The 70798-nt window shown below is 41.0% G+C and overlaps 2 protein-coding genes and 1 long non-coding RNA gene across 9 annotated transcripts in view; 2 read left to right on the top strand and 1 right to left on the bottom strand.

The window, feature by feature from the left end:
* Positions 1-2759, bottom strand: part of LOC139827513 (uncharacterized) — a 3087-nt gene extending 328 nt beyond the window's left edge. The window contains exons 1-2 of the long non-coding RNA XR_011738160.1: positions 2622-2759; positions 1-1816 (exon numbers count right to left, since the gene is read on the bottom strand). The exon at positions 1-1816 is cut by the window's left edge and continues 328 nt beyond it. This is a non-coding gene — a long non-coding RNA (uncharacterized lncRNA). The remainder of the gene's footprint in view (positions 1817-2621) is intronic.
* PPP1R21 (protein phosphatase 1 regulatory subunit 21) lies at positions 2731-32484 on the top strand. Of its 3 annotated transcripts, none has more exons than XM_065833422.2 (22): positions 2731-2864; positions 5784-5852; positions 6289-6435; positions 7534-7635; positions 8332-8496; positions 8596-8654; positions 11070-11164; positions 13531-13583; positions 13964-14113; positions 17142-17243; positions 17319-17407; positions 18243-18379; positions 19397-19489; positions 21351-21478; positions 21868-22020; positions 22768-22860; positions 23899-24132; positions 24938-24973; positions 26139-26255; positions 27179-27277; positions 29356-29484; positions 31253-32484. In XM_065833422.2, exons 1-22 carry the CDS (start codon positions 2805-2807, stop codon positions 31280-31282), a joined length of 2340 nt encoding a protein of 779 aa, XP_065689494.1. In that variant the 5' UTR covers positions 2731-2804; the 3' UTR covers positions 31283-32484. The 3 variants fall into 3 exon arrangements, with proteins under 3 accessions (XP_065689494.1, XP_071661997.1, XP_071661998.1); XM_071805896.1 differs by lacking the exon at positions 17319-17407 and adding an exon at positions 15860-15930; XM_071805897.1 differs by lacking the exon at positions 2731-2864 and adding an exon at positions 3027-3189.
* A 7686-nt stretch (positions 32485-40170) lies between these two features.
* STON1 (stonin 1) lies at positions 40171-67603 on the top strand. Of its 5 annotated transcripts, none has more exons than XR_010651082.2 (5): positions 40171-40234; positions 51432-53425; positions 62891-63093; positions 63469-65876; positions 65972-67603. XR_010651082.2 is itself a non-coding variant. In XM_065833587.2 (5 exons), the coding sequence occupies exons 2-4, from the start codon at positions 51481-51483 to the stop codon at positions 63541-63543; spliced, it is 2223 nt and encodes a 740-aa protein (XP_065689659.1). In that variant the 5' UTR covers positions 40171-40234; positions 51432-51480; the 3' UTR covers positions 63544-63575; positions 65972-67603. The 5 variants fall into 5 exon arrangements, 3 of the variants coding, with proteins under 3 accessions (XP_065689659.1, XP_065689658.1, XP_065689657.1); XR_011738159.1 differs by lacking the exons at positions 63469-65876; positions 65972-67603 and adding exons at positions 58478-58720; positions 58883-59853 and having other exon boundaries at positions 62891-62978; XM_065833587.2 differs by having other exon boundaries at positions 63469-63575.
* The last annotated feature ends 3195 nt before the right edge of the window (positions 67604-70798 follow it).

Below are 70798 nucleotides of genomic sequence, written 5' to 3'. Positions count from 1 at the left end.
AGCTTTAGGGAAGTGCTTGCGAGGAAACAGTGCAATACAGACATTTTTTTTCACAGCTGAAAGCAGGGGAAGTAGCACTGCAGCTGCAATGACAAATCAAAAGGATTAATCTGATAACTTCCTATGAGTAAGTAAAAAACCAAAAAAGCCAAAAAAACCAAACCAATAACAAAACCAAACATAAGCCACATAACTTTATTACCTGGATGTTTGGGGAACTTTGACTCAAGCTGTTCACCAAGTACCATCATGGAATGGTGATAAATCATATTATATGTTCCTAACATTATAAGGACTCCAGGATCCATGAAACTGAGTAAGAGGGAGGACCACTTTAAAATACGAGAAGCTGGCCTGATGCTTTAAATACATTGAAACAGGGCTGTTCTGATGAGCCTAAAAATCCTGCAGGCAGGTCTCAGCCTTACAGCCCTTAAGTGGGAAAAGCACCCATTTTTTATTCCCTCCGTCCACTTGTGTTTTAAGAAACTGGCATTACCTCCTATGATAAATGCCCTATATAATGTATATGTAGATCTTGCCATTCTGGATGGATGCAGGCAAATAAATTCTCCGTTCCTCCAGCCTGCATGCTGGCTGTCCAGTCAGAAACACCGTTGTGGTCAGTGGGAGAGCAATTCATTCTGCTCCAACTAGGCACTGTAATTCCCTCAGCTCCCTTTCCCAGCTTTCAGCTGTGAAACCTCTCTGCCAGCATTTACTGTGCCAGATACAAGGAGAAAATTTTATCACAAAAGCATCTTTGAACACAGCACAAACTGGGAGTATGTTCAAAGCATTTCAAGCTAATATTTCATGAAAGTCATCCTACAAAATGCAAACCTACAAATACAGGCTTAGAATAATTGTAAAGGTTTTTAATAATTTTTCAGTAGAAATTTTACTGCACTGTCATGTGAGGACATACCACGCAAGGTATGTTGCCTGTTAACCCTGATGTGCTGAACGCCAATTGCAAACTCCATTTACTTTGTTAAGGGCTGCTGTAGGGAACACAAAATGGAGTAGAAGGGGTAGTCCGTTATGGCTCTAATATGAAAAACTAGAGCTTCCTTATTTCTTATTCCAGTATTGCTATTTAAGCTCTTTTGGTCATGCAGAACAGCAGCAAGACCATTTAGATGAACGGGGACAAGATGTGTTTTGCTTTTTTCCCTTTTTAAACTTCCTAAAAATGTGCATTCTCTGTTCTTGGCAAAATGGATCAGTGACATGTCCTCCAACATTAAGACTTCCTGTGGAGATAGAAACATATTTAATAATCTGGCCACCATATCATATTTAGTGCTTGCCAACTCCATTACTGTGATAAGCAAAATAATAGTGCACACCATAGAAGCCTCAAGACTAAGGAATAGGATTAGTTCCTGTTACAGTCACCTACTATCTCCTCCTACTTAAGGGAAACAAAGAGAAAAGAAGGTAAGGAAATGATGATTTAGCATCTCTAGCACTACCCACTCCTGAGGAAAGGCTATGAAGACACCATGCTTAAATCAAGTGGAAGAAATGACACCATGGAAACTGAACAAAAATAATAATTCGCTGTTGCATGTCTATCCTAGACCAGGAAGCCCTTAACCTGCAAATCACCAGATGCTCAGCATATACTGGTGAAGTATCATCACATTTTTGCCTTATTATTTTTTCTTTACACATCTGGTTCCAGTCATTTTCAGAAACAAAATCCTGGATTCGCTGGATGTCAGGCAGGTCCAAACACAGCTACTATGATGTCTTCAGGTTCTGCTTAAAGAGCGCTGCTGGTATATATACATTTAAATGTTTGGCAAATCTGAGGATAAAGAAGAACAGGATAATAATTAGCACGGTCCAAGCAATCTCTAGAGGATGATGCCTGAGTGGTGAAGCTGAAAGCAGGTTCTGAAACAAAGGAACCTGCAGGCTGGAAGCAGCACAGAAGGGCCCCCCCGGGAACCACAGGGTGCAGATACTCAAAATGACCCCCAAGCCTGTGGAACTCGAGTTTCTGCAGCTTGGGAGCGAACCGTGGGCCCCGCGGTAGCACACGGGTCACCCGCGTTCCCTCCGTCAGGGTAATGGCGGTGAAGGCTGAACGCAGTAGGAAGCGCCAGATGCTGCCACCGACTAATCCCATCCCTGCCGCTCGCTGCAAGCCATGAGAAACTACCTCACTGCCTTTTGTTTCACTTATTCACTGATGGATCCGCCCTCACACACGGGCTGCGGGACCGGCCGGGCCCCCTGGTGCCCTCCCCGAGCCGCCTCCGCACGCCCGGAGCCGCAGGCCCGAGCGCGGGGCGCCCCCTAGCGACAGCCTTGCCTAGGCCGGGAGCCGCGGCCCCGGCGCTCTGCTCGGGCAAGGACGGCTCCGGGACAGCACCCGCCGCTGTCCGCGTCGCGATCCGCGACATGCCCCCCCCGTCCGCCGCCCCCGGGCTCCCCGTCCAGCCCCGCTCGGCTGGACGCTGCTCCGAGCGAGGCCGATGCTTTCTGGGCGGCGTGTGGCCCCGTAGGCTCCAGGCCGCGCGGGGCCCGGCGGCTGTTACTACGGCAACGGAGGCGGCTGCGCTCCCCGTCACGTGGTCCGGCCCGCCCCCTCTCGCGGCCCCGCTCACCCCCGTGCCGCCATCTTGGAAGTTGCGTCAAGATGGTGGCGCCGGCGACTTAAGCTCCGCCCTCCCGGCCATGTGGGTGGTCTTGTGGTGTCATCACGCTCCCGCCGCCTGAACCCGGAAGTGCGTCGTCCCTTAGCGGGCGTGTGGGGCTGGGGCCCGCGTCTACCCTGAGCTGGCGGGGCCATGGCGGCCGCCGCGGAGCTGCAGGGGAAGTACCAGAAGCTGGCTCAGGAGTACTCCAAGGTACCAGGCGCCAGAGCCCGTCCCCGATGCTCCGCGAGCGGGGGCCGCCGCCCCCCGGCCGGTGCCACCCCCCGGCCGGTGCCGCCCCCTCCAGCCGCTACCCGCGCGCGGGCTCGGGCCGTTACGCGCCCAACGGCCGCTCTGATGGGAGGGACATTCCCGCCCGGGCCGCGGGTTGGCGGGGTCGCCTGCTCTGCCCCGGCGCCGCCGCGAGTTGGCGAGGCCCGGAGCCCTCCAGCCGGAGCGGGGCTGGTCAGGGCTGGAACGCAGGTTTCTGTGGTAGCGCTAAGTGTTGGAGCCCGAGGCTGCCTCCTCTCGGGGCGAGGTGAGGGCGGATTTGGCTAGGCAGAGGAGCTGCGGGCTCGCAGGTGCCGAGGGAGCACAGCACTGCCCAGTGCCGACTGAGCAGCAAAGCGGCCTCGTCTGCAAAGCACCGAGTGGGACGGCGGGCCCAGCTACAGCAGGGAAGCCAAACTAGCAGTGCTTTCCCTTCCTGCTCCACTTCCCAGCCAGGTGTGGGGCTTAGTTATCGTTTTGGCTCTTGGTCTGGTATCCCACTCATAGTCTGAGTTCGCTTTGTCTGGTGGGTGTAGGACTCGAGCGGTACTTGCAGTGGTGTTGCAGTGTCCTGGGAGTGAGGACACTCGATTTCATACTTGCCTCATGTCTGTTCCCACTCTTCTGCATCTGCCCTGGGTGACTTTGCTTCCCGTTTCTGGTGCTGCTTAATAGAGTATTTGGAAACGCATCTGGCCCATAGCAGAGAATGTCTTTCTAAGGTGCTTGAGGTGACTTTTTAAATGGTGGAGACCTGATTAACACAGAACTGTTCATTCTTGTTTCTTCACTAAAAGGGAGAGGAAACTGATGGTCTTGAATGGCATAATTCTTCAGTGACCTTGGGAAAGAAAGCCAGCACTTTGGTTTTGTGTAGCCCAGCGTCAGAGTGTTTGGCAAAAGGCACTTGACTGTATTTGACACATTTTTCTAAATTACAGGCTGATGTATTTTTAAATACTGTTGTCCTTGGAACTGCTATTAAAAAAAAAAAAAGCTGTGCAGAATCTAAATTGTTCTCAGATATTTATTTAATGTTTCCACAAAATCGTTTTAAGAAAACAGAATTCACTTTGAGGCTTTGTAGGTCACAGAGTTCATACTTCGTGTTGCTTTCTACAGTGGCTCTGCTGTATTTCGGAGACTAGAAATGGCTCAGGATAAGGTAATTGAGGGACTTTGTTTGATTCCTAAATGAAACTTTGAGATGTGGGCTTTTGATTATAGCTTGTGAAACTTCTAGCTACTGGATCCTCTTTCTTTTAGTATCATGGTGTCTAAAACCTTTCTTTGAACTTCCACCTTGCAACATGAAGCTGGTGGTGTTTCATGGATTCTTCATGGGAACTATTTCTTGGCTTCATCCCACTTCTTGTGCAACAACTCCAGGGCATTGTGGATTTGCGGATAACTTTCCTGTTTCTGTAAATGATCAGTTGTTCAATTGGCTGTTTGTGTGCAGGTGGAAATGGAGACTAGCACTGGGAAACTATTTTCCTGCACTTAATCATGTTGTGGAAGCCAAAGGCAGAGGTAGACGCTCAAGGAGTGCCAAGGGAAGTAGCTGCAAAAGGGTTGTGTTCTCTCTTAGTTCATGGCACAGTCCAGAAGATGGATGTGTATTTTCAGAGTCGTCTTTGCCTCAAGTTGCAGCTTCTGTCTCTCTTGCACAACCCTGATGGAAGTAATGGTCAAAAGGCTCTTTCAACTTGTGACAGCCTTTGGTGGGTCACCCTTCAGCTTGGCTATCTCAGTGCAACATGACTGAGCTAGCTTATTTGCTGCATCTGACACATTCCTGCGTTAGTAGCTGTGGAGGAACAAAAGGCGTAGAAAACTGCTGCACTGCTTTTTCTTGCTTTTAAGTCTTCTGTGATGCTCTTGCAAGTTTCTTCTGTTGCCTTTGTGATGCCTGAGCAGCACAGTGGGAATACTGCAGGGCAAAGCCTGTGCTTAGCAATGTCAACTGACTTTTGACCTTTCAAATATATTCAGTCATCAGACTGAAAAGATGAGCTGTTGCTGTTTTACAATGAATCTCGCCTTTTACGCGTCTGCCAGAAGTATTCCCAAACACTATACAAGCCCTTTTAATTTATATCTGCAACAGCTGGACTCAAGCATGTCAAATAAATACAAACTGCCCTTGAAGAAACCAGGATTCAAGGAATGGGAAGATGGAACTGTTGGTATCCTCATTGATGCAGGGTATAGGTGCTCTGTGCAGTGACTGGAAAATAGATTTCTTGAGTATCACTTTCCACCACAGCTCAGATTTGTGAACTATATAAGTAAGTCCTAGAGGGCTTTTTCTTCTGTGCTTTCTCTGTTCTTTCCTGAAGTGTTTGTTAAGCTGTTCTCTCTAGATTATCTGTTGCTACTGGTAATGAGTATTTTTGAATTGGAATATAGTTAAGCTCTTCTGCAATTGATAGAGATGTTGACTGTGTTGTGAGCTGTGCTTATGTTCCAGGACCAGTCATGAACAGTTTTGGGGAGAAGAGAGGAGAAACAGAAATAGCACTGAATACGAGCAAGAAATAGATCAGTCAAGGAAGAAGTTGCAACTTTTCCATATTAGTTCATTGTTCTTCAAACCTTAACTATATCTAAGTAACTGATCTTCCAAGATTTTATTGAGAAAGAATTATGTTCTATTTTACCAAAATATTCAGATGGTAAAGTACCTTCTTGTTTCTTGGCAGTTTAGGATATGAATTGGGTAATTTTTTCAACCTGGTACCACTACTGTCTACCTCAGCAGAATAGTTTGAAAAGCACATGCAGCTGATGCTCTCATGAGAGAATGTGATGCACATATTTCTTTCTCTTGCATTGTTATTGGCATTTTCTATTTTTCAGCTTCGAGCTCAGAACCAAGTACTGAAAAAAGGGGTTGTGGATGAACAAGCGAACTCTGCTTCTCTGAAGGTAATCTCTAAAACCTGCTCATGTCAGATGTATTAAGCTGTCACAAAACAGGTAAATGTGAGGGGTAAATGGGAATACTTTTTAATCGAAGTATTGCAATTAAAACAATGAGGAAGGAGCCTGATTTAGTAAAAGAATGTCTGTTCCGCAACTAGTTGTCATTGTTCTCTGTAGGTTTTTACTTTTAAAAAGTGGAAGGTTGCTTCTTCATGAGTAACTTATAGAATGAAGCACCTACTTGAGTGTGATCTGTGGGCAGCTCAAGGAAGTGAAATCTGTGTTTTAGTTAAAAAGCAATACTTCTTACTTCTTCAGTGTTCATATAGTGAAGAAAGCAATTTTTTAATGTGTTCTTTTTTTAATGTAATACTTCTTATTAAAAGCATGCGTTGAAAGTAAGTGTGAAATTTTAAAGTTAAGCTTTTTGGTCATTCAGGAGCAACTGAAGATGAAGGATCAATCACTGAGGAAACTGCAACAAGAAATGGACAGCTTGACCTTTCGAAATCAGCAGCTTGCCAAGCGAGTGGAGTTACTTCAAGATGAACTTGCATTAAGTGAAACAAGGGGCAAGAAGAACAAAGTATGTGCTAAAGGCAAAAAAAATCTTGCTTAGCAGATGTCTGTAGTTATACAGTCCTAAAATTACATTCAGCCCTTTGAAGGCAACCGCAAGACTGATGTGGCCCTCAGTGAAAATGAGTTTGACACTCCTGTAGGGCCTCACTGTATGTAAATTGTATTGAACACACCCCCACTAAATTTCATGTCACCCTTACTTCAGAGACTTGCCATTGAGAGACCATGTAAATCACGTCTAAAACTATATAGACTAAGGTTCAGAAAACTGTTTAGATTAAGATTGGGATGGATTACCTGTGTTACACTGCAATCCTTATAGAAGGAGGAGAAGATATGCCTGTATCTCAGGTGTTCATAGGCTGACATCAAATGCAGAGATAGCTTAGCTGTCCCAAACACTTGACTTTCACTGTTAAGTTTAAATGTAAACAGTCTTCATTTTGATTGATGATGGTGCTGCCTTTGTTCAGCAGTATGGGATTTGCTGGTGGTCTCTTGAGTCTTTTGGATGAAATGGCTGGCAAATGAGGAAACAGTTGGCAGAGAGATACCTGCATTCTCAGGGTAGTTGGTGGACAGTGAAGACTGTGTGTTTTCCAGTGCCACCTCATGCTGCAGCCCACCATGGGATAGTAATTATTCCTGGTCCCTGCTGAGACCAGAGCGGCTTACACCTGGACACTTGGTGGGAGCAGATGTGCCTTAAGCACAGCTGCCAAAACAAGCCTGTTCGTGTAGGACTTCATATTAGTGGCTGCATGGAATCGTGCAAGATTCAAATGATGTCAAATGGGCACCTGCCCCTACAAGCAATTTCATGTGTGTGTGGGTGTTATGCCTGAGTAGAGGCTTTCCTGAGTCCTTATTGAGTTAGTGTTCTACCACTCCACTGTAACAACAGCGTGAAGGAAAATGTGCTGCTTTTAGGTTCATGCCGTGTGCAATATGTGTAGCTTTGGATATATTAATCAATGTAAGAAAGAGATATACTCATCTCTATTGGGAGTTTGCAATGTTAAGTGCTTTCATGTACTTGGGCATGGGCTTTGGGATACCTGCAAAGATTTGGAGATAATGAACGCATTTTATTTTCTTTTAGAAAAGTGCAGAATCCTCATCTCAGTTGAGTCAAGAGCAGAAAAGTGTCTTCAATGAAGATCTTCAGAAGAAGATAGAAGAGAATGAACGACTACATATACTTGTGAGTGAAACTTTTCTTAGTCTTTCTTTTTAGTTGAGAAAACTGGTCACATTAAGAAAGAGAAAAGAAAATGCCGTCTGAAAACTAGTGAGCTTTGAAGTTTAGTTGTATGCAAAATGGTAGATTAGATAACTTGCTTATAAAGATGTTCACTGGGCAAATGAGAAAGTATTTTGACTTTAGATTCTTAAGACAGCACGTGGAATAAATCACATAATATGTGTTTTCTCATTTGGGTTTTTAACTTTTGGTGATGCTTAACCACCTTACTGAAAACAGCCGTATAGTTGGTAGTGGGTGGAAATTTCTTTTTAGTTCACTGTTTCAGAATTGCCTTAAAGCTTGAAATATTTCCTGCAAGTTGTGATAATTAAGTCTGGAGTTACTTTACTGAAATGGAATGCATTTTACCTCAGTTTAGAAAACTTGAGAAAAACCTTATGGCTCAAGTTTAATTTTACAGGTGTCTGCTATTAATGAGCAATATATTTAAGGAATGCTTGGTACTACAAAACTTTAATAAACACAATATGCGTTTTTCCTGATTCTTGTCTATGTAAATACCATCATAAAATTTGTATTTATATGAGAAATAGTACTTTTTGTTTACCTAGACTAGCTAATTGGTATAACTCATACGACTAGATTCTGTAGTAAAATGAAACTTTCATATAAGCTCTGCTTTTCTTCTTTTAGTTTTTTGAAGCAGATGAGCAACACAAACGTTTAGAAGCGGAACTGAGAACTAGACTTGAGGTTTTGGAAACTGATGCTTCCCAGCATCAAGCTGTGGTAGACAGTTTAACAAAGAAATACACGGATACCATAGAAAAGCTGCAGAATGATAAAGCCAAATTAGAAGTAAGGAATTTTTCTCTTACTTGCAAGTTTGAAAACTTCTGAAATGAAATATCTTGCTGTGTCAGTACTTACATTGTGAGATTATCTTCTTGCATAAAGATCAAGTCTCAGACACTAGAAAGAGAAGCTAAGGACTGTAGGCTTCGAACTGAAGAATGGTAAGTGTTTTTATTTAATATAATGACAAATGCATTTGAAGAAATAACTGCTGTAAAAGATTTATTTTTAGGTTTGTTTATTTTTAGAGAATAATATCTTAAAAACACAAAACAAAACCACACCACCTTGAAACTGAAAATTCTGGACAACAGCACATTAACATCAAGACTGCAGGTCAGACTTTTCCTTCTGCTGAGTGTGTAACTAGACAATCAATTCCACAGTTTCAACTTTCAGTAAGAGCAGTTATCTCAAACTATTTTGAATAGCTGTGAAGGCTTGAAACTGATGAAAGCTTGAAGAATTTATTTGTAATGGACTTCTATAAAAAGTAAAGAAACTACTGAACTTGTATGAAACAAAGATTCATGAGATTTTATGAACTGCTTTTAAAAATGAAGCTTGATTAAGATATACTGAGACAACTGGCTGAAAAGAATTTCAAAAAATCCCCTTCCACTCCAAAAGCTTCTTGAGCAATCGCTTTTGCCTCAGGTGTAACAAGCTCAGCTAGAATATGTGAAAGTTTTTGTTGAGAGATTGTATTGTTAGTTTTGGAATAGCTTCATTATCTTGAAGACAAATTGTAGAAAATAGGAAGAAATTGAGGACTGTGGGCCAAATCAAATTAAGGTGCACTTCTCTGAAGTTCATTAGTAAGGTGCATTTTTTAAAGATTTATGTGCAGTATAGATATTTAAAGGATAAAATGCATAGTGAATGATCAGATGAAGAGTTCCTTCTTTCAAATGATAACCTTGGAGTATGTATTTTAACTATTTTGATAGATGTGAAGATACTTGAATTCCAATTATTCTTCTAATACAGGTCAGGGTTTCACTAAGAATGACTTGCAAAAGAGGATGAAAGCTGTGGTTTGCTGCTGTTTGCTTTTTTGTGGAGTTCGAAAAACAGTGTAGTCTTGATCTGCTAGTGTGCAGTTCAGAGCTTGTCCATCATGTTTTATGGTGACTGAGTAGTTAATGTCACTGTAAGAAATTGTCCCTACTGTTTTAAGAAGGGAGGCTTCTAAAAAATATTAAAGCCTGACGCCACTTTATTTTAAATACTGAAGTCGGTATCTAATGCACACATGACAGAAGGTGCCTTTGAGAGCACTACTCTTCTGTTTTCCCTACTTTTTCAGGGGAAGGGATCCATTTGCCTCCAACACCCATACTTTATTCAGGAAAGCCAGGGGATATGAGACTTGACAGCCTGCATGCCTTGAAAATTAAAGGGCAGAATGTAAAACAAAACATATCGCACTGCTTGTTTGCCATTCGTTTATAGTACCGAAAGAAAACATCATCCATACTTTTGCAGTTTGTCTGTGAGTTTATTTTCTATCATGCCAAATGCTAGTGTGGTTCATGCTGTAAGGTTTCTATGCAATTTTGGAGCTGCTCTTCAAGATAAATCTTTGTTAACGTGCATGAGCTACTTATTGGCCAGTTTCTTCATATCTTACTTGTCTATTTTGGATTACTTTTCCTTGTTAGTCCTGATAAATTTCCATGTATCAGTGTTTTTATAAAAAAGGAAAAAACCGTCACTTTGACACCTTCCCCCACCCTCCGCTATATGAGCAGGAGTTCTAGATGTCAAACAGGAAGCAAAACAGTGAAGAATTTGGGGCCCTAAGTTGGGTAAGGTGTGGAATTTGGTCTGAATCAATATGCAGTAATCTTTGACATATATACATGTATAATGCTGGAGTATGTTACTATTAATCTCAAGAATCTATACTAATGATATTGGTAATCTTAATAACTAAGGCTCACATCTATGTACACGATCAAATGCAAGTGAAGCAGATCTAGAGAAAAATCCCTTTTGAATGCATCAGAAACGTAATCGCCAAGTCTTGTGGGAATGAGCTGTGTCATAGCAGGGTTCAGATATGGGGGTTTCAAAGGCTTGTGGGGTATTTCTAATAGTGATGTGACATAGTTAACTGAGTTATCAGCAACTCACTGTGTGCATATTGGAATACTGCATTGGATATATTGTAACTATTTTAAAGGCCCTTTTGAATTCCCATTCAAATTCCGGTAGAAAATATTACTTTCATATAGCTTTTACAGTAATTGCAGAACTGGAAAATAATGTAAAGATTAACTCTGAAATCAGTTTAGCTTCTCAATGGAATTTAGGATTTACAACAGTTTATTGCATCTTTCCATGCATTTCCTAGGGATTAAAATACTGTGCCATATATAAAATATGACATAATGGAGGAAAAGTTATTCCTATTGTCCTAATTTGATCTAACTTGTAGAAGGAGACTGATACCTGTATACTCAAGGGATGCCTATGGTGAGCTGGGATATTGGTGATACAGGTTAGATTTTAAAGGTTTACAATATGTGTGTGTGTGTGTGGTTTTTTTGTTTTGTCTTTCTGTTATTTAGCCAGCAACAGTTAAAGAATCTTCAAGCAGCTTTGGGCAGTAGACTGGAAGAATCTCTATGCATAATCAATGAAAAAGTACCTTTTAATGACACAAGTATGTATTGCCTTGGTTTCTTGTTTAATTTTGGGTACCCATCTGGAGGAAGTACTCATTATGAATTAAAATGTATTAGCTGTAAGAAATGTTGGACATCTGAACAGACTCCTGGAGGTAACCGTAATAAATATTCATAATACTCATCATAATCCTGTCTAGTGATCTTAAATTTCACGTTTTTAGATAAATACCTTTCTCTCTAATGAAAATTAAAACTTTTCAAAGCTTTTGAGTAATTTGCCACATGTCTTGCTTAATGTTGACAGAATATTGTACAAGATGAAGGATTGCTGTCAGATTGTTTTCTCCACAAAGATTTATTTAGTTATTAATCTCAGACTATTATTTTTGACAGGATGTATTAAAGAGTTACCGTAAGATGGGGATAAACTAGTGGCTGCAGAGATGTTGACTTTGAGGCATTGCATCAGTAATGGTCTGCACTTAGTATTAGTGGGAAGTCTGCCAGCGTGGCTCATGTCTGGTCAGAGGACACTTAGCCTAGTTCTTACCTGTGGTTTGTCTCAAACTTTTTCATCTTTTTGCAGGGGGGAGGGGAAACCTTTGAATTTTGGGGACTTTTGCCTGAAGCAACCTTTTTTTTTTCTTTTTCCCCCCCTGCTTCTTTTCCAACAGCTACTAGATATACTGAAGTACAGCAGACACTAGAAGTTAGGAGCGCTCAGCCTGTGCATTGCTTTGGTGCAAGGGTTGGTTAGTTTGTGCTGGATCAGTGCTGCATACTGTCTGTTTTTGTAAAAAGCTTGAACACAAGGCTGTACTGGGCCAGGCAGTGGTCTGTACTCTCCTGCAATGAGACTAGGAGGACCTGGAATAGTGAAAAAAGCTGAAAGTAGTGGAGAAGGAGCAGAGGAGTGAAAATGGGCTGTTGAATTCCCAGTAGGTTTTATTTGCAGCTTTTGCATTTTTCATTCAGTTTAAAACTTGATGGCAGTGTTTTGAATAGCCTTAGGTTCTCTGAAAGCTGATCTGGTGGGTACTGCAGGGATAAGCCTTCTGAGTTCTCTGCTGGGTTGGCAATGCGGTGAGTCTCAGCTTAGAAACACCAGATCATTTTCTCTTTAGGAAATGCTGACTCTCATACAGCATGTTATGCATAGGTGTTGATGCCTGGAGTTGATACTCTTTTAACTTCCTCCTTCTCACAAAGGTCAGTTTGCCTGGCATTTCTTGCCTATTTCTACTTCTCTGGCTTCTTTAGCTCTTTTTTTTTTTTTTTCCCACAGGTAGTTATCATTGTAGTGAGAACTTCGCAGATAAATTATCTGCTAACTCAGCTGCCATAGCATTATGTTTTCACTTGTGTAGAAAACACTACAAATGTTGGATGGCTCCTTAGTGGTAGAAGAATGAAAGTCAGGAAGTGTCTGCTGTGGATTCCAGCTGTCTTGCTGTAGGCTCTGTAATTGGTTTTAAGTGTAACTAGCAGCTGGCTTCAGTTCCAGTAACAATCAAATGACTCGTTGGCTGCTAAGCATGATTTTGAAAATAGAAAGATAAAAGCTTTCTGAAGCATTTACTACAAGTAGGAATCAGAAGTTTTGGATAGAGTTTTTTGTTCCAAATGCAACTGCATCTTCCCATGTGTTAATTGCTGAATGTGAATGATATAAAAGGAATTAGAAACTGTTAATTTCCTTTGTGTTCAAATTTTAAACTAAAGTGGTAATTATTCCACTTAATTGAGAATGGATGCGATTCCTTTTAAATCTATAAGACTTCGTAATCTGTTCTCTAGGTGCAAATATCTCTCTACCTCTTTAAAACTTTTGCCTGCTTGTAATTGAATAGTCATTCCAGTTGCTCTATAACCAGAATAGAATGCTGAAGTATGTGGAGAGTACATACTGGTATAAATTATCAAAAAATCAAGTACATACAGGAGCTTTTTTTTAAAAAAAAAAAAAAAAAAAGGCAAACCATTAGAAAAATACATTCATCTTCTTTGATAGTCCCTGCAATGTAACTGAAATTTGAAGATCATCTTGAAGGGCTTTTTTAAGGACTTTTTTAAAAGATGAAGACTGTTCTTTTACGCAAGAGGATTCTGCTATTGCCTATCAAATTCAGCGTGTTCAGATGGTTAAATTTGACTTACAATCTCAGGCAAGTATGGAAGTGCTTTCTCTCCACCTGGTCACAGTAACAGTTCTTCAGTGAGGATGTAAGGATGTTCAAGTGTGCTTTATTGAAGCCGGTTGTTTGTATCTTTACAGTTAAAATAATATTAACTAAAATATTACTGCAGTGAAATTTTGTATTTAAAAAGTCACTATTTACCAATAAATGTGTTTTAAAAGCAAAATTTAGTAAGTGTATATAACTCAATTTTTGTCCTGTAGGATCTAATCAATACAATGCTCTGAATGTACCATTGCACAACAGAAGATATCAGGTAAGCACTTTTTATGGCTACGTATGCATAGATGCAACTTTTGTACACAGATATTGAATAAAACCAATCATTTTAGTGGCCTGAAATGGCAGAAGATAGGTGTGAGATAGGCTATCATAATATTCCAAGGAAATTCTGTTCCCAGAGCCTCACTGGTTGTATGAAATACAAACATACTTTGTTAGTCAGGAAAACATGATGTTTCGTGTGGCATTGTAGCTTATGAATAAACTTTAAAAATAATTACTGCTATGTATTTCAGGCTGAGCTAGTAAAAAGAAAGAAATTATTGTTAGCAATTTTTTGTATCCAACCATAGAATTTTTTCATATTTAAATAGGTGCATATCCAATATAATGATTTTATAACTATCTTTACAGCTGAAGTTACGAGATCTCGCTGGCCAGGCGCTGGCTTTTGTTCAAGAACTTGTAACAGCTCTTTTGAACTTCCATACGTACACTGAGCAGAAGGTACAGATCTTTCCCATTGATTCTGCAACAGACACCATATCGCCATTAAATCAAAAGGTAAAGCTTACAGATTTCAGCTACAAGTATATTTAGTTATGTAGACTTTTGTGAGTGAATAATCTTAGTCATGCAGACTTCTGCAACTTCTACTGGAATGCTATGAGTGTGTTCCTGAGAGGCAGCTTCTCCTGCATGAGAAGTCTTTTCTATTGGGTGAATTCTCTGAATGTGGGTGAAGGTACGTAGCTGCAGAGAATCCTTTTCCCCTGTGCCTCAAGACTTTGCTTTTTAAGTGCTGAATTACGTTTGTGAGAAGTTCAGCTGGCTTATTTTAAAATGCACAAATATTGCACTGCTAAATAGATGCTTGTCTTAGTTAATGCACTGGGCCATGGCAGGTGTTGACACAGAAGATCTTGTGTTTATACTGTTCAATAGTAATTTGAAATAAACTGGATGCAGAGTAGGCTTATGAAGGAGAGAACTTGGACTTTGTTCCCTTGTCAAAAAACAACTTTATAATCTGATTTTGGGCTTTTTGTGTGAAGACATTTCCTGTAAGTTTTCTGAAGCTTCAAGTTTATAAAGCATGTGGAAATTATTATGAGAAACCTGACCTGTCTCTTTCTGTGCAACTGTATGGGAAAACTTTTCTGAGAGTATCATTCATTGCTGTTAGGCTGCATCTTTTGACTTCCTATGCCATGAAGCATGGAAAAGAACTTTGTACACACGGATTTTTGTGGGGTTACATATATGTATGCTTTGCAATAAAATTGCTTTAACATCAGAATCGTTGACTTCACAGTGCAAGTGGACTGATGTGCGTTTAAGTTGCTGGATGACAGTATTTTCTGATTCAGACTATAATTTCAGTTCATTAATTTGTAGGGTCAGACTTGAGCTACCAAGAGGGTGATTTGCGTTCATCAGATGGCTGCAATGCATGTAGTGGCAATATTAACTATCACAAAACTTTCCTGTTGTTGGGAAGACCTCCTTTAATCTCTTTGAAGGCAACAAATTTGCTCGTGAAGGTGTTTATCCACTAGAAAAATCACGTTCTATTTACCTTCTCAGTTGTTTCAACTGTTTCAAACAAGAATACGCTTTTAAAGATATTCAGCACAGATCTTAGTTTGAGAAGTATTCTCTCGCTCCTGCCACCAAACGTACTCAAAATGGCATATCCTTCTTGTGAAAATTGTTCTGCTTTGTCATCTTCCAAATTCTTTGGGACAGGAACTGTGTCTCCTTGTTTAAGTGGCCCAGTGTGGTGATTGGATTCTACAGACACTACTGCAGTTTACATGAAGGGGATAAAATCAGGTTTCTTAGATGTCACTTGTCACACGCTTTTTTTTCTTAATGTCCTAGTTAACACTTCTTTGCTTTTCAGCAGGGAAGTGCTTCCACACAGCTGAAACATGCAACTTAATCAGAACTGTAATTTGATTCCCCTTTTGACTCTGATTCAGTAGTTCAGGCTTTGTTTGTTTTCATAATTATGTCTTGTAGTCTACCCCATTGTGTACTCACGACCTAACTGCAGCAGTGCACGCTGTGTCTTGGGGCTTTTGCCTTGACTTTCCAGCAGTGAAGCATCTTCATCACTCACTGAAGCTGCTGTTGCTCCTGTATATTTTATTAATTTATCTATTTGTTTGGCAAGTGTTCTCAGTGTGGTCTTAGCTCCTCCACTGAGTGGTTCAAAAACCTCCCCGTAATGTGGTACAGAAAATGAGACGAGTGTCACGTAGTGGCTTAGCACTCTTGCACTGATTTATTTTTCCCCAACTCCAGGTCTTGTCTGGCGCTTTCGAGCTATTTTCCCCACCAAACACTCAAACTAGATGTGGACAATTCCCTTCCAGGTTCAAGTATTCCTTTTCTCTTTAAGTATTGGATTGCTGGGTTCTGCTGGGTCTTCAGCATCATGCCAGATAACTCCAGTCCTCTCTCTTGCAACAAGTCAGGAGCGTTCTGCATGTGTTACTTCTTCCTCGTTAGATATAGGAATTTTCCCTAATTCCATCCAGATTTGTGCATGCATGTATGAGAGCTTGGCATCTCTCTTCTTGTTAACACTGTGTTACTGCACTGTAGTAATTCAATAAATTATTAAAATTTCTCACACCTTATTTGCCTGGGACCTTTAGCTACTATTGTGGTATAAATAATGAAAGGTGAAGGTATCTTTCCTTGGGGTAAAATAAGAGCCAAGATCGCTTTTGACTACGTATGTCAATCTCTGGAAAAAGCTTTTTGTAATACTGTGGTATCAAAATTGAGAGCTGACAGTACTGTTACGTTTTGATTGTAAGAGTAAACACCTTTGTTCTTTGACATACTTTTTTGAGGGCAAAATCACTCACAGATTTTACTTAAGCAATTTTTAGCCAAGTCAGTTCTATGAGGCCAAAGTTTTATAATTGCCCAAACCTGTCATAGTTCTTCAATGGAAGAATTCTCAGTTTGATTAGTTACTGCTCCATCATTTGCATTGGCATAGGCATGCTTTGACAGTGTTGAAAACTGGACTGGACACAGATGAAGATTAAAATGTATCTCTTGCTCTCAGTTTTAACTGGGTTTAGTTCTTCAATGCTTTGTACAGCATAGCTGTGCGAATTTTTGTGCTGATTCAGAGGACAAGGCCTGAGAGGCAAACAATACATGGGAGGAAGGTAGGATAGTTTATTCTGGTGGCTTAATGGTGCGTGGAGCTAGTCTTAATTTGATGGAGTTGAGCAAGGAATGCAACAATATTTAAACTTAAAAAGCAGGGGTTTGGTGTGCTGTGCATGGCAGTTAAAATGAGGGTGCTGTGGCAAAGCCCTAGATGGGGTTTTGCCTGGACTTCCATTGTAGTCTTCACTGTTTCTCACTTTCCCTGAAGGTGTGTGTTTGTGGGTCTTGTAGAGGAGGCTGCTGTACATCACTGAACTGTTGTATCTTGTTAGTGACATCCTGGGGATCATTTAAAATGACAGGTGCTTTGCTAAAGTGGACTGTTCGATTGTTAACTTGAAACAGTTTGCAAGAGCCTTCAGCAAGCACCATTTTAAAATCTCTCTGTACTCAGTTTTCACAGTATCTTCATGAAAATGCTTCATATGTTCGCCCTCTGGAGGAAGGAATGCTTCACTTGTTTGAGAGTATTACAGAAGATACTGTCACAGTCCTGGTAAGATTTTATATTTTTAGCATTGAAAAATATTTTCACAGAGCAAAAATGCTTATGTGGTGTTTTTCCTTCTAGGAAACAGCTGTGAAATTGAAGGCCTTCTCAGAACATTTAGCTTCCTACTTATGCTTTTTAAGAAAGATTCTTCCTTATCAGTTAAAAAGGTATTTTTAATTTGATAGATCAAATTGAAGGGGCACTAAGTGTCAAGTGTGCAGCATTGTCAACATCTACATCTGTTTAAAAGGCAAAACTTTTTTTTTCCTAATGGTTTTTGAGCTTTTAGGTTATGAATGTTTTTTTTTTTTTTTCAGCTGGGCATTAGAGTTAAAAATAGGCATTTTAAAGCCTTTTTTCCCCTCTCACAGATGAGAATTTAAGGAAAGCTGCACAGATTTTTCATGTTTCCTCATGTTATTCAATAGCATTGGTACTCTTCAGGTACAATACACCAAAACTGTTAATTTCTTGAGTCTGTCTGAAGATTATTTATTGTATGGTAAATATAACAATGTAGTAAAACTTGCCCAGTTCCCTGCCTTTCTGCAGGGAAAATCCTTGTTCCCAAGTGGGTGGAAAGAATGTGAATTATTAGTGCAAAGGCTTGCTTAAAAAGAGTCTTTGAATTAAGGAAGAAGGGAAAAGCTTCTTTGGTTCCTTTTTTTGTACATATTCTCCTGCTCCTTGGGAAGCAAAAGGTAAATTATATGTAGTAGAGGAAAAAGTCCTTTAACTAATGCAATCAATTCCTTGCCATGAGCGTGAACTGCTCCTGGCTTGTGACTGAAGCTCCTAAGAGTGGGGATAGTACATGCACACAGTAATTTTCATATATTGCAAAGTTACTCTGGTATGTTTAACCTTTCTAAAATAAATCCCTAGTCTGTTATTGCTTTGGACTGGGAATGTAGAGAACACTAGTTACCTACTCCAAAACGCATGAACTTGTTTTTTAAAATAAATGCTTGCTTTTAAAAAATGTAATTCATATATTCCTAGTTTGGAAGAAGAGTGTGAGTCTTCTCTTTGCACAGCTGCTTTGAGAGCTAGGAATATGGATCTACACAGAGACATGAAAAGGCTGACTGCAGTCTTTGAGAAGCTACATACATATGTCAGTCTTCTTGCATTACCAAGTAAGTTTTGGCTTTGTTGGTTACTTTGTGACTGGAAGATATAGTTTTACTCTCAGATCAGTTTGAAAAAACAAACGAAACCCAGACAAACGAAAAAAATCCTGAAGAACACCCCGCCACACCAAAAAACAACGCACAAAACCCCCATGCTTCTATGATAGAGGAAAACAGAAAATAAGGTTAATGCTACTCTTTAGGTACAGTCTAAACTGTGGGACAAGTGTGTTCTGCATTATGCTCCAACAAATTGGACCCTTTGATCCAGGCTGGGAGACTTGAGTGTGGTGTGGAGTGTTTATTTAATGCTCTGCACTCTTGGGATAGACTTGGGCATGGGGTAGGCCTGGAAATTACCACGCAGTCATGGGGTACCACATTTTAGATAGTCATAGTTAACTGTAAAGGAGAAGAAATGGCTGTAGGTTTTTATAGTAAAATAGACAGTACGTCTTTTGTCATCTCTTAATCATCAAATTGCTAATAAACTATATTTTATTACTAATTACTGCTTCCAACTCCTCTTGTTCTATTAAATGACAGCTTTCATGGTAATGACTAAATAAAATTAGGTAAAACCTTTGTGTGTATGTGTGTGGGAAAGCTATATCTAAATACATACTGTAAATAATAAACGGAAATAGTTATTGTATAGCTACAGGTTATTTCTGTCTTCACTCTTTAGAAGGACCCAGATGGTCCTTCCAGCAACAGTGGGCATGTAAATCTTTCTGTGTGTATAATTGCTTTTTGAGACTGAAAGTTTATTTGTAAGATCTGAATGAAATGTAGGGAACTTGAAGTCTCTTACCTGCCTACTCTGGCAAAATTTAGCATATATATCTAATATTAACAGATTTGTTTACTTAAATTTCCCCTTCCTTTATGATTCTTTAGTTCTAAAGATCCCACTCCATGCAAATCATTCTAGTGGGTGGAAATTGGATGATTTTTCAAAGCTAACTTTTATTTCATTTGAGGCTGAGTATTTTTTTTCTTTCATCTGTATGGTACTTTAAGGTACAAAACCAACAGGACTTCTTAGGACAAACTACAACATGGTGTTTACAAACATTGCTGCAAGTCTTCATGGGTTTCATGACATTTTAAAAGGTGAGAATACAGGAGGAGTGGTATGTTCAAGCTCTGCCTTTTTCTGTTTAACATAGCACAAGTGCACTCTTGGTAACAATGTTAATTGTGTAATGTTGTGATAAATCTGGTTTGTTTTGCCTTTACAGACTAAGATAATAAGAAACTAAACCTTCTACTTGTTTTGGACATGCATGCATGTTTTTCGCTGCTCCATTCTGTTGGCTTTGTTCTAAGTTGCTGGAATGTTTAATTGTGTACTCTAGATCTTCCTGAGCAGTATCACATTAGTTACTGAACTTTAGTGCTTTAGTGGAACCAGCATACTGAATGGAATGCCATTAAATATACATATTTTCCTCTGCTTTTGTACTGTTGACATAATACTTGCCTTAAAAGTGGATTTTTTTTCTTACGGTTTCTAGGTTTATTACTATTTTTAACATGAAGCTTATAAAGAGGCCTGATTTCCTTTTGAAACTTACCATCCTCCTTGAAAATGACTTATCTTCCTTTTATCAGAAATGAACATGTTATGTTTTCAATGAAGTAATGTTTGGTTAAAACTCAGATTTTTAAACCACCAATAACCTCTGTATATCTTAGAATTTCTGTAACATGTCCATGTAGCTGTTCCCAGGAAGAAAATAATCCATAAATGTGAATTTTTTTTAATAGTAGTCAGCTGTTTAAACACTAGGCTTTTATAATTTTAAACAAAATGGTCTTTTATTTCTTGTAGTCTTTTAATAATAATGTCAGTAGCACTGCCCCATTTTGCAGTGTCCCTGGTTTTTAAAAGGTACTATTAGAGGTTGTATTACAAAGTTAAGACACTAAACCAGGGGTTTTGTAACCTAGCTAAGTTTATTAATGAGTATCTTCTGCCTCTTAATATAGTCACTATAATCTAAAACCAACATAACTTATACTTCATCAAAAGAAATAAAATAGAAGTGAAGTACTGAAGAAAATTGTAAGTAGAATTAATTTGCTAGCAACAGAAAGGTTGTGCTTAACACTTCTCACTCCCCTCCTCCAGAATGCTTGATTTATCACTTTCCCCTTCTCAACCAAAACTAATTTCTGACTGCTTAAGCTTGCCTGAAATTATAATTTCTGGTGGTCATGGCCTGTGATTTTTTTCTGTTGTGTAGCAATAGTACTTTATTGTAAAATAGGTGTCAAGTGTTCACTTGTCAAATAGTTACTTATTTTTTAATTAGGCGAAGCTGGGAATGTTTGTTCTTACATGATAAATACTTGAGGTTTTTTAAATTTTGGTGCTGTTTAAACCAATTAATGTATTTAACCTAAGATGTTTTTGTAAATGACTTTCAGAAAATTCTGTGGTTTTTTTTCTTTGAAGACTGTTTTGTTGATTTTGCCTGAAGGGGTTTTAGAATATAGGGAGTAGCATTCTGAATTTCTGGTAGTCTCTTAGCTCTGCTCTGGCAGAATTAAAATACTCTTCCCTTCTAAGTCATGTAATCTAAATACTCAGATATTGAACATGACTAAAAATTGTGTGTTTTGTGTGCTGATGTAAACATATGGAAATGGAAAGTATACTTGTGGAATGAAATGCTAGTTCAGTGTGAGCTCGGATCTGCTAAATAGTTATGTTTTTTGGGATACAGAGTATACTTAAATATACACCTTTATTCTGCCTTATATAACGTGTAATATCTGTTCCTTGTGATCACAGCTGTCTAAGGTAGTATGCCAAAGAACTACGAGCATCCAGAATAAACTTTTACACAACTTGCTTAAAGAGGAGAAAAGCGTTTGAAGCCCTAAGTCATAAGCTGAATTTGAAAATGGTTGCTTAAACAGACAAAAAAACCCTGTATTTTGATGTAAATGTGTGTTCTTTTTCTAGACATTTCCAAGCACTACAGTCAGAAAGCTACTTTAGAACAAGACGCTCCAACTGCCACACAGAAACTCTTGACTACAAATGACTGTATTTTATCCTCTCTTGTGGCTTTAACTAATGCAGCAGGCAAGGTAATGGATATTTTTGTTTCAATGTGATGCCCTCATTTGTGCACAGTGGTTGTGGAGCTGGTTTTGTTTGGTTGGTTTTTAACCTTAGTTGAGTAATTTGGAAAATCTAGGTGTGCCTCTTATTAATAATCTATAGTATCAGGTTTGTTCTAAGATATTTTCAGGCTACAAGACACAAACAGCTGAACGGCTAATAAAGTAGATACTGTGAAGTGGATGCTTTGGCTTAGTAAGGTTTAAGTTATGTGGAAGACCCTGTAGCTTGTTTGAATTTCTTGTTGTGAAGTCCAGTTTCACTAAATACTGGTCTTTCTCTTGAAAGAGTAATTGCTCTCATGAGTTTTTCTGGTCAATTTAATTTGAAAAGTGACTCTTCTTGATGTGTCTAGATTGCCTCATTCTTTAGCAACAACTTGGATCACTTCACTACTTCGCTGAGCTATGGCCCCAAAGGAGGAACAGAGTTCAACAGCCCCCTTTCAGCGGAGTGTATGCTTCAGTACAAGAAAAAGGCAGTTGCTTACATGAAGTCTTTGAAGAAGGTTTGTTCAGCTAGCATGCTTGCACAGAGAAAGCACAATTCAGTTCATAGTTGGTTATGCCGAAGAGAATACAAACTAAGGTTTTTCAGTATTCGGCATGGATTTTCCTCTGAATGAGAATCTTTGGCTGAGGAAATGGAACCCTTAGAGGAATTATACTATTGAAAGACTTAGGGACTGTAGTTGCTCTCACAACTGAGGGCATGCGCCAATTCTGCTATTACCCATTTCTGCTCATTCTGTGCCAAGACTCCAAGGAGAAGAGGGTAGCTGCTTATTTAGATTTCCTCTAATATTCACCAGGAATATGGGGTGAATTACATCATATTCTTATACTTGCATTCACTGGAAGACAGTTGAGAGCAACAGAGGGAAAAAAGCAGCTGAGAAAGAGAAAATGTGCTGAACCAAAGGATTGAACGTTGCCAGATCTTGCTGTTCTCTCCATTAAAATTAACAATTAAGTGATGGTGTAGTTAACAGTTATCATTAAATACGTTAATGCAGTGTCTGTAAGGTGGACTTTAAGATGCATTTGATCATTAAGTAACGTGGATTCTTTTGAGCGTTTTTTAATCAAGTGTGTATTTTCAGGTGGTATTCTTTTTTTTAACTGGCTGGTAAACACTAGATAGATGGTTTTTCTTCCCTTTACTAAAGTTAGGAGGGCAATAAGAAAATAAATGTAGAATACATATTCTCATCTACTGTGAAAGGTGTTTTGAAGTTTCTTTTATCCTTCTGCAGCCTTGTGCAGATTCAGTGCCTTATGAAGAGGCTTTGGCTAATCGCCGAGTTCTTCTGAGTTCCACAGAAAGCAGAGAAGGTCTTGCACAACAGGTATTTTGGTACAAATTTTATTAATGTATATGACAGTGTGTTTTATAAAGGTAAAGTAGTATCAAATAGTCTCCACATATAAGTGTGTGGTTGTTTGTATGTATAAATGCCTATATTGAAGCTTAAAATTAGACCATAGATGTCTTATCTGCAGAGTTTGAAACTGAAACTTGTCCTTGTCAGTCTGGGCTATCCAAGACTTCTTTTTCTGTACCTGCAGAATGTGTGTGTAATTATAAGAGACAGGATTATGCCATTGTCTTCATTTATAAATATGAGAAGTCAGGCAATCTTTAATTCAAATAAATACAAAATATAGACAAGAATAAGCTATATGATGTATTCACTTCTAATATTATGTGCTGTTTTGAGTGTGGTTTTGGACTGTACATGATTTATTAGCACTGGTTAAGAACAATGATTTTTCTTCAGAGTTAAAATCTATTCACAGATTAGTTTATCATTCTAGCAGTGTGCACATGTGTATATATATGTGTGTGTGTGTGTGTATGTGTTTGTGTTTTTTTTTTCTGGAAGGTGAGGCAGAGAGAGGTTAAATGGTATTCAAAAGACCTATACAGTTTGCCAAAATAGTTAAGTGAGAACAGCCGGTTGAATAATGCTATAATTTCTGTATTAGCTTGAATGATCAGACTGTGCTTGAGTCACCATTATTGAACTTTTACAGAAGAAGATTACTTCAGTGTGTGTGTAGCCCATATGCAAAGTGTACTAGGAAGGATGAGATGAATTTCAACAGAAGTGTCTGCTTTGATTATCAACTAGTATGTTGTTGCCAGTTCTATGATCTGTAACTTTGTGATGCGTATTTCAGGCTAATTAAATAACATGATCAGTTTTGACACATGACTACAGTTAAGCATACAGCTCAAACCAATAGTTGTTCACCTGTTGCATTATTCATTAGCTCACTTATGTAATGATTTAAAATAATACTGTCTACAGACATTCCCTGTATGTGGCCTGTTTTCTCCCGTGTGTTCAATAACCTGGACTGTAAACTTTTTCCTCCTAAAGGTCCATCAGAGTTTGGAGAAAATTGCAAAACTTGAACAAGAAAAAGAACACTGGATGTTGGAGGCCCAGCTAGCTAAAATAAAGCTAGAGAAAGAAAACGAAAAACTGAAGAACTCTCTTAGTGGACATTTAACTGAAACTATACAAGAGCGTTCTGTTTTGACAAATGTAGCTGAACAAAAGAAGGAAACCACAGAAAAGAATCCAAGGGAACTTATTAAAAATACTAGCTTGGTAAGTGAGCTTTTTCCTTCAATAAAGAAAAACCTGCTTTTTTGCAGTAGTAGTACTGTTGGATGAGTGGAACACTAATAATCAAAGCTGCTTGACTGTGGTGAAATGTGTTCACACATGAGATTGTTTTGAAATCCTCATTTTGAAGTAAACTGGAATCTTAAGTTTTTGGTCCTGTATTTGATCTGTTAGGAGTTTGAGGAGAAGGGCTTTTTTTTGGTCATGATGCTTAATGTAACTCACAGGTCAACATACTGTATAAGTATTTCCCATAAACTTAAATCTGTAGTCCTGTTGAGCTCAGAAAAAGAACTCTTGACTTTATGAAGATATTCTTCCATTAAACTAGTTACTTGTATACACCCCTCTGCTAGAGTTCTGTCAGTGCTTTACACTGAACTGTCAAACAGGAAAGAAAGGAACTCGGAAGGTGCTCAGGAAATCCAAGTTGGCTTTCCTTGCTCTTGAACGTGAAAAGTAATGTTTCAGTGCACTAATGAACCACTGAATTAGTTTCCTGTAATCAAGAAAGTGAGCTGCATGGTGTTGCTTTTTGTGTACATCATAAAGCGAAGGATATATTTGCAGAGTTGGTATGAGCTTTAATTCTGCTCAAGACATTAATGTCTATTATTTTCCTTGTTTATGTTACAGGTTGAATTACTTAAATTTGGTATTAGTTTTAGCTGTTGAAAGATTTTTTTTTTTTAATTAAAGTCCCTCTGTGACTGAAACCAGAATGACTTCCAGCTATAGTATCTATTTTTGTAATTCTCACTTAAGCATATTTTCTTCCTTGTTCTAGATTGGAATGTTGGCTGTAACTACTGATAATGAAAAGGTAATCTGTTTTAAACAATATCAACGTACATCTGGTAAATACTTCATTTCTGGTTCTGTTAAACTTGTTACAAAGGTCTAATTACCAAGAATACTGTCATATAATGGCATGAGTCACCCATGTAGTCTGTATAGTATAATTTCAAGTTTCTGAAATGCATGTGTTTCTTAACTTTCGTCTTCTGTTTAGTGAACTGTTGTCTTATATTCATGTAAGCAGCTTGGAGCAGTGTGAGCTGTGGTCCAGGTTTGTTCTCTGTAGTTTGAGGAAGGCATTGGTCTGGTTGTACTTCAGTAACCCTAACTGCATTCCAAGCCTCAATTCTTACCTCCACAGGAGGGGCTCAAGCTGCAAAAAAGCCCCTGACTGTAGTGCCTGGTGTTTAACACTTAAGTACAGGCTATCCCAAACCAGAGGTCACAGCAAAAACTTCAAACCAGCTGCCAGACTAAATGTTAACTCTTTGTTTAGCACTGCTATAGTGTAAGGCTTTTGAGTTTAGCAGGGTAAGATTCAGCACTTTCCCTTTTCTGACACTGTAGGGAACTGATGCGTATTTTAGTTTACTCCCCTTTTCTTCTGCAGGTATGATTAAAAACTGATAGAAGTTCTTAGAAGCTGCTGCGTAGTGCTAAACTTAAAGGCAATGACAAGTCATGTGAAAACTACCTCTAGTGGGTTACTCTGTAATGTACAGTGAACTGGGGACTTGTTTGTGTTGGTTTTGAACTTCAAATGTCTAAACAGACTTCAGGAATATACAACAAAAGAAATAGTTCTGACTGTTGTGAGTTTCTGAAATATAGTTATGCAAAGGAATTTTTCCTTGTTGGGAAAATCTAGTAAGGTTTTATGTCAGTGGAAGCAGCCTATTTCTACAGTGGATTTGCATTTTCATCAGAAACTTGTTAAGTAAATCAAGCTAACTTCTTACATCTTCAGTCAGCTCTTTGTCCTTTAGAGTCTGATATTGAGAGTCACCATCAGAGTGACAAACTGCAGAGTGACCTGCTGTAATTTGTTTGAGTTTTGGGGAATTTAATGCTTTCAGCCAGGCCTCAGGAAGGAAGAAAAGTCTGTATAGTGGACAGAAGTCAGTATAGTGATGCAAATATTCAGTGTGCTAAATATAAATACCTTTCTGTTTACATTTTTGCTTTGCCAGGCTCCAGATGGTGAGTCTCGTGAAGACCTGATAAAAAACCACTATATGGCGAGGATAGCAGAGCTTACATCTCATCTGCAGCTTGCTGACAGCAAATCAGTACACTTTCATGCTGAGGTGAGCATGCAGGCAGTGTTGATACTGAAAAGAGTTAATCCATTTTTGGACTTTCCACAGGCAAGCGTTATGATAGTGAGTTTAGATATATAGAACATAATGTTTCATAAAAATCCCCTCCTGGAATATGTTTTTTGGTTGTGGTCTTGTATGCATAGAACTGGACTTTATGGAAAGTTGTTTGGTTTTTTTTGTATTTTTTTTGTGTGTGGTTTTTTTTTTTTTTTAATAAATAAATCCTTTGGTAGCCTTGTCTTGGGTGTATTAAGTAGTGCAATGTGTGTCCTGTATAGGTTTGTTCATATAAGCTGAAGCAGCTGGCTTTAGCTACCAAGCTAATTTTGACTTCATTTAAAAGTGATGCTGATATCATTAAAAACATTTGACTGTATATTAAGTTATGAAAATGGCTCTCCTCTGAGAAACTGGTTCTCAGGCAGAAGTTAACTGTGAGATTTAACAAAACAATTAATTGTAGCTATGACTTCCTGTTTTCAATTCACATCATATGTAATTTTTCTTTAAAGTAGTGACCATTTCTATTTGTGTAATTAACTGATGTGGAATATACCAAAGCTCCAGGTTGGCAGAGCAAATCCTTTTAAATATTTTATTTTAACAGTATATGACGTAGTACAGAGGAACCATCTTTCTCTGATATTTGAGCAATGCATGAAGAGAGTTGTTTGGGTTGCTTTTTACTTATGAAATACTTCCTAGTAACTATGTGGAAAACGTGATATTCAGAAGTAATTCTGTAAAATGAAACAACTATTACATTAGCTTTGCATTTAAAAATGTGCACAAGCTCTAGGTGACTTGAAATGTAAGGGTTACAGAAAGATGGAAACATTGAAAGCAACCAGTTAAAGGTGGCACAAGACAATACTCTGGAACTAACTTTCCTTCCTTTTGATTGACAGTGTCGAGCACTTGCCAAAAGACTGTCTTTAGCAGAGAAGTCCAAGGAATTGCTCACAGAAGAGTTGAAACTAGCTAGTCAAAACATCAGTAGATTACAGGCAAGTAAAGTGTTAAATAATTTTATAGATGCATTTCATAACCGTGTGTAAGGGCAAGTTAGAGGAGAAAAATCAGACTATTGAGTGTGGTCATGCCTGTAGCAGGTCGTTAGTTATGTGATGTAAATCTGTAATGGTCTGTAGAGAAGAGACTTAAATAATACACTTCAAATCCCAGGCATAAAGTTGAAGTGGGATGTGTTTGCACTGAAAAGGTTATAGTAGTTAAGTCTGTGTTTTTACACATTCGTTGTCCAGGCTTTTTATGAAAATGTTTTTTCTCATGTCATGTGTGGTGGTATGACTGACTTCAGTGGCTTGTTTCCCTCTGCAAGGGGAGGATTGCTGTGTGTACAGCCAGCACTTGCATCTACTTGCCAGTTAGAAGTGATACCGACAAGGCTGACTACACAACAGTTCATTTAACTTAGAGGTAGGAAAGTGATGGAAGTGCAGTTTCCTAGATGGTGCACTGAATTCTTGATTCCTTTCTAGCACCTGGGACTGAAAGTCTTAGAAATGGTAGCATGTTTTTTTGAGATGGATAGTTGAAACTTAAGCAAAAATAACTTTGGGATAATCTTTAAGAAGCTGTTGTTAACAATAGATAGTAAACTCCTATACCAGATGTCCTGTCCCTTTGTCCTTCTCCTCTACATAGTTCAGAAAGGAGCCAATAGTAAAAGAAAGTATATAGAAATATTCAGTGCTTTGTGCCTTTGTCTTCTTTATAGTCAGTTCCTATCTATTGCTCACCAGTCTGAGATGGTAAGTACCTAAAATGCTTCATACAGGCAGTGAATAGAATGATATACACTTAAAAGAATTGTTCATGAACACAAAGTGCTCTTTTGATTTGTTCAACATGAGACATTTATCTCCAACTACATATTAAACTTGCTAAGACAAGACAGCAGGTGCACCATTTGTATGTTCAGTAATCTGTGTAATATTGAATCATAGAAGAGTTTAGGTTGGAAGGGCCCTCTGAAAGTAATCTGGTCCCTTCCTTTGGTCAGAGCTGTTGAACTGGAGTTTCCTGTGCAGCCATGCTGGCTTTCTGCCACAGTTACTCAGCCTCTGACACACTGGACTATTCTTTGATCTGTCCTCGATCATTCAGCTTTCCTGAGCCCCTTTAACTTTCAGGGAAGTTTAACCTGGGATCTTGCCAAGCAGACCTTGAAAAAGCCAACATTTAATCTTCCTAAATCTCGGGTTGCTGTAATTCTGCTATTTGTCTTGTTTGCTTCTCTCAGAATCTTGAATTCCCCTAACTCATGGTTGCTGCAGCCATGGCTACCATTGGCTTTCACATCCCTGACCAGCTTTTCCTTGCCTGTGAGTAACAGGTCCAGTAAAGAGCCTCTCTTAGGCCTAGTGATCAGTCTTACCAAGAAGTTCTTTACCACACTCATGAGAACACCCACATTGCTTGTGTCCCACCTTACTGCAATTCCAGGAGATGTCAGGGTGGTTAAAATCCTTCACAAGGATCAGGGTCTGGAGGTGTGAGACTTCTGTCTGTTTGTAGCAAATGCCCCCCATATCACCTTTGTTCTGCTCTGATTCCTACTTACGAGATCTTGATTGTCTTCTTCATGTAAAAGCGTGGCTTTTCTTCTTCCTGTACTGTCTTTATCCCTTCATTGCTGTGTTCTAGTCATGCACCCTGTCCCATTGTGTCTGTCTAATGCCAGAGAGATCAGAGCTCTGCTGCACATGGACTGCTGATTCCTTCAGCTTTGTATGCCACGGATGTTCATGTATGGGTCATGCTCTAACCCTACAGGCTTTACTTGTTTCTTGGCTGTGTTAGAAAACTTGGATGTTAGACTTTTATGTAAGTCATAAAAAGCAGGGGGAAAAAATTATAGAGGGAACAGACCATGCATGAGACTGGGTAAAAGAAAAACAGCTACTGAGTTTCTTTTAGTGAGGGGTCTTTTTTTGTTTTCCAATGTTTTAGCTTAATTGCACCCACTCGGCTTCAAAAGTGGAGATAGAAATTGGCTACTTTGCCATTTGTCACTAGTATTGAGTGTTGGCTTCTTTTTTTGTTTTTTTCCCCCCTTTAGGATGAATTGATGACAACAAAGAGAAGTTATGAGGATCAGTTAAGTATGATGAGTGACCATCTCTGCAGTATGAATGAAACACTAACTAAACAAAGGGAAGAAATTGATACATTAAAGATGACTAGTAAGGTAAGTTGCCCGGTATTGACTTCAGGCACCGGCTGCAGTTTGGAGGACCGTGGGTTGCATTTGGCATTCCTGCCATGCTACCCTTTAGCAAACCAATTCACAGGCTATAGTTCTTTTTCTTTCTTGGATAGAAAACTCCAAACCTGGTCCTGCATGTTTCAATGAAGAAAAAATTATTGCAAAACATACATGCAGGGAAGAAGAAACACTTCGGTTAGGCCACTTTGAAGCAGTGACAAAGTGTACCCTCTGGATGATTGGCACATCTTTTTTTTTTTAATTTATTTGGTGAAAACAGAAGTATTTGCACATTCATCTAGTGATACTGGGTGTTTAACTTGTGTCCTTCCTGCACTTTTCTCTTGGTTGCAGCATGCTCTGTTCTTGGCAGCTATTATTTTTCTCTGTTTTGTTTCCATATTCTAGCCTTTTTGTCTCTCATATGTAAGAATGAAAATTTGCTGCTTGCATTCTTCCATTTACTTAAAATTCACACTTTTTTTTTTCTAAGGAAGGAATCTATCCATTTACCAGAAACAGGTTTTTAACTTCTCTAATGATAAAAAAAATACAGAAGTCTGCTGTTTCAAGTAGCCAGTGCTTAAACCATGGTATATATTATTCTGACAGTTCTAGGGAGAAACAGATCTTGTGAAGGCCTCTGTGCTTTACTAGTTGGGCTGTGGAAGTAATAAGCATTATCATCTGTAATTGTGGAATGCATGGAAGCAGATGTCACTGAAGGCTTAAAAAAAAGTCCATGTTTTGACTAAAGGCCCCATGACAGTGATTGGTTTTGTTTGTTTAAATTTTTTAGAGTAGACTCTTCCCCTCATGTATGTAACTGTTTTTCTGCAGATGCCTGAGGATTTTGACTTGGTATTGCAATCTTTAAAACTACTTTTTGGTCTATAACCTTTTATGTTTTCAGAGGGGAGCTCTTGGCTGCATACTGACCATAGCACTTTCTGTTCTTATAAAATGTTTTCTGGAATTTTTCACTTGTCGTGCTGTCAAGACTTGAAGTGGTACTCTGGCTGTAAGGAGGTAGTTCAGAATCTCACAACAGTAGACACACATTTTCAAATGGTACCAAATGTAGGCAGCAATTTGTTTGCAATCAAACAATGCAGTTGAAGCCATTATCACTTGGAAAGAGTTGTTGGTTAGATTAAAAACAAAAGTTATCTTAAGGAAACAGGAAGACAGAGAATTGCCAGCAAGTAACTATTGGACAAATGTTTATTTTAAGCTGCAGGTTTGCTTTGTGGAATTGTTGCAAGTCAAATGTGAGTTGGTTAGCTGTAGAACAAATTATTTTCTAAACTAGGAGTATTCTGTGTAGACCAAGTTAAAATTAAGCTTGTTATAGAGCAAAATGAGAGGGTGAGAGATTGATCTTAATTTGAGGCAATTATCCTACAGGGTTTATATTTGAAATATCACTTAAGGGTGAATTATTATTTGACTTGCCTTCACTGCCCTTATAATATTAGTGGTGTTTATACGACTGAGTGTCTTGAGACAGAACTCAAATGTCTTTTCCACAGGTTTCAACTGAAGTAAGCTACTGTTGTGCTTGTTTGAAATATTTTCCGAGCAAGGAGTTACAAGCTGCCATTATTAAAAGCCTGTGGACTGCTTATTTTCAGTTTGACTGTTCTTTGATTGGTATAAGCATAAATTATGAGATACTAGGTTTTGTATGTTGTCTGCATAGATTTTCTTACCTAAATTATATGTTCTGTTGGCTTGTTTCTTGATGCAGGGGAATTCTAAAAAGAACAAGAATCGATAGCTTACAGCTGAGGAACCGTCTTTAAAAGCTGCTGCTGCTGCACCGGATGCAGTCAGTGAACGTTCATTGTCCAATTCCTGTTTGTGACAGGAAGCAGAGGTCGTATTGGGTCAAGTAAAAATTGATTTGGTGCTGTAAATGGCTTTAAAATATTTACAACTCATAACGGATACAACAGAACTTCATGTTGGCCCTAAACCAGGAAATACACACTCTGTGGATAATTTATATAGTAATTAACCTTCAGTTTTTACTGTGCACTTTTTAAAACTAGGGTTTAATTTCATGGAATAACTTCAGATTTTGTATATTTTAAAATATGATTATTCATTAACAAATTTGGATCAGTGCAGTAGTTGTCTATTTTTGAGTTATATGTTAAATTGTCAATATGTGTACATTCCTTTACTTGTTAACAACAACCTAAAAATTAATTCTGAGACTTCTTTGGCCATGCAAGCTGTGCAGTTACTGTAAATGTCTTATTCCTGTTCTCAGCCATTTTGAATTAATTGGAATTGTGGCTTTAAATGATTTCTGTAAATTCACACAAGTAAATGGGATCACTATTTTATTTTAGACTGCAACAGTGGAAAATTTTGCTGCTTGTATTTGGCACTCTGGATTTTGAAGTAAAGAGCACAAATAACTGAGTTGGGATACTTGTATGAAATTGCTTTAAGCCCTTAGGCATTTTGTTTACACATATGTATAAATATTGGTTGAAATAGCTATTTAAAGCTGGAGGAAATTGTGATCATAATTTGCCCCGGAAGAGTGAAGCAATTGATGTGTGTAGGATAGATGGGCTTACTGTGTTCTCTTACAGCGAAGAAGAATATGAAGTATGTAGAAGATTTAAACACTGAATTTGCAAAACATCTTCATGGAGTTAAGTCCTGATGGATTCACTGTGGGGGGGACGCACGTGGCTTTTCCTGTGTTTTGAGAAGTTTGCAAACTTTTAAGATTTTGGGTTTTTTTTTAAGTGAAGTCTACTACCACCACAAGTTTTCACAGCATTGATTTTGAGAGGTTTTTTTTAATTTACTTGGATGCTGTGCTGCTCCATACATTACACTGATCTTCTGTTCCATATTTTGCATTGTGGCACTTATTTGTCCCATAAGGCTTTACTCTGATAACAGCTGTGTTGATATGTATTATTAGTATGTAATAATAAAATCAACTACGTGAAACAAGCTTGACTTTCTTGATTTTGGTAATACCCAGGTTGTACAAGGTGGTATTGGGGTGAGATTTTAACAGCTGAGGTGAGCTTAAATAATTAAAACCTGTCTAGTTACTCTTAGTACTTCTCTTTGTTTGAGCTGGGCTGCATTTCTGTACCTAATGCTACAGTGTGCAAAGCTGCCTTTTCTGAGGAATTTCTTCTTGCAGTGAAGATACCACTTTATCTTGTTTTAATTCTCTGGATCAAATCGCTGAACTTTTCACTGAAGCTACTTCTCCTAGGTGGCTGCATTCAGAAAAAGCTTTTGCTTATGCCATTTTTGAAAGGCCCAAGTAAAAATATGCTTTGAAGGTTTAGTGTTCAAAATGTGCATGTAAAAAGTTAAGCGCGTTTGTTATCTCAAACTGTTTTTACAATAGAAATGCCCCCAACGTAAAAACTGAAATTATTAGAGAATGTGTATGCATTTAGGTACAATTGCACTGTATGTTAGTTTGTCAGCATTTTTTCCTTGCAGTATCTATTTGGAAATAAATTTGGGTGTCCCCTTCACCAATCAGCAGTAAACATGCTCAGGAAGAGGCAATTTTGATCACTCGAACTGCCTTCAGGTTTTCAAGGAGATGTTTTCCAGTAATTTCTAGGCAATTGTAAGCTATCAGTATATTAAAATAGAATCTTGGAAAAAAATGAAAACAGTATTTTGGATACTGTTCTGGTAACATTGTGAAGGGGTGAAGAATATTCCATCTAACTCAGTGGCATTAGGAACTGGAACAAGTGGGAAGGCCAAACCAGCTTGTGCTTAATCTGCTAACCAGGTGGTTCTGAATCAGTTTCTGAATATTTCAAGTGCTCTTAAATATCTCAACTTACTGAACAGTGCTATGCTATGAAAAAGCTGAAAGCTGTCTTCGACATTGCAGTGAAGAATTCATCTTTTAGACAAAGTCTTCCAGAAGGAAGAATTTGAACTGCTTTGTCTATATGAAATGTTTTCTGCAGACTAATATGGAATGCACAAAATCTGTACAAAGAAGTTGTACTGTCTCTGGAATTAATGTTTGAAAATTCACAGTGTGAATGCTCGACTTAGTTGATTAATCAGGACACTAATGGCAAACTGTAAATTAGGAAAATCTTCAGAACAATAGAGTGTAAAACCGGGATTAAAGAAAAATCCTAATGCTAGCTACTTTTTTTAATGGGCAGTTCATTCTGACACACAAGTTTTTAAAGCATTTTTAGAGGGTTTCATTCATTTCTCCATAATGCTGGGCACCTCGTGAATAATCTCATTCTGATCAATATATGTCCAGATAACAGGACTATTTACTGTTAATGGTGTTAATAACTGGATCTTCAAAAATTTTCTGAACTTTGCTTTAAGCCCATTCTGATGCTTTCAAAGATTGTAAAATGTTTAGCTGTCCTAGATTTCTGAAGATGCATCTCCAGTAATGATTTTGTGTCTTCGAAATAAATATTTGCTCTAAACAAGAATGAATTTAACTTCAAGACTCCTAAGAACTACTGCTGCATGAGTTTTGAAAGTTTTGAAAGGTCTTATAGGTCAGAGGTTTCCCTGCCTGAAATATTAACTTCCTAAACAGCTGCACAAGGATGTTATCTCATTGCTGTTTAAAAAATGATGTGATTATTTTAAATTCTTACATACATAACTGTACAACTGTGATTTAAATACTGATCATTGACTTAAAAAGGGTGGTGTTTGTGATGTCTTTTGCTAATTCCTTCAGATTGAATCTTAACTGGCTCAACATTTCAGCATCAAAGCAGAATCAGTATCAAGCTGAAACACTTTGCTTTCCCATCTTTGTTGAAATGCATGGGCTATTTATATAGGGTATTTTTCCTTTTTACCAAGCTAGCTTCATTTCTAACTTGTAATCCTGTTGCCCTTTCTATTTTACCTTCCGTCACTGACATATGAGCTGAATTTTTGGTGGGAAAGGCCTTTGGCACAGTCTCTTTACTCAATGCTGACCTTGTCACTTCAACAGTGCTCACTACACCCCCAAAGAACAGATTTGCTCAGACATGGCATCAGTTGCAAACAGGAAAGGAAATAAACTTTTTATCCGCATACATTAGACTGGAGAAGTTATTTACTGGCTTGGTCGAGCAATGGGAATGGTTTTTTAAAAAATATAAATCCAGCATTATATTGAACTTTGGAGAACAAATTAGCCCTATAAACTGGGCAAACCTGTTGTTCTTACATACATACTGTATTAAAGGTAATTTGAGAGCACTGTCTTAGCAACAGCAGGGCCATAATAAAAATAAAGCTTAGTGCAGTAAAAAATGGTAATTGCTACCAGAGGTCTGATGACTTCCTCCCACAAAGGCTAGATGCCACTCTATTAAGGATGTTTGTTCTGCCTTATTCTGCATTTTCTGCTTCTGTTACTACTTCCAACATTACTCAGCAGTGAATTAAAAACATGTTTGTTTAGAAGGGGCCATGTTTGCCCTAATTCCTGAATATTTCCTTTAGTCAGAGAGTTAGGAACTTGCTTTGTTGTGTCTGCAGAACTGCTGACTTGGTTACAGATGTGGGCAGAAGAGCTTTTGGGGACCTTTATAAACCAAGGCCTGACTGGGGCCATGAAATCCACCCCATGGAAACTTGCCTGGGGGCAGTTCTCGTTGTCTGGCTCCACTGTTCGCTTGGGCAGCTTCGACATGTCAGTGCTAATTCAGAATCACTTGACTTCTTACAGCAGCTTCCAGAGCAAATACTTGTATCGCTGTGGTACCCACGTTACGCAGCTGAGCTGCAAAATAAGAAGCGCGTGATTCTCGTTGGGCTTAATTTGCATGGCAAGCGACTGTGCTAACAGCCCTGTAAGGATTCTACTTTCAGACTTTTTATACGTGAAGCTGTAGAGGCAACAGTAGAAATCATACCTTTTCTGTACTGATTTTAATTCTAATTTCGAACACTGAACCTTTATAAACCAATGAGGTCTTAACCAATGAAGCAGCCTTTGAAATGCAAGCCTGGTGTGAAAATTATATTTATGGTCTCCCGTAAGCAACACAGCTTGGTCCTGAGAAGCATTAAAACCACAGAATTAAAGAGTTCAGGCAGGTAACTTCCAGTCACTTTCAGCACTATGGATTTTTTATGAGTTATCTTGGAAGCTAGTCTGTGGTGGCACGTAGCTTCTTGCAGACTTTCTCTGTATAAAGTTCATTGCTTCCAAAATGAGTATGAGTGGACCTTAAATCTCTGCATACCCTCCTTCCTGCTACAGAAAGACTCTTCATCCTTGTCTGCCTTCCCACTAAAGCTTCCCGTTTCCTTCCACTCGGACTCGGAAGGCCTCAACATGTGCTTGAATAGTGAATGCAGAACACTTTATTCAATAAAGATTATTTTAATTAAGTTATAAGCTTGAAAAAGCCTGAACTGAGAACTTCAGTGCAGTTTCCTTAACTGCAGCCTCTGGCTTAAGGAGCAGCTGTAATACTGGAATTGGTGCTGCACCCCTTAGGGTTGACTCTCAAATGGCATTTAGCATATGTGATGTTGGGCACAGCAAATGTTGGTCTTGGGCCAGGGGCAGTCAATTTTACCAAAAGCTGCTTCTGACATGGGGAAAGTCTGGTTTATTTGCAGTCCAAACAAGCTGACAAGGACAAGTTTCTTCTAGAGCATCAGTCTAGCCCAGGAGGTCAAGACAATTTGAAGCCAGCAAGCACTCAATCTCTCAAAAAAAGAGCATGAGTGTGCTAAATTTCTGTAATCAATTTATATGTGGTGAATGTACAGTACTTAAATAGTGAAAATGCTTAATTTGTGAGGTTGTTTTTTGTTTTTTGTTTTTTTTTGTTAACAGCGATAGTACTGAGTGCAAAAATGAATTTACTAAATGAGAAGGAGAGAAGAATTTGACTCTTTTGCATTTGGGTTTGAATTCTCAGTTAAGACAGACTTTTGCAGAAATTTGTCGCTAAAATAAAAGGTAAAGTAGTAAAGAGTTAAAATAGTTCTAGAAATGAGTGCTCCTCTGTCTCCAATTAAGAATATTTGTTTCTAGTGAGATACGAACTGACAGGTTTAACTTTTGACAAAATACTCATGAACAGTCAACATTTTATAAGAAGGGTAATCTACTGCAAATCATATTCAGATCAGCATAGTCAGCAATGTAAACTGACTTTGTTAGCATTGTAATATGTTGAATGAGCTTAATAATTGCCTGTAGCAATAAATAATACTGTATGTAAAATACTCTTCAAACTGTATTTACAGTAGAAATAATTTTAATAGTTCTAATTTGTTCGGCGTATCCTATTCATTGAAGTCAAATTATATTAAGGGCTTTTAAATTTCATTATCACCTTTTCAATCTTTTTTCTCTGCTGCTAGAGTTTCTATTGCACTGAATTATTTTGGAGGAAAAGTGTAGCAGCATTTACTGGAGAAGAGTCATCTTCTCGTGAAAATGTGTATACACTTGTCTCAGCAAAGGAAAAATCTGATCTAGTTTTAGACAAACGCTGACCTTGATAAGGAGAGAAGAAAAATTAATACCTCTCCCACTTGAAAACCGTTAGACAGGGCTAATGTAGAAGCTAACAGGGAAAAGACTTGTGGAATGTTGTGCAGGAGTATATCAGAGTCTGAAGGACTCATTTTGGAGTATATAGAAAATTGGAAAGTATTTCTAATTTCCTGGTATTTTGGCAAAACAGAAGGTATTGATCCTCCGGCCCCCTCTGCCAAGAGGTTGAGTGTGTCCTGGGAGAAGGCACAGGACTCGCTAGGATGGAATTCCAGAGGGAAGAGGTTGGGATCAGATTCTGGCATCTCATGGAGCTCCCGACCCCCCTGCTGCCAGTGCTGCGGCTTGGCCATCCTGGCCTGCAGGCCTCAGGGCGGCAGTACTGAGGAAACACATTTAAAGAAAGAAAAATGGAAATTTAACGATTCACTGGCTTGCAAGTTACAAAACAAATGACGGTGAAAAACTTCTGGGCTATCAGAAGAAAAGACCACTATCCTTTCTTTCCCCTCTCCTGCCTGTGTAGGAGATCCTCAGATCCTTCATGTGTGAGCTGTTGCTGTCCCTTACGTCACATTGAAAAGGAAATGTGAACAACAGCAGCATTCTGTCAGAAGCTGGTAGGTAGCCCTCAGGTTAAATATGTGTTATCAATGTAAAATTCATTGGGAGCATAATTTAAACAACCAGTATCTTGCCTGGTTTGAAATGATAAACACTCGTGAACAAAGACCTGGATAAGTATATTAGGCACTGGATTTTTTCTTTTTAATTAAGATGATAAAAACTGAATCTTTTAAACTAAGAATTACTATTTTTTTTTCTTCCTAGTGCAATTCTTATAACGGCATTAAGCTTACAGAGGAATTTATTTATGGGAAACATCTATTGAGCATTTCTATTGCAAATGCAGACAGCCATAGCCTGAATAATATTTCCCATGCATAGGGCAAAGAAGCAGGATTGCTTAATTTTCAGAGAAAAGGTGAGAAAACATTTCAGAGATAAGTAGGACAAAAGAAAGCAATTTATGAAAGCACATCCCTTCTTATGCTCTTTAAAACACCAGGGAAAGTTCAGCATCACAGAAAAGCAGTGGAGCTAAAATGGACAGGGGGTGCTTTATGAAGGATTTTGGAGGTGTTAGACAAGAAATGAGAGCTCACCACTCTAAGTGGGCTTTCACCACCATCAATTGCTTCTCATATGGGTGATTAGAGTATCTACAGTCCCTGATGGCTCTGGTCCATGCCCCTGGGAACACTCTGAAGGGTCTGGTAGGTGGTTTTGCCCTCTTCATCCTACCCATACCATCTGTGTGTTCTGTCCTTTCAGGAGAAGACTTTCTATGTGGTCCTTGCCACTTCTTGTAGGTGCACTCTAGTGTAACAGATAAGAAGGAATTTCTGTTACTTAAGATAATGTGACTGTGTTGTCCTGTTGGTAATTAAGCCATTTCCCAAGCCGTGTGCTGTATTTATTTTAAGGAAATCCTCTCGCCAGGGGAACTCTGAAGCAGGAGATAACCAGTCCTCTCTTGGAGCTGCGAGGTGTTTGCTCTGAGAGGGCTCTGCAGAGGGTGAACAGAGGGTGAGACCTGACCTGGACCTGGTCATCCCATGTTTCAGCTTGGTCTATGCATAGATCTGCTGTTTTTTTAGGAAGCCCTGGCAATTTTGATGGCCTACCTTGAAGAAAAAGAAGTGATACTTTACAGAGATCTGTAGGGTGTTGGAAATGCTGTTCTTCAGCATTGACAGAAATCTTCGCTGCCTTGTGCTTTTTAGGGCCACTGCTGATCCCACCTTACACCATTGCCTGCCTCTACTCAATTTCCAGAAAAGCCTGTCTGCTTTGGCACGACTTTCTGACAGCATAAGATCTTGTAAAACAGTCTCACCAGCTTCTCACCCCATAAAAATCAGCCTCGGCTCACCTCGGTCATGTGGCAGTGTCTTGTACCCTCACTAGAGGATGCCCACGTGCTTCTTCCAGGCATGTTCCCCAAGAGGTCTCCATCTCCATAAAACAGTGGCAGTTTACCTATAAGCGTCCTAGTCTTTCAGTAGGTTGCCCTTCCTCACCCCTCTGTGCCTGCACCGCAGTAACAGATTTTTCTGGCTGGTCTTCTACCCATAAACTTCTTTCCCAGGAGCTGAGTCTCATCTTCATTAAGGCATGGGTACCTTTTTTTCTTTGAAATGTCCCTTTCCTGGCTTAAGATTTTCAAAGAAACCAGCAGCTTTATATGTCTGATATAAACTAAATGGCTGTGGAGCTCTGCTTAGGCTTTCCAGCCAGCACAGTGCTACCAGAGAGACACCTAGGAAGGGTGCACAACTGAAGAGAGATGTTGGAGTCCTTGTCCTCATTAGAGTCGTGAGGCTTCTCCAGAGGAAACTTTTGAAGGAGAAGTCAGCTTAGGAAGGAATGAACTGAAGTTTTTCCCAGGGAGAGTTGTCCTTTGAGCTCTGTGCCCATCACTCATTGTCAATTGCTGCTTTTGTCCATCTTGGTTTGTTCAGCCCGGAGAAGAGATGACTAAGAGGAGACCTCATGGTGGCTACAGCTTCCTCACCAGGGGAGGAGGAGGGGCAGGGCTGATCTCTTCTGTTTAGCGATCAATGACAGAACCCAAGGGAGTGGCAGGAAGATGTGCCAGGGGAGGTTTGGGTTGGACATTAGGAAAAGGTTCTCCACTCAGAGGGTGCTGGAGCACTGGAACAGGCTCCCCAGGGAGGTGTCACAGCCCCAAGCCTGACAGTGTTCAAGAAGAGACTGGACAACACCCTCAGACACATGGTGTGAACTGTGGGGTTGTCCTGTGCAGGGACAGGAGCTGGACTCGATGATCCTTCTGGGTCCCTTCCAACCCACGATATTCTACGATTTTTGTTTCCACACCTCTTGGCTGATTGAGGGATGAGCTCTGCCCTCTCCTGACTTGTGGAAAGGCAGGATGGGCCTGTTGGTTCCCTATGGCCCTAGTTACAACCACATGCACACACAAAGCAGCCTTAACTGTAAGTACGAGTAAGAAATTCCGCTGCTGTACCTCCCATTACCGCCACATGAAATCCACCCCTTTGCCTCCTGGATGCCACAGCGGCACGGCAGGGGGCGGTGCGGGGGGCGGGGCTTAATTCCCGCCTCGGCAGCGCCCCCTGGCGGGCCGGCGGCGGACGGTGCTGATGGCGGCGCCGCGGCGGTGACTCGCCGGTAAGGAGCGGCCCGGGAGGGTCCGGGGCGGGCGGGCGGCGGCGGGCCGGGCCGGCTGTGCCCCGGGGGAGGCCGCTCCCGGGATCCAGAGCGGTGAGCGGGTCCCCGGGGCCCAGGGGGGGCTTGGTCAAAAGTGGAATTTTCCCCGTAGTTGGGGCACAGGCAGAAGTCCGGGCGTGAAATGGGCCGGTGGATGGGGCTGCTTTGTTTTGATTAAGAAAGGGTTTCTAAAAAGTATATATTTAGCTCTTTTTTTTTCTGTTTGGTTTTTTTTTTTTTTCCTTTTTCCCCCCTTCCCCTTCTTGCTCCTCTTTTACTTTTTTTTGTTTTTTTCTTTTTTTAATAACTGTATTTGAAGTAGAAGTGGTGAAAAGGGGATGGCTTTGCGTGGGATACCCGGCGCTCTGAAGCGCTGCGGAAACCGGTGGGGTTTGGGTGCCGGGCATCCCGCAGGATCCAGCTCCCCGGTCTTTTGCCTTGTTAGGGAGGAGACCGAGGCGAGCGAGAAGTTTTTTCATTTAGTACTTGAAGTGAAATGAATTCCTGGAGCCTTTCTCATATTTTCTAGTGGTTCAGCTGGTGATGTGAAAGTGTGTGTGTAGGTTCACGGTGTTTGCAATGATCGCTGCAGAAATCCCTCCCGTACATACAGCGGGGCGCAGTGCTTTGGGAAAACAACTGGAGCGGATGCAGAAGGATGTGCTGAGATGATTAGATCGCACTTAACCACATATACCCTTAGTGCAAACTCTAGAGATGTTTTTGTCAAGCATACTGTAGGCAAGAAAGAATGCCAAAAAGTTTTCACTTTCTGGTTTTCACTGTCTGGTTTTAAACAAGTACTCACTGAAGGAATGACTTTCCCTGAGTGTGGTGTGGGATTTTTTTTTAAGGTGTAGGTGTTCTGGTATTTCTGGCAAATAAGAGCACTGCTGAAATGCGCCCGGAAAAATGCTGACCAGGGTGTTTTGTAGGAGCCCAGCAAAATTCAAGTTGCGGAATTCTACACTTACCTTCCCCAGCAGGGATGTTTTTCCTCCGAGGTGGAGCACACCAGAAACTCTCGCTGATTTCTCTGCAAACTGGACTTGGCTTTTTTTGGGCGAGTGCTAATGACTGTCTAGGGAGGAGGGAACAGAAGTTTCGGAGCCTGAGGCTTTTAATTACCAACTATTCATTTTGCTGTTAACTCACTTTTCCCTGTGTGGAAGCTGGGGCTTTTCTATGTGTGTAAAATAAAAGGAAAATAAGGTAGCTGAAGACAAAACATTGCTTTGCGTGGTTTAGTGTTACAAGGAAAGATGAGCTGCCTTCCTGAGGATGTGTGCGAGCAGAGGAGAGCTCAGCACTGCTCTGTAACAAGGGGTAGTTGAGCACCGATGAAGTTCATGCCACAGAGAGTGTGGCTGGAGGTCAGAGCTGTAGATCACACCACTGGGAAATGCTGCCTGAAGGCAGGTACGAGGTCCTTGTTTCACGCTCGGATTTCGTTATTCTCCTTCTCCCCATCTCCTCCTGCACAAAGAATGTTATTTTCCTTCACTTTAAAAATTATTGGGATGTGTAACCTTAATGGCCCAGCTTTTTGATATCACTGCCCAAATCCAGATCTCTAAATAGGAAATTACTGTTAAGTTTTTCTGTATGTGAATGTTAACTCCAACATGAAATGTACCCAATTACATGAATAGTGATGCACTATCATGGACAGTGTCGTACTTCATGTTTTGGTAAACAAAGTTCCTCTAGTCCACCACTCCTTATGGTTTTGATTGGTGTAAATATGAGCTGCAGTGTCTTGCTTCAGAAAGCCAGGCTGCCCACATGTTTGTCTTAAAAAGCCTTTGGAGAAGAACTCAAGTGAGCCTTGTTTTGGGCATTATGAGTTATACTTTCTGATGCAACTGTCATCAGTTGCTATTAAAAATACCTCACTACAAATAAACAAGGAGGATGAACAGTGACCCTCCTTCTCTTTAGTGCTGGTATTCTTATAAGGCTTTAAGGCAGGGAGAAGGGGAGTATCTGCAGTTGAGACAGTCGGTCTGTCAGAAGGCATTGCTAATAGCTGTCAGGCAGACTTCACATGTTCAGAAGAGATTTGCAAATTTTACATTGCATGTTACTCTCCAGGAAGGTACTAGTGATGTTTACCGGGCACTGAGGCATGAGACAGATTTAAATGAGGATTTAAAAACTGTTTCCGAACAACAAAAAAAGTGTATTGTGTTGTGCAGTGAAAATTCTAAAGATCTTACTTCCATTAGCATCCCTACCTTTTATTATTCGCTGCTGAGATTCGTGGCAAGAGTTTTTGAAGTGTACTTTTGCGTTGTGTGTTCTTTGTGGCATTTCATCCATCGCTTTCCTTGGACATTGCAAGCACAGGCAGAGGACCAGGTTTAAATTCATTTCTGACCATGACCAGTGTAGTATTTTGACATGATCCGTGTTCCAAAACCATCAGGCCTTTTTTCTCTTTTTTTTTTTTTCATTCAGAGGGCTGCTTACTCCTTAAAAAAAAATAAAAAGGCTGTTGATTTGTACAGAAGCGGAACAGCCACCCCGTAACTGCATTTCTGCTGCTTGGTGGCATAAATCTCTGTCTCTGGTCAGGGGGAGGGGAGGAGGAGGAGTTTGGGATGTTAAACTCCTTGGCAGAGCCCTCTGCAGCGCTGCCGCGACCAGAGAACTTTTGTGGGATGTTTGTGCATTCCTAATAATAACATGTTTCCTAAACATAAAGTTGCTTCAGTAGATGCAGTAACATTCCATTAACTCAGTGACCTGCAGAAGTACTTTAAATAAAAATAGATTTATTTTCCTGTCTCTTCCAGGCCAAAGCAGTATGCTGAGGGCTTGTTGTTTGGTTTGTGTTTTGTTTTGTTTGTTTAAATTAAAAAAAAACAAACCCAAGCCTTCTGGACAGTAAAATGCCAGCTAGTGTCAATACTTTACAGGAGACTCTTCTGTCTATTGGGTCTCCGAAATCTGCCTGCAGACCGTGAGTTATGCAGTCACTATGGTGATGCTGAAGAGGAGCGCGACTTGGGATAAAGCGGGACTGGCTGAGTGAACTGAATGGCAGCAGGAACAGAAGCACATTTCGGGGCGCACCCGTGCTGCTCCCCACAGCTCCACAGCCCAGCAACCTCCTCCTTGCCCCGTCCATCTGCCGACTGGGGGTTTCATTTGCAGGGAAAAGGGCCCCATGGAGAGGTGTGTTGTTTGCATGAGAGAAACATGCGTATGCATGGAGAAGTGGATTAAAAATGATTTCTACAAACCATTTAAGGATCGCAAGCTTGCAAACAGCACTTTGTAACATCCAAAAAAAAAGAAAGACGTCTTCCCAGTCCATAGCTACATGTAACTGGTTTTGTTTTGAGAAGATGAAATCACATCTTGCACGCAAGTGGTGTGTCTGAAAAGGCCCTGTGATATCCAGGAAGGCAAAAAACAAAAACACCACATAGTTAATATTGATTTGATAATGTTTTTTATTATTTCTTCCAAGCAAAGCGAGTTTACTTCTGTTAAGGGTGTTCAGTATAACATTTTGTGGTTTAATATGAGCTGGTAGAAATGCTCCTACTGCCTCTGACAGCAGATACAGTGCTCTCCAGGGTTTTCCTGACCTTCCTGTTTGCCAACAAATGGAGTACAATGATGGGTACAGCCCGTCCTGCAGGCTCAGTCACCAGCCTGGCATCCAGAGGTGCGCAGGAGCACGTGCTACTTACATACGTTACTTAGACCTGGCACAGCCTGTCACCTTCCGAGACAGGAAATCCACCCCTGGACAGGAGAATGCTGGACGTTTGAGATGAGACTCTTCCAGAGGAACTGACTTGAGAAGTTAGAATTGATGAACATGGTTAAACTTGTGTCAAGTACTGATGTTTGCCATTCTTGTGGTTAGACTTGGTGATATACCAGAGATAAGTGCATTTTGTTGTCACTTTTGTTACATTTAAAAACAAAAATACACCCCAACCATAACAGGTTATAAGTGTACCTGTTTCTGGTACCACCATAATTATCCAGAGTTGGTGATGTGATGCAAGATGTGATTGCATCTTCTTGAAACAAAACAGTTGCATGTAGCTGTGGATTGGGAAGACTTTATATATATACATTAGAAAGTGTGCATTTCAAGCCTGTGATCCTTAGATGGTTTGTAGCTGGAGATTGGCTTTTGATGATTGACTTCTCTGTGCTGTTGCCCTCATTGATTCATGTGCTTTGTAATGTGCCTGCATACTGACTATGTCACAGCAAGCACTGTAGGAATTGCTGCAAGTAACTTTATAATTCCCCTCAGGTGAGCAAGGTGGCCTCAGGGTAAGAGGACTACTATTGTTTTTTGCAGCTCAGTGCTCGGCTGTGTGCACTGATGGAGAGACTCTTAAGTGACTTTCAAGAGCAGCTTCTTGTCTCCATTTCATTATCTTTCCCAATGACACTTAAATTAACTGTCTATATGCTTATTCCATCTCATTCTGAAAGTTCCATTTATGATAATGATCTCTGCAAAAAAGCCTGGAAAGGAATGGTGGTGCAGATCCCAGGCGACTGTGTTGCAGTGATTTATGAAAATCTCTTAGTTCCTGTAGAAAGCATCTTTGGCGTGTCCCTGTAAAATCCTACAGGCGCTTCCAGCAAAATGCTGTCACTAAGCTTTCCTGCCTTGATTTCTGTTCCCGGCTAAGAAAACAATGAAGGAGCGAGCTGGACTGACTCACCCGTGGTGGTGTGAATGCTGGAGCAGGGCGAGGGAGGGTGTGGGAATCAGGGCTTGCAGTACATGGGGAGATGGGTTGAAGCTGATTGTGTTACACACAAGACCGGTCATGCATGCAGTTTTGTTGTCTTTTTGAGGCAGCTTTGAAATGACCTCACATCTGAGTAACATTGGGGAAGGTCTCCTAAAAAGGATCTAGACATGAAAAGGAGTTTAATTACAGTGCATAGCAGCTGAGGTTTGGGTGATTATTCCACAGCAAAAATGGGAATTTTTTTGAATAGCCACGCTAAATTTTCATATAAATTGGAAGGTGCTCACTGTCTAACCTCATTCTGTTGTGAATAATAAGAAGAGCTACTTCTTTGGAGAATACCCACGTCAACCACAGCCCAGCAGGCTAGAATAGTCATCAGAGATGTGAATCTGGCAGCATGGCTGCTTTTATTTATTCTGAGACCTTCCTGTAGGTTTTTCCTCCTGTGTGAATCTTCCATCTGCTGCGGCCTTTAAAGCATGAAAAGTGTCTCTGAGAGGCAGAGGAGCTGGCGTTTCTTCAGACCTCCTTGGTCAGGCGCCTCTGTGTAGCATCCCTCTAGTGCTGGGTGCTGGGAGCATCGCTGCTGTAGCCCTGGGGGCTCGTCCCCGTGGTTGGGAGTCCCCACGTCCCAAACTGTGTGACACCATCCTCTCCAGAGGCTGTTCCAGCTTCTGCTGTATCCTTTTCCCCAGAGAGGAAAGGAAACGCTTCCTCTGCTTGGGAACATATTGTGAAGTGTTTTGTTGGTGCCCTTAAAAATGTTAGTTTTTTTCATGCTTGCGCATGCATGCCAACCAGCTTATTTGTAAACTCCCCTTTGATTCAAGGCAGACTCAAGTAATAGCGAGAGGTGTTTGCATGAGTTACGTCTGCCTTTGCTCTGGGGACGTGCACGCTGTCAAAAGCTCAAAGCTTTTAATTCCTCCAGCTCTTGGGGCAGAAGTAAGGAATTCCAAATTAAACAGATCAGCTGCGAGCTCTGAACTTCTCCCAGCTGTGCCTATGTCCCAGAGAGCATGCAATGTAAATATAAGTTCACGTTACACTTTGAAGTCAGTGTATATTTTTGACTGTTGCACCAGTTCCTTATTTTCTAAAAGTAATGAAATGAGTAATGCAGTGGGAGAATTAATCTCTGTATATATCCCAAATGCAAGCGAAAGCCAAGAAATTCCTATTTCCTGACAGTTGTACCTTTTGCTTGTGTTTATTTCAAGGGTATAGGTTGGAGAACATTATTTTTTGGTCTAGGAGACATCAAGTAGACTTAAACAAAAGTGCAGCCAGATGTAGTCTTAAAATAAAATTTGAGGCAAATCAACATAAATCAAGCAGTATTTTACGTATACGGTATTCTTCAAGTTTTTGCATAGTTGAGTAATAAAAAAAGAATATGGCTGTTAAATACAGAGATAAATCTACCATATTTTACTTGGATATCTCAAGGGCTCACAAATGTTTGGAGTATTTTATATACCATATGTGCTTTATTGCTTAAACTGTAGAGAATTTGTGCTTTCCTGCGAGACTGTTGCACTTTATGGCAAAATGCTTAAAGAACTGTCTACATAGTTGTACAAGAAACAGTAATAGCTCAGATGGTATAGTTAGGGGACAGCTTCACTGCAACATTTATGCACGGTTTTGCGTTAAATTTCCGTTTAGCCTATGCACAATGGTTGACGTTGTTCCTGGAAATACAATGTGTAGTAGCATATGGGGTGCATAGACATTCTGGAAGGGTGGAAATAGAACATCCAGGTGTTGCCCACAAATGGAGTAGCTTGTGTGAAGAGCTCAGCTTATTTTGAAGGGATTATTGAACTGTTTTGTCACAAAATTGTTTTGTGTGTAGGTAAACCTGCTTACTTTTTTTGAGCTTGAAACAATTTGTGAGGTTGATATTTGCCCAGTAAGACCTCACCATGGAAGTGGCACATGTGAGATACGTGCTCAAGTGTTACGAAGAGAATTTATTCAGAGGACGTATAGCTTAGTAGGTTTGAAGCCACAATGGCTGCAGTAGTTAGCCAATAAGAAATGTGTTTATAAAATTATGCTTTTCTGTGTATTCTGGAATGTGAGTACCATCCATTAAACATTACATTCGCTTGCTTCATGCTTTGCAGAAGGGAGGTCTTTCCCTGATACTCCCCGCGAACCGACCCCATGCTCCTCCAGTATTTAAAAAAAGGACCTTTGTGTTTAAATCCACAACGATGTGCTGGGGGGTTTAGCTGGTGCCAGACATTAGGGAAGATCCCGGTAGTGGGGGTTCAGTCACACACTGAGCTGGTTCAGATGCTGCTGCTTCCCTGCGTGGAGGAGGCAACACAAGGCCATACCACCAGGGACATTGCTGGGTGACAACTCAGCATCCTCAGCTAGCTGACGACCAGGCTGTATCTGGATTAAAAGTACCAAAGTCAATACCTTGAATTGCACCTTGGAGCAAGTAGGAAGTTATTATGACCGTTTGACCATAGGCAGAGATAACAATATTCCCCAGCAAGGCACAAATGTTGAGCAGTATTTTAGCTGCAGATTTGATCTGGGATTTTCAAAGCAACAAAGGACCCAGTAATAGCTACAGCCTATAAAATCTCTCAACAATAGGATAGGATTTCTCTTGCTTACATCCTCAAGGTATTAAAATGAAGAAATTAAGCTGCAACTACCGTTCATTAGATGCTGAGGGACTGAGTTAATCTGATAAATGGGAAGACTGTTTTCAGGCAGAAGAAGATGAATTGAGATGAGCTGCAGCTTTTGGGTTCACTGGAATAGATGGATTTAGGATCAACTGGTATTTCAGCCAGCCTTTTTGTTTGCGGTTTCTGTATTCTAAAAATGGTATTTCCTGTCATATATCTGAACAAGATATCACATGTGCTTGTAATTTAAATATTATGGGCTGTGTAACGTATGTGACGTTATGTGCATAACGTAGAGAGCCTCTTACCCAAAACATTTGGGTTACATTTACATGGGTCCCATGGGAGCTTTTTGGAGTCAAAACACATCCATCCTGAAGTCTGAGGTTACTGCAATTTCAAGGAAGAATGTCCTAATACTTGAGGAGGAATTTGGGAGCACTTTTTAGAACAAAAAAGAACTTGAGGGAAAGGATTAATTTATGGTGTTGTGCGGATGTAAAAGCATCAGAGAACAAACTACATAAAGGAGCATAAGACTATTTTTTTTTCTCTAATACTAGATGAATGGTGCTGTCCATAACACGAGTGGGTGCATTTCCTTTTATTACCATGACATTATAAAAACCGCATTAAAGATCCGTTTGGATTTTTTCCCTCCATTCCTAGCAGTCTGTTTGGGGGATCAATGAGCAATAATGGGAACTGCTCTTTGTTTCAACACTAACTTCTTGCATGTGTGTTTTTGTTAGCATCAGTATCATAAAAAACAAACAAACAAAAAACAAAACAAAAAAACCCCTCCAAAAAACAGAACTACAAATGCAAAAAACCAAACCAGCCAAACAAACAAAACCCAAACAACACATTTCTGGAAAAGCAATGAAAGGTGAAAGCTACAGCCTCTGACAGGTGTGCAAAGGGTATTGTAACTGCAGATGAGAGCTCCATCTGCCAAAGTGGTTTGCTTCACAGACATTTATTGGCTGAAGTTAAATATTTGGCAGGTGAATTTCAAACATCTTTTTGTTTTGTAATAGGAAAAAAACCCTGGCAAATAACCTGTAACATCACGTTTTAAAAAGTGAATAGCAACAGACGTTGCGGGGGGGGGAATCAACATCTGGAAATAATAAAGGATGCTGAAAAACTTCATTTTTAGCAAGAAAGGGAAACAGGCTGTGGAATGTGTTCTTTACTGTGAACAACATTTGTGTTTACTTACATTCCCATTTAATGTTTTCTTTTTCACTGGCACATCTATGCGTTTTGTGATTTGCCCCTCCAGCCTAGCTGCGGTTGTACCGAATGGCTGCGGAGCCTCTCGCCGAACCCCTGCATGGCCCCGGAGCCCCTCCGGGGACAAAGGCGTCCTGTCCCCTGTCTCAGCACGGTTTTCTCTCTAGCTGGTGGTCCCTTCCCTCTTGCAAATGCCGGAGGAGTTTTCAGTTGCAGCCTTTGAGGCCGCTTCCTACTGCTCTCTATTTGCAGAGTGCCCCGCAGCCCCGGCTGTTAGAGAAAAAGCCGCGCTCCGCGTTCATGTTGCATAAGCTGTTGATAACGCACGGGGCTCGTTAAGATGAAGCAAGATCTGACAACTTTGAAGCTTCCTGATGTAGAAATAATCAATATATACTGCTGAAGGAGCAGTGCCAGCAACCAGAGGGAAGGGATGAGAAGGGTGTGGAATGGGAGGAGAAAATGATACCCAAGTTAGAGACCAGAGAGCTGTGATTTTTCCTTGCATTGCTACACTTTATTTTGATGAAGTGATTGTGTGGGTGAAGGATACACTGGTAGTTGTGTGCGTCTGAGCTATGGTAGTCGTAACTTGTTTGCTCCTTTTCTCTCGTTCTGTAAGTGGAGAGGAGAGTGCTTATAAAATAACTAGCATAGTGCAAATATTTTCACTGAACAAAAAGGTCGAGAGTTCAAAAAATAATGAAGGACCAGAGTCCTTCTGTATGCGAGCTCTTGTTTGCTCGGCCACAGAGTGCGCGGGCTGTGCCAGGTTTATGGTACTTTCTTAACAGCTATAAACTGTCCAAGAAATAATGGGGAAATGCTAAAAATAATGACTCGTAGCGTAAGATTTCCCTTGTCTGAACTTCAGCATCTCTAGAAACAAACTGTTCTCTAAACACTACAGATAAAGAGGGGCTTTTGTGGTTCTGCTATTATATGCTATAGTGCCATGCAATTAATAAACAGCCAAACTATGGCTGTCTGTGCCTGAAGGGGAATGGCTTTAAGACATTGTTACCTCACCTTAATTAACGGAATAATGTATATGCAGGTGGTATTGTCTGCATGAACTCAGCCTGCCTTGTGCTTTCAGGCAAATGTGAATATGTTCTGACATAACAAGAATAACCTTTTTCAAATGAATGATGTTTATCTGTGCCCTGTGGTGCTTCATTGTACTCAATTCCTCCTCCGTCATGAGCAATTTACTACTTGCTTCCTCATCAGTCAGGAGCAGTGGGGAGGAATAACTTCAGGGATGACATATCCTACATGAGGATACAGTGAGTGTTTACATATCAGTGCATGATTTAAAACCACGAAGGCACGATTAATTATTTACTGTTTGCAGGCCTGCTTAGAGGACATCTAGCCAAGCCCTTTACCAAAGACACTTTATTTGATGAAGTGTAGTTTATTAATTTGTTTAAAGTCCTGTACTTTTTCCAGGCCACCAGCCAGTTCAGTGCTTAGCAGATGTGTTTGTTGTTACTTGGCCTTGGCTTGAGTTTCACCAGTGTTTTATCTCTGGTGTTCGCTTGTAGACGATGCCCTTCAACAGGGATGTATCACTCCTTAGGGCTAACTCTTTCTTGTTTATAAATAAAGTCTAATGCTTTTCCAGCCCCTCTCTAACTTTACTCTGAGATGTCTGGTCCCTAAAAGCATAGGCCAGGGTTGAAGGAACTGACATGAAGTGATTCCTGCCCATGTCTGGAAAGCAGCTGGGACCGATCTGCACATCCCGCTGCTGGCAGGAGGCACCTCAGCTGGCAGCATGGAGCAGGTTACGAATTGTGAGCAAGTTCTGGTTGGCTACAATACCCTCCCTGCTGCCTTTCACCTGGGGATGCTCATGCAACTGCCCCATCACCTGTGCCCATCGCACGAAGGGAGCGTCTGCCTTGGACAGACCTCAGGAACTGGCCCCTCGGTGACATGTTATGTCTGTGGGCTGGTGTTGCCCTGATGGCTGTAGTGTGTGTACCTTTGCCATCAGCACCGAGTGGCTACAGATTTTCAACAACAACAAAAAAATCCCCCCTCATCCTCCTAATTTTGCTCTTGGAAACAGCTGCACCATTCATAGTAAAACGCTGTTTTGTTTAATGGCGAGGTAGAGGGGAAACCTCACCTGGAGCAGAGGCCTAGTACGGAAAAGCTCTCTATATTTCAGCTACAGATAAGCATTATAGTAGAAAGTATTACACAAGCGGTCCTGTACTGCTGGGGGAATTTCTACTCTCTCTGATCCAGAGGCTTCAAACATCAGGTACTCTGAACAGCCCACAAAGCTCAGATCTCTCATGGATCCTCAACCCAGGACAGCAGCAGGGATGCATGGGCCGTTTCTGTTCTTTCTACATGGCTGTCTGAGATTATACATGTAAAATACAAAGTACTCTGGATTTGTGAACTGCATGCATGTTTTAAGCTTTTTGTGGTTTAAGGGTTGGGTTTCTTTGTTTTGTCTTTCAAGAAAATTTAATTTGACTGTCTGTTGTTTCTTCATAGATAATTTGCGGGTGATACATGTGCAAGTGCCTCATGTTTCTCCTACAAGATGTGTTCCACAAATCCGGCAAACTGGGTCACCTTTGATGATGAGCCACTCTTCCAGTCGCCTCAGAAATCGGTTGATAATCAGAGTAGCTGTAAAGCCAATGGCCTTAAACTCAATCTCTCTAGCATGCATGAGTCTTCAAGTAGATCATCTTCTACAGGCAGCACTCCGCTCTCGTCTCCTGTAGTTGACTTCTACCTAAGCCCTGGTCCCCCAAGCAACTCTCCACTTACTACACCTACCAGAGAATACCCACCAAGTCCATGCATCCCAAAACCTGGGATTCACATCCTTTATCCCATTCCTGAATGGCCATCAAACGTTAACCTTCTTCCATCACCCATGACTTGCTCATCCCTAACCTTACAGAAACCCAGCAGCGTTCCTTTAAACACCTCACCTAATGACCATCCAGTTAAGACTTTGGTTTCCAAATCAACAGATGAAGGAAGCCCTAACCCACCAGGAAGCTGTGAGGAATTAGAAGAGTTGTCCTCAGCACCCGGGGGCTTCCCGTACTTCCAGAGTGACTGTGCTTTTTCCAGTCCTTTTTGGAAGGAAGGAGGCTCACTCAGCACATCACCAGCTAATGTTAGCATGCACAGGAAGGACAAAGCACTCGACAAGAGCATGTGCTACCCTAAAGACAAAGAAACTTGCCACGATCAGAAAAGCCTTAACCAGGGCTCCTTCAGCTACATCTGCGAGAGGCTTGAACACCTGCAAGCTGATAGCTGTGATGCCATGGGAAGCCCACCTGAACCCAGCGCTCATGCATGGCACAAGCTCTCCCCTGCCACCCCACACAGCCTCTTCAGGAGCCAGAGAGCGGATGGGTGGCCGTTCATGCTGAGGATTCCTGAAAAGAAGAACATGATGTCATCTCGGCAATGGGGCCCTATTTACCTTAGTGTCCTAGCTGGAGGTGTGTTGCAGATGTATTATGAAAAGGGCCTGGAGAAACCTTTCAAGGAATTCCAGCTGCAGCCACACTGCAAGCTGTCCGAACCCAAATTGGAGAGCTATAATGTCTCAGGAAAAATCCATACCGTGAAGATTGAGTGCGTGTCTTACACAGAGAAAAGGAGGTATCATCCCAAAGTAGAAGTGACCCATGAACCAGAGGTTGAGCAGATGTTAAAGCTGGGTACCACAGATTATAATGACTTCATTGATTTCCTCGTAACGGTTGAGGAAGAGCTGATGAAACTTCCTACCATTTCTAGACAAAAGAGGAATTATGAGGAGCAGGAAATGACTCTGGAGATAGTGGATAACTTTTGGGGGAAAGTCACTAAGGTGGACGGAAAACTCGTAGAAAGTGCCGTCATCACACACATTTACTGCTTGTGTTTCGTGAATGGAAATGCCGACTGCTTTCTAACGCTGAACGACCTGGAGCTCCAGAAAAGGGACGAACGTTACTTTGAGAAGGAGGAGGAGAAGAAATGGATCGATATTCTCGATTGCCATTTCCATAACTGTGTCAAAGTGCAGGAATTTGAGCAATCGCGAATTATTAAGTTTACGCCCCCAGATGCCTGTAGGCTGGAACTGATGCGTTTCAGGACACGGTATAATGGGCAAGACCTTCCCTTTTCTGTGAAGGCTTTGGTAGTTGTTCAGGGGGCATGTGTTGAACTTCAGGCTTTTATAAACATGTCTTCAACTGCTCTGATTCCAACACGTTTGCCCTCTGTGAAATACTGTGAAAACGTTATGATACGCTTTCCCGTTCCCACACAGTGGGTCAAAGCACTTTGGACCATGAATCTCCAACGGCAGAAGTCCTTAAAAGCAAAAATGAATAGGAGAGCATGCCTTGGCTCCTTACATGAGATTGAATCTGATCCTGTAATACAAGTCTCGGTTGGAACAGCAAAATACGAGAGTGCCTACAGGGCTGTTGTATGGAAGATAGACAGGCTTCCAGATAAAAACTCAAGTAAATAATTTGCACTATAAAATGATGGGCTTGGGTGCACGTCTTCACTGTTTTTATGGTAGCTCCATCAGCTTCCATAGTTTGGATTTTTATCTGGGTGTTAGTACTGGTAGAAGCTGGAGTAACTTTTTGGGAAAAAGAAAATCTAGCTTTATTTATTTATTTATTTTAAAACACATTTTCCCAACTTACTTGATGGAGACAGATGTATTATTTTCAGTAATTGTAAGGGTGCAGTATCATGGAAGTGGATCTCATCATTCTAAGTAAACCTCAGATCCACAATAATGAGGAGGGAAGGATTTATGCTTCATATGTACCAGCTGGATAATGGTGGGATGGGAAGCAAATGCCAGTAGCCACCCAATATCACACAGTTAATAGGAACAGTGGTATTGTAACTGCTGCATGTTGGCTTTCTAGCACTTCTTAAGAAACAGTAGGTACGATACATAACTAGATACATAACTAGAAGGTGTTACAGTCAAACTCCCTGTAGCAAGTTGAGTGTGCTTTGGAAAGGCTGTTACCGATTACCTCCTTTATGAGTTTGTGCATTGAGATTGTACGTTTATGGCAATAACTACACTGACTAAAAATGCTTCTTTCTCTCTGATGGTGACACCTCACTGAAAACCTGCAGCAATAAAACCACCTAAATTCATAGTAGTACAAGTGGGAGTTAATTTCTCACTAAGTAGTTAATTTGCCTTAATTTAATGGAAAAAATATGATTTTTTGGGGGAAAGAAAATGTAAATATATGTTTTTAAAGTTCCAGTTTTCATTCATGATACCAAATTAATAGCCCTATGTAGTAATTTTTAAAGGTATAAAAGTTCTTGAGGAATATATTGTTCTGCTTCAGGTTCTGTAGAGTGAAGGCATTTGGATATGCATTATCTGTATTTGAGGCTTTGGGGATTTGTCTAAGACAAGGGCATCTATTAAAGCAATTTACCTAAAATATTCGTAAAATCTGTACTTTTAAGAAAGGACTAAGTGTGCAGTGTTAACAAATGGATTGGCCTAGTCTTGTAGTGTCCTAGAAGTCTGGACTAACTTCCTCTTTAAAATGTACAGAACAGATATAAGCTTCTTAAGTCCTGGTTTCAGATATGGTAGCACTATATTGAGAACCGCTCACTGGTTCTGATAGCTAGATGTGTGTCCTGGCAAGAGTTCTCTTTCAAAATTATTAAGAACAACAGTAAAGGCAAAAAAACTCCTGAGGATATTTTTTTCTTATTTTTATCTAATTGTGAATTTTAATTTATCTGATCTGTTGTTTAGATAATTATGAATGGTTTGTTTTTACAGTTTGATATTTGAGTATTTCTCACTGATATTTCAGTGACAGAAGTAACAGGTCAACAGAAAAACTGAGGCAGGAGCAAATGAAAAAGGAGTATTATCCTGAGCCTAAATATGAATTAGATTGGTTTTGGTATTACAAGAGCATTTGAAAGCATCCTCATCAACATGCTAATGTGGCAGTTCTGAGAGAATCGATTATTGCATGGCTCCTGGTATTTTTATTAATGATGTTGTATGGAAATGCTGGTGGCTTTTGCACATAGACTAGGTCTTGCTTGAGCCCATGAGGTCTCTCAAACCTTGAGCAATTTTGCCTTTTCAGTTTCCATCGATGCGCGCCGCAGGAGGAACAGCACAAAAGCCACTACAGTCAGATTCAGAAGTGACGTCATGTTAACGCCATCTCATTTTTTCCCCTTCATTTGTTTTGGAAGAAGCTGTGATTGGGTTGGACCTGTGGCTAATGCCATCTGGTTGCTCCTGAGCTGGCTGAGCCCCACGTCGTGCTCGCTGCTCGGGTATCTCGCGCTCTGCTGGGACAGGACGCGAGTGGCTGCCAAGCAATGGGCAGCAGGAGAGCGGGGGAGACGCAGCATCGGCCAACACAGGGCAGGCAGCCAAGCCAGAATGAATGATGGCGGGAGGGAGATGACAGAGAGAGGGAAGATAAGGGGAGGCAGTAAGGAAGGGGCTGGGGAGACTGGAAAATGGACAGGGAGGGCAGAGGAGTTGATGGGTAGATGTAGGAGAACCAGTGGACTGAAGAAGATTCTTCAGGTCTTCAAAATCTGTTGGTATGTGGAAAGGCTGGGGGAGCTGGGTCTCTTTAGCTTGGAGGAGACTGAGGGGTGACCTCATTAATGTTTATAAATATGTAAAGGTTGAGTGCCATGAGGATAGAGCCAGGCTCTTCTCAGTGACAACCAATGGTAGGACAAGGGGCAATGGGTACAAACTGGAACACAGGAGGTTCCACTTAAATATGAGAGCAAACTTCTTCACAGTGAGGGTGACAGAGCACTGGAACAGGCTGCCCAGGGGGGTTGTGGAGTCTCCTTCTCTGGAGACATTCAAAACCCACCTGGACACCTTCCTGTGTAACCTCATCTGGGTGTTCCTGCTCTGGCAGGGGGATTGGACTGGATGAGCTTTCGAGGTCCCTTCCAATCCCTGACATTCTGTGATTCTGTGATGTGTGTCTTGCACTCCAGGCTTCAAGAATTTGCACAATGCTGCTGTGGCCCATGTGTCTTCCCAAGGCTTACGGGACTGACTGTTTGGGTAGCTTTTAATATTCTTTGCTATTTAATGTAGGTTTGCTTCTGCAAAATCAAGTCAGCAATTTAGTCAGGCAATTTTAAAGAGGATTATAAGTCTTCTGAAGTCTTTAATTCCCCACAGTTCATTCACCTTAAGATGTGATGTGCACAATTAACTTCAGATTTATGTTATTTGAAAGTAAGAACCTTTTTTTTCTTTTTTGTGGCATTCTACAGCTTTACATTGTTTTCGATCAGTAGCTTAAACTTTTGACATTAGAATAATTCCCCTGGCTGAGATCTACAAAATCATTTGTATCCTTGAAACGTTCATGCATTTGAAAAAAACATTTTTGTAGTAATACTGCTGAGTCAAATTGTAAACCTCACTGTCACGTTTTCTGTATGCAGTTTAGAGTTTAAAAATAGAGTTGTCCCAAGGCGTGCCAAAAATCTGGAGACACTCAAACTCATAGAAATATGTAAACTTTCATAATACATTTATTACAGGGAGACAAATATGCTGAGACTTTTGCTTTCAAAAAGCCTTTGTCCAAGGCTTAAAAAAAAAAAAAAAGGAAAGACGGAAAGGAAGGATGGAGAGGAGAGGAGAGGAGAGGAGAGGAGAGGAGAGGAGAGGAGAGGAGAGGAGAGGAGAGGAGAGGAGAGGAGAGGAGAGGAGAGGAGGGGAGGGGAGGGGAGGGGAGGGGAGGGGAGGGGAGGGGAGGGGAGGGGAGGGGAGGGGAGGGGAGGGGAGGGGAGGGGAGGGGAGGGGAGGGGAGGGGAAAAAAGGGAAGGGAAGGGAAGGGAAGGGAAGGGAAGGGAAGGGAAGGGAAGGGAAGGGAAGGGAAGGGAAGGAAAGGAAAGGAAAGGAAAGGAAAGGAAAGGAAAGGAAAGGAAAGGAAAGGAAAGGAAAGGAAAGGAAAGGAAAGGAAAGGAAAGGAAAGGAAAGGAAAGGAAAGGAAAGGAAAGGAAAGGAAAGGAAAGGAAAGGAAAGGAAAGGAAAGGGTTGCCTATGGTTACATCTTTACTCGTTTATAGACATCAAACTATGTTAATATCCACTAGATTGTACTAAAGTGCTTCCTTGGGAGAGTGTTGATCAAGTGAAGTTGATGTGAGCTGCAAGATAGCCCAGATTTATAAAAGCTGCCTGTGCTTATTCAGATATATAAATGGAGAGATTGGAGCCAGAGTGTTAGCATTCTTTAAAAAAAAAAAAAAAAAAAAAAAAGTTAAAAAGCCATAGCCTTTGAAGAGTTGAAATTTCCACAAATTGAATCTACATTTGTGAAATCAGGGCATCATGTAAGGAAATGTAGACCATGTTATGATTTCAGCACAGTTACTGGGGCCATGGGGCCAGTCTTTGCACTGGCTAAACCGTATGTATGGTTGTTGTGTAAAGCAACAGTTCTTCAGCTGATTATTTCTCCTTTTCTTCTGCATGATGGAGCTACAGTGAGGAAGCTGTGATTAAGCAACACAGAGAAATGGAGCCAGGGGAGCTGGTGGCTGCTGGCAGCCTCCAATATCAGAGCGTGGACTCAAGTGTGGGACGTGATCTGGCTCCCAGTAACCTTCAACTGCTGCTTTTCTTGTTTGCTAAACTGCCTGGGTGGAAACTCCAAGCCATGACTTTGTTATATGGGCTCCATCCCTGCCCAGCACCTCCTTCTGGCATCAGCACTGCAGCAAACTGCTCCTTGGCTGTGGTACCCTCCCACTCCCCTATTTCCTATGCACTTCTCCCAGACAGCTGGATCAATGCACCCCTTGTTAACTTCTAACAATGTAAATTCATTCTTAGCCATTGTTGATGTTTTCATGTTCAAAATAAGACTTAGAACTGAACCTATTTTGGCAAAAATAGAATTACTACTTAACTAAAATAACTAGCGCTAAAGCTTAAATTGCCTAAATTGTTTGGCTTAATGAGCATTTCTCAGATCAGGGTTGCTTGAATGCTACTCATACAGGTGAATAAAAGATAAATAGTGTGAGTAAATGCAGCAAACTTAGATTATAAATTGTTTGTGAAGTGCAACCTGATAAATGACAGTTTGAATCTAGTTTCATAGTTTTACTGATTTGTTTGTTTTGGCTTGAATCACTTTTAGGAAATAAGAGCTAAATTTTCAAGTCTTAACAAACTGCCTAGACACCTAAACCCCAGGGCTTCTGTGTCCTGAGTTAGCTAGTAAAAGCTCAGTTATGTCCCCAAATTATATGGTTGCCTGTCAGGAGTGATTTCATTCCATCAGGCCAGGTGATCATGTCTCCATGATGCCTGGTGGGCCACATTTTGGATAGCTGGGCTTGCATCTGAATATGTTGTCTTAGCTTCCACTGGGCAACTGTACAGACTTTAGACCATGCCTGCTTCATTCACTATGTATTTCCACAGCACAACTTTTCCTCTTTTCTGGCTTATTCAGCATTACAGCTTTATTTTGTTTTCTTTTTTTTTGCAAAAGGATCTTGTACACGCAGCCGTTCTTCCTTCTTCTAACCTGAGTGTAATACAAGGTTTGGGAAACAGCAGTTTAACAGAGCAGAGATGACAAGGACTGGCCAGTTTTAGGTGAAAACTAAGGCAATGTCCACTGTCTTCTAAAGTGTTGGTTGATAACTTTATTGTCTGACACCTGATGGGAAGAAGTTGCTCCACGCTCCTACCACAGCCCAGCAGTGGGCAGAGGAACTTCTCAAATGAAGTGGTGAGTGCGTCCTTCTGACATGGACGTTGGTACAGGAGACAGATGGGTGGGGGGGAACCCTGTGTTTTGGGAGTAGGCAAAAGGGTCCAGTGGAGGCTGTTCCAGAGGACCCAGGGCAGTAGCCTTACCCAGATCCTCAAACTATCATTTCTGCCTTTGCAGGTTACCACCTAGGGGAAAGAAAGGATGCCAGAACTCATCAGATCCTAACATGAAGACCACCTCATAGGTGTGGATTAGCTGGAATACAAGCCCAGAGATGCTATATGGAACTGAACCACATCTGTATCGTGTCTAACACAAGAGCCTTTAGCAGCAGGCCAAGAGGAATGGCCCAGTTATGCTTGGGCTCAAGTGGACATCTACCAGCCAACATTTACTGTCAGATACCTGTCCAGGAAAATTCCAAGCAGTGGTTATTTATGGATTCCCTTTCTCAGAGGACAAAACAATTCTCCAGACAATTCCCATTGCTACTTGTTTCTACATGGACCTCCCCCACAACAAGAAGATGCTGAACTTGATCTCCAAAAGCCCTTAGATCTGTACCCTTTTCCTACTACCACAAATGGACTCCAAACAAGATGCTGCTGCTCTTTGAAAATCCTTTCTCCTCAGATCCTTGGTCAACCATAGCCCCAGAGACAGAGCACGCCACTTTCCGGGGCTTGATGTGCCAGCTTAGCATTGCAACTGCTGCTATGAAGGACCCTTCACTTGTTGCTGCACATCCCAATCCAACAAACCGCACAAAGACCAGGTCAAGTAAGTGTTTTGCCAGGCTGCATCCCAGCACCACCACTGGAGAGTGGAGCAGGTCCTGGGATCCAAGAGGACCATAGCGTGAGTGGTTTGCGGTACCACAAATGGGATGATGTCTCACAGTTTGGCTGTGGAATGAAGTGCTGCTTTGGGTCACCGTTATCCTGGTGGTGCTGTCACCACAGCTGTTGCTGGGATGGTGGCAGATTCAAGGATGGAGAGGCCCACCCCCACAAAGGGCTCATTCCACCATGTGCAAGAAGTCTGGAAGAGGGACTGTGGACCAAGAGAGTGCTAGTGCAGGAGCAATGGGCTTGGGCACAGGAAGACATGGTCAGCAGCAGATTGTGGACAAGGCTTATGTCACAGAGGTATACAGATCTGCCTGTCACTGTGTACATGAGTGACGAAGAGCCATCTCCTCCTCACACTTTTTCCGTCCTCCTCCAACTTCCTTTTCTAGGAGCTGGCGGCTGTTTGTAATGTTTGTTTCTGACCTTGTTCCCTCCTCTATTTCAGTAATAAACTCCTTACTGTTATGGTTTCACCTGTGTATTGTGTTATTGTTCTGAGAACTGTAACCAAACGCCACCTACCCCTGGCATTGCATGCTTTTGGCTAAGACCTTCACGAGGTTGCAAGCCTGGGTATCTTTGTGCTTTAGTGCCTTGAACTACTGTCCTGTAGTGTGCTCTGAGGTGTGAGTAATGTCTCGCACACGCTGGGAGCATGGTGTTAGTACAAATCACAGCCAGTATCTCATAATCCACACCCATAGCAGCTTTGCCATGTATCTGTGTGGCTGACTCTGAGCCCGATTCATGTGCAAGTGAACTAAGCCATAGGCTTTTACGTAAAAAGGAGGTGACAGTACTGCTGCTTTTGGTCATAGGCCACGGTTTGGGTGGTGGGTTGTAAAGCGTTGTGCTTTGGCTGGTGCGGCAGGTAGGTTGCAAAGTCTGCAAGGAGGGGTAAGGTTTTCTATCTGAGCTTTCCAGCTGTCCGGCTTGGTTAGTTTTCCTTCCTTCAGTGCTGGCCATTGCTGGGCACCTACTTCTCCCCAATCACCTTAAAGGCACTTTTGTACTGGGCATATTTAGGGGAGCTTCATTCCCAAAAGTCAGGATCTGCATATTATTTTGTTGTTGTTGCATTGATCTTTACCAGTCTCTTTTATAGATTTGCCCTTGCATTTATAAGTGCAAGCTGTATTACCTCTTCCTACGATTTCTGTAACCAGTTCCTGATGAGTATATATTAGAGCCGTGCTTTGCTAGAAAGAAGCAGCTAGTCCCATGTGGGGAATGGCTGCTGGCTCTCCATACGATACATGTTTTTTAAAGACGCCTGGGAGATTTGGTGGCCAGAGCCTGATACTCCACCATGGTGCAGGACTCTAGCTGGTGTGTATGTAGCATTATTTTCTGAAATCCAGTTCAGGTCATCTTTGAACGTCACAAGTAGTTATGTAAAGAAGCAGCATTTCGGATAAGGAAGGAATACCATGTACTGCTGGAAGCAAGCCTGCAGGGGATGCTTGTAAATCCGCCACTTAGGGAGTCCAGCTGGTGGAGGAATGCACTTGGCCAGTGACATGCCCCTTGTCCAACACGGTGGCTGTAAATGCTGCTGTGTTTCTGTGTGCGTGCCTTTGGGGTCAACCAAACAGACTGAGGAACACTTGCAGTCAGCAAACAGCTTTTTAAGCTACTGGTTGTTGTTGTTAGTAAACGTGGAAAAAAGAAAAGCTGAGAAAACAGTTGGAGACCTCCCACATCTGAACTTCAAGGACTGATAATCCGAAGGACGCTTCCTTTCAACCCTGCCTCAGGCTCTTTGCCTTGATTTTTGGGGACCCATTAACTTTATGCTGGAATTGGGATGAAATCTGGAGGTCAGCTTGTTGAATTTGACTTTGTTCTGGTGAAGTTGGAGACACGTGTGTTTGACAGAACTCTGCCTGTCAAACTGCTTGAACACAAATTATCTCCTAAAATGAGAACTAGCTTGGGCAGGCTGTGGGGCAGGTTGCAGGGAAAACCTATGGGACAGACCAGAGGGTGCACCCAGCCCAAGGCTCCCAGGAGCAACAGAGATGTAGCTTTTTAAATTTATCTTTGCCTTGTGAAATGCCTGTGAGCCTGTGGAAGTGGAATGTTATAGCGATTTTTAGCCCACGAGATGGATAAAACTTGGTGTATGTTAACTCCATCTTCAGTATTTTCTTCGTTCCGATATGCAATTGATTCCTGTCACCGGAGAAAGTGAGTGTGTAAAGAATGGGACATTTTTGCCTGAACTTTGAGATGCTGTTAGTATAATGGATGAAAACTAAATATACACTGCCAGGCTTGCCTGTGACAAAATATAGCCAATCCTTTCTCTGAATTTTTCCTGCCTGCAGCCAAGTGGTAGCTAGCTGTCTATGCTGATGCTTAAAATGCTAGAGAGGAGGGGAAACAGAATTACTGGTTTTTGCCTTGAAGAATTTGGAGAGGCAGCTGTGACATAAATGATTCTTTTCATTATGTTATGCTGCTTTGATGCACATAGTGAGCCTGCGGACCTCAGTTTCCTTGGAAAACAGGCTTTCCACCCCAGTGTTCCTGTATGCCAGGAGGAGTAGAAATGCTTTCCCTTACAATTGCCACATAAAATGCTAAAGCAAATGATCCCTAGAATCTAAGGCTGGATTTGAGTAATTTAGGATATGCTGCAGTACATGGGCAGTCCTTCAGGACTCTGCTTTATAACATGACAGTTACTTTAGTGATACTTGTGTTTGGAAGAAATGGGTATGTTCTTTTCCCATCAAGCTAGAAAGGGAGTCCAGGTATCCCTTATCCTGGCAGCTGGGAGGTGTCTTGTTTGAGCCATAGACACACTGCAATAAATGATGATACACAAGATAGCTGTAGTGCTTGAAATAAACACTGCCGTAAAATTCCTACAGCAGAGAGCTCTGGAAGGGTTGGTTGTTGGACACAGGGAGGCATCTCTGCCTTGGCTAAGTTTGGGCTGTCCAGTTTTTGTTTTCCTACAAGAGTAAGCAATGTATTTTTAAGTGAAAACTGAGATTCTTCCCTAATAGTCTGAATTTAGCAACCAATCCCAGAGTTTGTAATACTCTTCTCTTAATCAGAAGCTGTGAGGATCTGGTAAATCTTGTGCAAATTAATTTGTAAAGCTGCAATGGTTGTGAAAAGTGTGCTGAAGCAGAGAAAAAATGAGTAAGGGGCCACCTTATGCCCAAATAGTAAAAGATTACAGATAGAATAATCTTGTGTCATAATAACAGTTTTGCATTAATAAAAGATAAAGCTGTGCTCTCTTGCTAGCAGCTTAACCTTGCACTGTAAACAAAGAAGATAATTGACTCATGATGCTTATTTTTCTTTCTTTTCCAAGGTTCAGATCATCCACACAGCCTGTCTTACAAACTAGAACTCGGGTCAGACCAGGAAATCCCATCGGACTGGTATCCATTTGCTACTGTCCAGTTTGTCATTCACGATACCTGTGCCTCGGGAACAGAAGTCAAGTCACTGGGGATAGAGAGCGACGTGCAGCCCCAGAAACACGTGGTTCAGAAAGCTTTTTACAATTGCCAGGTATTTTCAGGGCTATGTTTTTTGTGTGTTCCTCCTCTTCTTCCTCCCCACTCCTCCATACAGTATTTGCAAGGCAAATGTGCTTTGTATTCTAACCATATCTTACGTGCAGTTGTGATAATGACTTTGAGCAAAAGAATCATTAAAAAATAATTCCTTGTCAGATCAAAGATGATGCTGAAAAACAGAACTGCAAATGCAACATTGTTTTTCCTCAGTTGAGCTATTTTTGGGAGTAGTGGTTTTGAAGTCTGTTGGGTCTGGAAATGTTTTGATTCTGTGTCAAAGCTTTTATTCCTGTAGTTGCTTCATTTCACACTTTCAGTGCCCAATTATTTGCTAATTCTACCTGTTTTTTTTGTTTTCTAAATACAGGTGGAAATTGAAAAGAAGTGGATTAGGCTTGATGGAGAAGATCCAGATAAGGCTGGCAACTGCCTAATGCAGTAACAGAGGACAGGAGGCGTGGTCACAGGATATTAGTAGGAATCAATTTACATAGGAAATTCTATTGTTAGAAGTACAGTGACCTAGTTTAGGATAAACATGGTGACAGAATTTTTCTGGGGTTTTTTTGGTGCTTTTGGGTTTGATTCTGCAAACTGGTAGTGGTTTGACTGGCCTGCGTTCAAGTAAACTTCTTGTCATGGGAATAGTGGTATGAGTAAGGTCTCCTTGTAAAGAGTTGCAAGATGTGAGCACTTAACTGAGTGATTGTAATATATTATTTTCCTCTTGCATATCTATGACTTAGGAATGATCTCATACACCATATTGAAACTTAATGGTACTACTCAAAGACTTCATGTCACTTGGACATACAATATTCAGCAATAAAAACTGCCAGAATGCTTATGTGCAGACCAGCATCTGTCCAGCAGGAACAATTAGATTTTTTAGTGGTGGTTGAAAACTGAAGTCCCCCGTGTTTCTGCTCCCCTCGCTATTTATGAATGGAACAAGTCGTAATATTATTGTCTACAAGAGCCTCAGTTAATGATTTGGAAACTGAGTAATTTCATTGGTAAAATGGGAAAAGTCTCTCTGCAATAATATTCTTCATTTTTCCGTGGCTGCAAGCATTTCCTTCCCAGCACTTTATAGGTTCACTCAAAGTAATCTCTTGGGAAAAAAAACATATGGCAGATATGATTGAAGTTTCTGTGCCAGCATTAGACAAATCTTTTCTCACTACTGCAGCAAGTGAGACAAAGCGGCAAATCCCCAGCAAGTGTAAATCAGCCCAGGCCCATTTCATTTGATGAAGCTTTGAGAGTTTGCACCAGCGGCGGGTTTTCCCCACAAATGGAAGAAATGGCTGGTTGCTGCCATTTGCTGTGGGTCTCTCTTCAGGATGCAAGTTCCAGATGTTGGTTTGGAAGCTGCAGGAGCTGTTGCTTTGAGTTGCTTTTAAGACAGAGGTCATGTCTTTCCATGCAGCTGGCTCTGAAGGCAGCGTTTTCCATAGGGAAACAAAGCAGGGATAGCCTGTCTCAAGGGAAGAGAAGCTGTGATGCTTCAACAGGCAGCTTGAGCTGTTCCCCCCCATATCAATCTGTTAACTGTGTTTTCCACAAATTATTGGCATTTAGGGAAAAGTTTTTTCCCCTCAGCCACTATCCCCTCTGTCATTTTCTATAGGCTGTAATCCAGGTCTGAAAAAAATCTGATAAATTAAAAAAATGCTCATGATACTTTTTTTTTCCTGCTGCAGTTTCCCTGAAATTAGTGGAGAACAAAAATATAGTAATGCACTAAAGCTCACTTTATATTTTGTCACAGCTTGTAACTGTTTATGTGAACACTGTGTAAAAATACAGATAAATGTTGTTCCCCAAAAGCAGAAATATGTGGGATATGCGCTGAGAAAATTACCAGTCTGAGGAAACAGAAGGCCATAATATGAACCTAGTTCATCACAATAAACTTTTCCCCCCATTTGGAAGCTGAGAATGAAATGGGTAATAGATCCTATAGTAAGTCCTGAGGGCAGGTTTTTTATGGGTATTGCATTGCCAAAGCCCCAAATAGACTATTATGGTATTTTGGCTTCTCTATATATCCCTTTTTATTAGCACATTATATTATTATAAATCTAAGCAAGTGTTTGAGTGTAGTAGTGATCCAAATATGTCTCAGCTGTTGTGTCCTCCATCCGTGTTTTGACTTGAGAAGCCATTAGCACCTTCAAGTCATGTTTGGTTTGTTTTATTCATATTTAATTTTGGTTTATGTACTTCTCAGATGAACTAAGGGGCACAGTGTATGCTAGGGCGAAGTGTTTATACTTACCATCACAGCAGAGCTCTGCAGCTCGCTGAAGTCCATGGTTATACGAGAGCTACACTATCTATTAACCTTTTTGCTTGGTAAGGAAGAGGAAGCAAAATACATGTTGCAGATACCTGCACTAACCTTTGTCTGAGGCTGACTGGTTTTGATTGACATTAACACAGCTAATTCAGTAACTCTGTTAGCAGTGGTTATTGTCCAAAGCCTGTCTTGCCCAGCTGGCCCCTATTTTTCTGTTGTGAAGAAGGAGGGATAGCCAGGCTGTTCTGTGACCCTTTCACCTGAGGGTCCCTGTTGGTAACACCCATCTCCTGGGCACTGGGCGGTGTTACAGGTCCTGCAGAACCAACGGCTGCTTTTCTTCTGTCAGGTGTCTGCTGTGTCTCAGGATGTGTTCAAGAGCCCATGTAGCGCTGACCCCTCAAGATATGAGCTGTTACTTTGAATGGCTTAAGTGATGAAAAGCCTCATTACATGCTTCCTGCTAGTGGGTCTGTATTATATCTGGTGTCGTGCAAATGATCATTCAGCCTTACTGAACTTGTTAACGTAAAAAGGTCAAGCTACAGCTTTATCTATGTTGCAGACTCTTGGATTTCCATCAAAGGCCTGCAAGACTCACCGTTAACTTTAATCGGAATTGGATCAGGATCACAGGGAATTGATTCCACAGAAATATTGCCACACTGAAAGAAAGTGACTCTGTTTCATGCATGACTTTCAGTTTAAACCTGACAACTAGTGCAGCCTAAGGCTGAATAATTACTCTGTTCAGTCTCAAACTGATGTTTATATGCCTTGCTGTCAGAGTATTTTTAAATAGGCTGCAGTTTAATTAAAGAAAGTTTGGGTTGTCTGACTTTTTTTTTTTCCCCCATCAACTTCTAACTTCCTATTCTATTGCAACATGCCAATGTAGAAACACTGTGGCTTGCTTGCTCTTCTGCATTGTTGGATGTCCTTGGGTGTAACCTACTGAACAAAAATTCTGAATGTTTAAGACACATTTGCTAACGTTTTCTACAAACACTACAGCAGGTGACAGTGAGTAAACATGCTGGCTTTGACTCTTTAGATATCTGGACTATAAGGAGTCTAACTGAATTTTGGGAGGGGAATGGAGAAGAGGAACGTTTGCTATGAGCTGTTGTGATGCTCAGTGTCCGGCCAGCAGAAGGACTGGAGCTTTTCGCACCTGCCATCACTGAAATGCTGCCAACTCTTTGGGTCACTTACGATGCTGACACTTGGCTGACATTTACTACAGGGCAGTATTTCAATATTACCTGCGTTTCCTTCACAACGGACCAGCAGGGTTTTGATATTTTATATTTTAAACAGAAAATAATGAGAACAGCTATTTTTGTAGTGTGTTTGCCTTATTTACAAAGTGTTATATTTGCTGAAACTGACAAACTTTATCTTTGCCTTCATCTTTGTCATACTAATTGTATTACTGTAGGTAAATGGTACTTGATGTAATTTTAGATTCAAACACCCATTGAAGTCAATGGAAGTCTTTTAACTGACGAAATGGGATCTGCATCAAAGTCTCTAAGAAAAAAGGAGAGGCAAAAAAAAAGGGAAGAAAGGAATAGTGGTAATGGGCAGAATAAAAACCCCAACACCAATGCTAGTAAGTAAGCAAGCTGCTATGCTTGCTTATTCCAACCAGAAAAGAGCACAAAAGAGAGGAAAAGAGCTGCTACTGGGTGCCAAAACTGAAGCTTTGCAGTGATTGGGAATGATGGTCCCACTGCTCCTGTGTAGCAGCTCCCAAGAAGTGAGGATGATGCTTCATTCCATTGAACATCGTGCCAAGCTGCTGTCATCCTTATGCTCCTTGCCTCATTTTTTTTTTCTCTAGATTCCATATTAATTGTCCAAAAGTACTTTACATCTGAAAAAGTGTTTTCACATGTTGCTTTCAGTTGCATTTGTTTTACTTGATGGATTCTTCACTGCAGTGTTGGTGTCCACACCTCTATTTTACCTTTATTTGTCTTTTTGTTGACTCAAGGCAGTAACTAACTGCTGCAGTTAGTAGTTCTTAGCCATAATTTTGATAACTCTGAAGCAGTGCTGTTATTCTTAATGGAAAATATAATTTTATTCGGGTCTTTTGTCAGTATAAGTATAAACAGATCATGCTGATAATCTTGTAATAACATTTTGTAGATTGCATATTGATTAAAAAAAATAAAGTTGTATTTCAAACCAGCAGTTTCTTGTCCCCTCATTAGAAATTTATCAAGCTTGTTTTACTTTTACTATAATTAACTGTTTGATCTTGTATCATCAGGTATTGCAGTTTATTAGAGGAGTTCTGCTTTGTGTGGGGAACACACCGCTCCTCGTCTTAGATAAAGCTAGCTGTAGAAAGCTGAACGGTGCACTATATTCCATTAATGATCATTTATGGCAGGCCCTTTCCCTGCTCTTTTTGTATAACAATAGTAAGCCAAAGAATAACTGTTTTTTCCTATTGAATATTTCCTCTGATCTCTCTGGAATATTTGAATATAATGTAGTGAAAACTGTTTAAGACTTTGACAAATTTCAAAGTCTGTTCCTGAAATGAGCTGTTACTAGGGAAACAGTGAAACATCTGTGGGGAAATACGGGAATAAGGCAAAGGTTTATGGGGCAGCATCCAGAGAATGGGCTTCAAGTATAAAATAACTATGCAACTTGTGCTATGGTGCTCTCTTTGTAGCAAACCAGTCAGCTATTCTGGGAGACAATGGGAAATACAGTTAACATTCATTTTCACTTCATTGCTGTTCTTTCCTTCATTGAGCACCTGCAAATGGAAGGCAGGTGTCAAGAAAAAGTATAGTCCCCTTCCACAGATTAAACATTCTGCAATGTTTAAAAGTATCAGTGAACAATATGATTCAGGTATATGAAAAAGTGAGATGGTATATTGCTAGAACACAAGCAAAATCATGAAAACTTATTTTGGGGACAGTTTCCTAGTATGTGCTACTTTATAGCCCTATTCTTTCCTTACTAAAAACAACCTGTAATTTTCTACAATAACAATCATAACATGTTGTAAGTGATGTTCACGTTCCCTGCTCAGTCTTTACTGACAGAAATAAAAGAAGCAGCATTGGCTCAAATTCTGCTTTGCTATCCCACAAAACCCAGTGTGATGACATATTTCTGGCTGTAGGTAGGTACAGTCTAGCATTACGTGTCATTGTGGTGGCCTTTTTGGTTTGAAAGAATAACTTTCACTTCCATTTCCATATTCAACAGTAAAAGTCTGAGGGGAAAAGTCAGAAGTGGGGACATGTTGGGAGTGTAAAGGACTGAGTGACAGCTGGCAGGGGTAAGAGGGGGGTGGCAAGGAGTGAGCAGGGGTTGGCAGAAGGAACAGGCACTGGGCAGAGCTTGTTTGCAAGGGCTAAGGAGAACTGCAGCCTCTCTAAGCCAAAGGGAAAAGTTTACCTGTAAAGGGGATTGGAATATTATAGATGAGCGATGAGGAACTATAGATGAGTGAGGGAAGCTATTGAAAAGGAAGTTGAAAGTAGCTGCAGGGGGAAAAATGAACTGAATGTTCTGGGTTGGGGAAGAAGAGAAGTCGGGAGCAGCTGAAGATGAGGGGACATGGGCAGAGCCACCAGAGGCAAGATGTGAGACTGATGTGGCACAGTGAGATGTGCCCTACCTGAACACGCTGAGCTGGTGCCTGCTCATGGCATCCCACAGGGCAGCACTGTGCCGCACAGCTCTCCCTGCTTTCATGTAGTATGTGCTGCCATTACACTCCAAGCAGAATGACTCGCTCAATCCGTCTTCAGCATCCCTGCCTCACATCTGTACAGCTGTTAGTAATGGTAACCTACTTTCCTGGACAGGAAGTTCTTGCTCATGCAAGGAACCAATGACACAGTTGTGCTATATGAGATTCAATGAAAATATCAAATAAAACCCAGCAGTGGGACACACAGGATTTACAGCAAGAATTTTGGCATTAGCCTGATGATACCCAGAGGTAAGCTACTGTTATAACCTTGTTGGATTGCTCTCTAGGGAAGGACCTTCAACTGCCAAGTCATCTGCAATGTTGAGTAGATTTTGCTAAGTACTGACACCAAGATTTAGATGACTGCTCATCTGAGATGCAAAGAGCCATCCACTGCATGAGGAGAAAAGATGAAAGGCTCTTTTATTCCCCTTTATGGAAAGCTACAGTTCGCAGGTGGAAAGTGTTTCCACCCAGCCATGGGAATGAGCTACTGAATAGTTTTGCTGCTAATTGTATAGTTAATATCGGCAAAAAGGGTGTGTAGTAGATCCTCTCTGAAGCAGAGTTGGGGGAGGGGGGGGAGAGTAAAGGGGTGTGTACGGTCAAGTATTAGGACAGGGTGACCCCCATCACATTTGCTCAGAAAGTGAAGCTCAGGAAGATGAGCTTGAGCAAATATTGGGATCCTCACATAAATGCTTCCAAGACCCAATACAGCAATGCAGCTTAGTTTCCATACGTCTGAGTTATTCTTTAGAAGAGTTAAACTGGTATCAATTAGGCAGTAAAAGGGAGAACCTGACTGCTAAGCTGTGCTTGAACCTGTCTCTTAGTCACTTGCTGGATGATTTCAGCCATGTGGCTGGTGCTACAAAACCTACTGCTGGTGAAAGGGGCTGCTGTGGTTCCTCAGCTTTACTCCGCTCCAAATTACCCAATGCAAAGTTAGAGCAAATTGGCCTTAACCAAACCATGCTGCTCTGCTCTTATTTAACTTGACACTAAAGCTGCTGGACTTCAGCAAACGTCTGCTCGACCGTGAGCTTCCAGCAGCTAATTCAGTTGAGGAGGAATGATATTTCTGGCATTTACTCTCCTGCTGCACCCTGGCTCTGTGTGGTTCTGTGCACCCCTGCAGCCAGTCCCTCTGCACTGGAGCCCAGGAGCAGGTAAGTGGCAATGACAGACAGGTGACAAGGGGACAGATTTCAGGCACTGATGAAGGGCGGTGTGTCTTGGGGGCACAGGGTGGAGGTTGGGGTCTCTGAGGAAAGAAGGTGCTGTAAGCATCGGTATGTCACACGCAAGGAAACAAGGCAGACAGCAAAGGAGGCGAGGGGACAGGAGAGGAGCACTGAGCTGGGCACCAGCAGGAGTGTGAAGAAAGCAGCGATAAGGGTAAGGACAGTGAAGTGGCTGGAGGCTGCTAGTTCCCTTTGAGGCTTTCTCTCCACATAAGGCACATGTATCAGGGTGTGTACTGAGGAAAGGCAAGGCTTATTTAATCCTTAATTAGACTTACTCATACCATGCAAGTCTCTGGGTTTATCGAGGAGCTGAGATACACAGTACCGTTCAGTGTATTCAATCAATCAGGTCTTGCCATTTTTATATAGCACTTTGTACAAGTCAGAGCCCTTCTTATGCCACTCT

This window comes from Patagioenas fasciata, chromosome 3, assembly GCF_037038585.1.
Source record: "Patagioenas fasciata isolate bPatFas1 chromosome 3, bPatFas1.hap1, whole genome shotgun sequence".
Taxonomy (NCBI): domain Eukaryota; kingdom Metazoa; phylum Chordata; class Aves; order Columbiformes; family Columbidae; genus Patagioenas; species Patagioenas fasciata.
This window is presented reverse-complemented; position numbering and strand designations above follow the sequence as displayed.

Bases quoted from the DNA above. Each gene is read 5' to 3' on its own strand.
- PPP1R21 (XM_065833422.2), top strand. From the start codon at position 2,805: ATGGCGGCCGCCGCGGAGCTGCAGGGGAAGTACCAGAAGCTGGCTCAG. The intron at 21,479-21,867 runs GTAATGGATATT...TGATGTGTCTAG, and splicing joins TAACTAATGCAGCAGGCAAG to ATTGCCTCATTCTTTAGCAA. The intron at 22,861-23,898 runs GTATTTTGGTAC...TTCCTCCTAAAG, and splicing joins GAGAAGGTCTTGCACAACAG to GTCCATCAGAGTTTGGAGAA.
- STON1 (XM_065833587.2), top strand. From the start codon at position 51,481: ATGTGTTCCACAAATCCGGCAAACTGGGTCACCTTTGATGATGAGCCA. The intron at 53,426-62,890 runs GTAAATAATTTG...TTCTTTTCCAAG, and splicing joins GCTTCCAGATAAAAACTCAA to GTTCAGATCATCCACACAGC. The intron at 63,094-63,468 runs GTATTTTCAGGG...TTCTAAATACAG, and splicing joins AAGCTTTTTACAATTGCCAG to GTGGAAATTGAAAAGAAGTG.